We start from the raw sequence: 72,089 nt of genomic DNA, 5'->3' as shown, positions 1-72,089 counted from the left end.
TACATCCAGTCAAACTGCTCCCAACATAATTTCTGAACATGAGGAACATCTTTCCAGACAAATGCAAAAATTCAGTGAAACATTCATGAATAACATGCTAATAAGTAATTAAAAAGCAAATATAATGTAAATATAATGTAAAGAAAATACCAGAGTTTTTACTGTATGCGTGCAGAACAAGGAATGAGACAAATGTCAAGGGGAGACTTTTCCTGGCTGGAGATGTCTCTGAGTCCAGGTAGGGTGCATATTTCAGAATCCAGGATATGAATCTGAGAGTCAAGATAGTACGTATATCTAAGGTAGGACGAAGATCTACAGGTAAAATGTAGATCTAATGGTAGGATAAAGATCTACATGTAGGATGTAAATCTAGGGTAGGAAGTACATTTACAGGTAGGATGTAGATTTAATGGCAGGATAAAGATGTAAGGTTGGATATAGATCTACATGTAGGATGTAGATCTAAGGTAGGAGGTCGATCTACAGGTAGGACGTTGATTTACATGTAGGATGTAGATTTAATGGTAGGATGGAGATCTACAGATAGGATGCTGATCTATAAGTAGAATATAGCTCTAAGGTAGGATATAGATCTACACGTAGGGTCTAATATACAGGTAGGATGTTGATCCATAGATAAGATGTAGATCTACAGGTAGGATGTAGATCTATAGGAAAGACATATATTTTCAGGTAGGATATAGATCTAATGGTAGGATGTAGATTTACAGGTAGTATGTAGCTATATTGGTAAGACGTAGATCTACAGGTAGGATATAGATCTAATGGTAGGATGTAGATCTAATGGTAGGATGTAGATTTACAGGTAGGATGTAGATATATAGGTAAGACGTAGATCTACAGGTAGGATATAGATCTAATGGTAGGATGTAGATCTAATGATAGGATGTAGATCTAATGGTAGGATGTAGATTTACAGGGAGGATGTAGATATATAGGTAAGAAGTAGATCTACAGGTTGGATATAGATCTAATGGTAGGATGTAGATCTAAGGTAGGATGTAGATATATATGTAAGACGTAGATCTACAGGTAGGATATAGATCTAATGGTAGGATATAGATCTAATGGTAGGATGTAGATTTACAGGTAGGATGTAGATATATAGGTAAGACGTAGATCTACAGGTAGGATATAGATCTAATGGTAGGATGTAGATCTAATGATAGGATGTAGATCTAATAGTAGGATGTAGATTTACAGGGAGGATGTAGATATATAGGTAAGAAGTAGATCTACAGGTTGGATATAGATCTAATGGTAGGATGTAGATCTAAGGTAGGATGTAGATATATATGTAAGACGTAGATCGACAGGTAGGATATAGATCTAATGGTAGGATGTAGATCTAATGGTAGGATGTAGATCTAATGGTAGGATGTAGATATATAGGTAAGAAGTAGATCTACAGGTTGGATATAGATCTAATGGTAGGATGTAGATCTAATGGTAGGATGTAGATTTACAGGGAGGATGTAGATATATAGGTAAGAAGTAGATCTACAGGTTGGATATAGATCTAATGGTAGGATGTAGATCTAATGGTAGGATGTAGATTTACAGGTAGGATGTAGATATATAGGTAAGAAGTAGATCTACAGGTTGGATATAGATCTAATGGTAGGGTGTAGATTTACAGGTAGGATGTAGATATATAGGTAAGCAGTTGATCTACTGGTTGGGTATAGATCTAATGGTAGGATATAGATCTAATGGTAGGATGTAGATTTACAGGTAGGATGTAGATCTACAGGTAGGATGTAGATCTACTGGTTGGATGTAGATCTAATGGTAGGATATAGATCTAATGGTAGGATGTAGATCTAAGGTAGGATGTAGATCTAATTGTAGGATGTCGATCTACAGCTGGGACGTAAAACTTAGGTAGGATGTAGGTCTAAGGAAGAACGTAGGACGTATCGAAAAAAGACTTCATCATGGAACTGAGGATGATCATGGATCAATCTAAAAAATGATATACAGCAAGATGGTAAACAGAGAAAGTTCTAAACTAAAGTGCAGACATTACGTTTGGTTTAGGAAGTGTAATCAATTACATTTTTTTTCTAAACAAATGAAACTGTAACACATTTTTTAAAATGTTTTTTTTTACATTTTATGCTTTTTTTAATTGTTCTCAAAAGTCACCTTTTAGATCATCTGAACCTTGTGTACTCCTTCAAACTAATAGATATAATTTTCTATCATGAAATCTCCAACAATAAATCTCTTGAAAATTTAGTTAACTATTTCATATAACAAGCCAAACATTTTATTCATTCATTCATTCATTCATTTTCTGAACCGCTTAATCCAATTCAGGGTCGCGGGGAAGCTGGAGCCTATCCCAGCTGGCTTTGGGCGACAGGCAGGGTACACCCTGGACAGCTCGCCAGTCCATGGCAGGGCACTTTTTATTCATAAACAAAGATTCCTCAAACAACAAATGCTGTTTCCCTTTTTCCAAATGGAAATTAACTCACTTTTTAAATCTCTGAAACTCATTAAATACAATATGAAGAATATAAGGCTTCTTAATTTTTATGAAAATATTTTTACTGTGTAGATTCCTCCTCTTCATAATTTATACTTTATATTTAATTGTCACATAAAACTGTATCCTCTCATGTTTTAGTTCTTGCTTCAAGCTGAATTCTAATTCATTTGTATATAACCTTGTTTGCCTTATCTGTATTAACTTATTGTACCTATTTTGTTCAATATTGTATGTATAATATGTATTTTTTGTGGTTTCAATAAAGTTTTTTTTTTTTTTTATAAAAACCAATCAATTAAAATACAATGGTGTTTATAAATTTTGATGACATCATTGGAGCATGCACATTTTTGGCGCTGCCAATTATTATTCCCTCCCAACCGGTGGAAGATAATGGTGGAGATCAAAATGCTGAGTTTCCATTTATTTATTTGTTTCCTTTAAATGACATCAACAAACTTAAAATACCTAAAATGTTCCAGCAAAGTATAAATTAATAGGAATAAACAAAGCAGTTAATACAAATGTCAAACATGTATATTACCGGACAGCATGATGAAAGCTGTGGCCAGTGAGGTGCGTCCAGTTTGACCAAATATGTTCTTCCAGTGATATATACAATTACAACATGTAAGAGTTCATTGCAGAGACTACCAGATTACCAGAGCAGAACCCTGAGATTCACCAGATCAGGAACGTCAAGTCAGACAGTTAATCAAGTTTTGAGACATAACCTGAGTAAAAACAAAACAAAAATAAAAAAAACAACTGACACTTAACAGCTACTGTTGCTAAGGGATTAGCTATTAGCAATGTGAGTTAGCAGTTAATATATCGATATCTGTGCTGATGTTCACTCAGGAATTGAAGTGTTGCTGCTATGATGTCATTTTAAACCATATTTAAGATTATCTATAGCAGTCAGAGAGAAAATGTCCTCATAATTCGAAGCTAAACTACTTATGTAAAAAGGCCTTTCAACTTTCGGCAGCTTTTCCTCAATAAAATTAAGTTGCTTGCATTTAAATGTTTTTCAGAGTGTGTTTCCCCTTATATACCCAAAGACATTAATAGTAGATGTGAAATGTCAATTTGTTTAAATAAATGAGAAGTAAAACTTACCTGTGGATGACTGTCCAGGCAGCAAACTGAGTGAAACTCCAAAGCCAACTCCAATATTCGCTGTTTCTGCATTTCAAAACAAAGGCACTAAAGTTAACAAAGCTTTGGAACTTTGTCATCTAGTCCAGCTGACAGATTTAAGTCAGTAGATGATGTTGAGGCTTGAAACTACTTCGGTTTGCCAGACTAATTTAAATTATTTTCTTCAATGAAGAAAACCTTGATTTTCAAAGTTTAACAACTTAAAATATTTTTTCGTGGCTGCCTGGATGGATGGATGGATGGATGGATGGACAAATCGACGGATGGATGGATAGATGCTAAATGGATGGATGGATGGATGGATGGACAGATGAACAGACGAATGGATGGATGGATGGATGGATGGCTGCCTGGATAGATGAATGGATGGATGGATGGCTGGCTGCCTGGATGGATGAATGGATAGATGGATGAATGGATAGATGGATAGATGGATGAATGGATAGATAGATGAATGGATAGATGGATGGATGGATGGATGGATAGATGGACAGATGGATGGATAGATAAATAGATGGATGGATGGACAGATGGATAGATGGATGGATGGATGAATGATGGATGGATGGATGGATAGATAGATAGACGGACGGGCGGACGGACGGACGGATGGATGGATGGATGGATGGATAGATGGATGGATGGATGGATGAATGATGGATGGATGGAGAGATGGATAGATAGATGGACGGACGGATGGACAGATAGATAGATAGATAGATAGATAGATAGATAGATAGATAGATAGATAGATAGATAGATGGACGGACGGATGGACAGATAGATAGATAGATAGATAGATAGATAGATGGATGGACGGATGGACAGATAGATAGATAGATAGATAGATAGATAGATAGATAGATAGATGGATGGACGGATGGACAGATAGATAGATAGATAGATAGATAGATAGATAGATAGATAGATAGATAGATAGATAGATAGATAGATAGATGGACGGACGGATGGACAGATAGATAGATAGATAGATAGATAGATAGATAGATAGATAGATAGACGGATGGATGGATGTTATTCTGAGTCTTTAGTCACAGCAATAAAAACAAATAAACTTGTTGTTTTGATAATAAATAAATGAATGTTATTATATTTCCATAGAAACGGTGATTTTCTGATTGCAGGTTTAGATTGATTTGTCCGGACGCAGTTCGTCCACCATTTGAGAACCAGTGATGATATTTGTGCTGATGAGACTCCTGGCATTAAACTATGCAGATTAAATACTGAATATTGACTAAGGAAGATGAAACAGATTGCCTGGAACTAGTATGGAGGCCCTGAAATCAGAGCAATACAGTCTAAATGTTAATAGAAAAAAAATCTATTTAGCCTTTTAGTGGGTTGAATAACTTCCAGGCTTTTCACGAACACCCCATGGATCATCAGGAGGTCCCAGGTGGGACTGTTGCCTTAGGAAACGCTCACTTCCTCCACCGTGGAGAGAATCCCCTGTTGGTTTAAGTCATATACTGTTAGACGCCAACGAATCCAATTTACCCCATTCCCATACTTCTTTGATTTCCTTTACTTTGTAAGGTCATTTATCTGAAATCTTAATTTGGAATGTGTGATTTCTTCTCTCTGTGACGAGCAGCAGGAGTCCCCCCACCCTCCCGCTCAGCTGTCATAAAGGTAGGCAGGTGTCCTGAAGACGTGGGGGGAAAAGGAATATAACAGGCATGTGCAATTAGAGCAAAATGATCTTGAAAATGAACGATTGTGTTCTTAATGGGCTGAGCAGGAAACAGTCCCCAGAGCCCACAAGGTGAGCTGTTTTTTAGCTGTAAGTGGATCAGAACAAACTGCTCGGCAGGAAACTGAGGCACAGTTAAAGTCTGAAACTTCTTCTGCAGACTTTTTAAAGCAAGGTGATGCAAAGTGAGAAGCCGGAAGACAAAGAACAGGTGAGAACCTCCTGTGTTTCTTATTAAATGCAGGATAATGTAAATTAGTGATGTTTGCATTTAAATTTTCTGTTACATTTAACCACATTCATTGTTTAATCCTAATGTCAACCAGCTGTTTGTTTTCCATTTTTCTGCCGGAATAATCCCCATGGTAACGCCATGGTAGCGCATTTCTAAAAGGTGAGAGTGAATATGACATCAAGTGTCTTTCTTCCCTTTGTGCTCGCCGGCCTCAAGGTGACATGGGAGTCCGGTCTCATCACCGCAGCCGACTGTGACACTTAGTCTCCGCGGAGCTCATTAAGGGGCAAAGGGGACCTCATGTTCAACAAACTAATACATTTCACTAAAACCAGTTTCAGATCACACAGGAGGCTGGATCGTCCTTCCAAGGTGATCTGGACAGACAAAAAAAAAGGCAATTCTTTCATTTACTGCAGCAGGATCATAGTTTGCATTACAGCTTGGAAAAATCTCTGATAATTAAGAGTAAATAATGAATACTACGGCTATGTGGTTACCATGGTGATAATAATAGTGATATTATCAAAAGTGGATGTTTTATAGGATTTTATGCAAAGTTTCATAAATAAACTTTCACTGTACTTCTTTGTTGTTTACCATAATCTTTGCGCTGTTCTTCACCTTCCTATGCAGACCAGGTGTGACCTCATGGTAGGCGAACCGATCCGAATCGATAGTATCGATACCAAGGCCGTTATTGATATCAATCGATCCTGGCGTGATGATTTATATGCTTTTCTTGCAGAGGGTTTTAGGGAGTAAAAAGCCAAATAAGGTAAGTTAAATTTGTCATTTATTTTTCTTCAACAGTTGTGTTATTTTTTTATTCTCTTACATTGTTTACACACATAAAGCTTCAGTTTTATAAAAAAAAAAAAAAAAGAAAAAAAAGTTTGACAATAATCTGTGTACAAAGATTGGATTGTTTACAATATTTAATTTTACTGTATTTAACTGTTGTATTTAACATATTTTCCTCTTTGTAAAACATTTTGTTATAAATGAGCTGAAATGGAACAAGCCGAGTTCATAAACATGTGGCATATTTATCACAAAATGTTTACATTTATTACACACATATAGACAAATGGTTATGTAATCTTTGTTATAAATGTAGTAAACTAATACGCCTCATTTTCTTAACCCTTTCATGCATGAATTAATAAAAAAACAAAGCAACATTTTAAACAGTATTTTACCTCTACAGACATATATGATACTGTTTTGTGTATAGAGATATTTAGTATAGAAGGCATGTATTTTGGGGAACACTGTGTTTATGTGTGTGTGTGTGTGTGTGTATGCAGGTGTGAGTGTGTGTGTGGGTGGGGCAAAGCTTTCAAAAAGTCCATCTGCACTTGGGGAAATGTTTGGGAGAGGCAGCTGTGTAGCCGTAATTTTTTGTTTCCTTTTTTATCAATCATTTTACTTTACCGGTTTGTGTTTATTTTTTTTCCCAATATCATTCCAGTTTATTTTACATCCATCCATCATCAGTATCCACGCTGTCTGAATACCAACTGAAATAAATATCTCAAACGCATCCCAGATCCAGGGTCTCTGTAGGCCTAAGGACAAAGCGCGTCACAAATATTACAGGACCCAACACCTGTCAGCGGCTTAAGGGAATATTAAGATTTGATCATGATTATTGATTCATTTTAATGTATTCTATAACCATATTTATAAAATAATATATAATCAGAACTAAATTATGTAAATCTTGTATAAAATACAGCTGTGTCATTTTCTTTTCCTATTTATCCCAAAGGCAAACTTACATAATTACATTATGTTCAATTATATCATAGATTTATTTATTCTCCAGTGAGAGGAAACATATTGGATGACTCATTAACATCCACTGAAGTGGTCTATTTACAAAAATACCATCCTCGTTCGTTAATATGCAAGAAAAAAGCTTGTAAATAGGTTACCACTATATGGCCAGAATGCATGAAAGGGTTAATAAAAGCGGTACGAAGCAGACATCAACTTTACCAGTTGGGTTCAAGCAGAAAAGGAATCATGAAATGTTGAAGAGTGAAAGACAGAATTCCTTGTAGACATCTTGCTTGGTCTCTTCAATTAGTTCAGTTTGTGTTTATATGAAGGCGACAGTGGAGAGGAAAAACTTCCAGTACAACCAGAACCAGAACCATCCTCCTCGTGTGGCTGAGGGCAGAGAAGTGATACCTGTTAAGAGTCCGTTCCTCAGAATAAAAAGTGGTTTTGAGTTTCCTCTTCTTGCTGTGTCAGATTTAGATGCTCAGCTTGCAGAGTTCTGCTTCTGTCTCTAAAAAGTCGGTCCAGAGTAACGTGAAGTAGTGGAGTTTGGATTATGGACTCATCCAACAGCACGCAGACAAACAGACCTGAAACTACCGTCAGGAGACGGGCTGGACACATAACAACTTGTTTACGTAAACAATGGAGTGGAGTGAAAGTGCTCTGAATGGGGTCGGACCGCTGACACTTTCACAAACTGGTCGCTGAACTCGTCACTTAACTGCATTAGAGACATCTGTCTAATGGGACGAGGTGTCAACAATAGTCACCTCACAGAGAAACGGTTTCCATCAGAGTCAAAGTCATCGTGCAGCTCGCAGCAGATCTCTGGAGACAAAACAAAAACTGCTGCGTCAGCCAGAAACTGACTGAAGAGTGTGAATCCGCCAGTTCATCCTCCATCAGACTGTAGCAGAACAGAGCGATAAAAGGACGAGCAGAGAGGAAAGGGAGCGCCACACCTCCTCTTCGGGACTCATATTTACTCTGAGTGCTGCATAGTGGGAGCTCAGTTGACAAATACTCTCACATCTTCATTTTTCAATTAGCATGACTCCTGTTCTCTGAACATATGCAAACACAGCGGGCCGTCTATTAAAATGCAACGCTAGCGTTGAACCTAATTAGGCTAAATTGCTTGGCTTGTATTCGTGGAATTTGAATGCAGCTCTCTGTTTTGCCAGAAACAAACACAGTGTCACTTTTTATCTCCTGCATACATTTGCAGTGACTAAAGAGCATTCTGCTGCAAAGCATTGATCTGATACCTTTTGGTGTTCTCTGTCTTCTGTGGTATTACTAAAACATAATAAAATCTCTTTAAAGTGAGTCTTGATTGCTTAATAATGCATTTGAAGGGGGAATTAGTTAGAATGTTGTATTTCCTTTCATTAGGTGATACAACTTTTGGCTTCATCATCACTTCGCTTGAGGAAAAAAATCAAACTAGTAAAACGTTGCTGACTTTGTCCTGGTATGTTCAGATAAGAGTGGATCTGAGTATTTTTGCCAACGTCACTGGAACATTAGAGGAGCTAGCAATAAAGCAGGCAGCAGGCCAAATGGACCCTGTGCAGTGTAAAGGATAATTTGTCCTGCATCCTCACCACTTTGACCAGAAAAACAACCGGCTGCACAGCGAAGGACGCTCGGCATTGTCCTGAGAGCTGACAGCAGGCTGTTAGACGTTCAGTCACACCGGAGCTGCGTGCAGCCACATATTTAGCTGGAGATAATCAGGACTGTCATACTAAGTGCATCTATCTGATGCAATGGAGCAGATGGCTGTGGAAAGCTCTCTGAGATCTGATGTGAAAGACAAAGGGAGAGGAACGGTGAGAGAAGGTAAGTTTAGCTCTGCATACTTTCTTTTTCATTAATGAAAAAATGTCATTGTCATGTTTACAGAAGCTGAATCAGTTGCAAATGGTTTTATATTCAAGCATCATTGTGTAGAAATGGTAAGTATGCATGTAGATTTTTCTTCTCCTTTTTATTAACATGAAGCAAAATTATCGTCTGGGCGTCTAATGAGACTGTGCAGCTCGATGAACACTGGAACAAAACCTGAAAAATGCATCGTTTGCCTGCAGGCCTTATTTCTCTATCAGTTAATGGTCATGGGCATGGACCAGCTGCACTTCTTACTTAATTCATTAGATAACCCCGGAGCATCATGCTGTTTCTCAGCTCAAACAAACTCACAGGCAGCACTGATTTGAAGTTTAAACATGTATTTCAAAGGCCGATCGCTGCCATCCCTTCAGTTTACGTGCTCTCGTAGAGACGTGTCTGATAAAAACGCAGACAAACCTAATGCGACATGAAAGAACTTTGCAATCTGACAACAGACGATAACGTCAGACACCGTTTTGAACTTTGTGGTTGAAAAGAAAAAGAAATTCTTTAAAAATAAAATACAGCCCTGAGCAATGTCTTTCAGGAATTTAGGCAAAAACAAGTTTGACTTTTAGAAATAAATAAATTAAAGAGCATTAAATGTTCAACCACAGAAAAGAGAATTTAATTTTCAGTGGTGTAGTGCCAAAGAAAGCAAGAGGAGATTATTAATATTAATAAATGAGATGTTTACAAACAGAATTTCACCTGATGTCATCAGCTGAGACGAGAGGTTTATCTTCACTGTGATCAATAAATAGATATGATGTTGTCTCATGCTGATACAATCAAACCAAAATGTTCTGATTAAAGATGTTGGTTTTGTGATGTTTAGTATTTATTGTAAAGAATAAGCTAATGATAATTTATTTAGCTGAAATGACTTCCAACACTTTGTTTGCCTGGCTATGCTAACGGTGGTTAGCATAGCTGCGCATTTAGCATCTTTTCACGGGAAAAAAAAAGTCCCAAAAACTGAAAACTACTAATTTATGCTGATAAATATGAAATTAACACTTTTCCAGCACACACATGGCTCAAAGTTCTGGATTTTAATAAAATATGTTGGTGTTTCATCCATCATCTGAGAAAAGGATATTTTAATACAAAAGGTTTTTATATGGTCACTTCTGTTATGGCGTGTTCCTTACCGCAACCAGTTGGTTTTTATTTACTTATTTTACAATATATAGATAACGAGATCAGACGAGACAGGAACAGGAACATAGAAAGGAAGAAAATAATAAACACAAACAACCAAATAAAACAACAGTTATTGGGGTTTTTTTTTTGGTTTTTTTTTATGTACTTAATATTATGTAAATATCATGTAAACCTGTTATGTTAATTTGATTAAAGTTACATAATCAGACCAGAAAACACCCTTCTTCCACCCTTCTGTTCATCGACATGAGTTAATTCACAGAGAACTCGGCAGAACTGATATCCAGGATCTTCTTTGCAAATTACAAAATATTTTTACGTGTTTCTGAGCCCATGTGGCTTTATTGATCACTGTCACATTCCTTTAGAAGTGATTATTGATCTTAGTTGGAGCTGGGCACAGAGGTGACTCATGACCCATCTTTTCTTTGAGTAACTAAATCTTTGACAGGTGCTCCTTTTATACCCAATCCAGGCACCCTCACCCACCAGTAGTAAATAATCTGCTTGCAGAAACTTCCAGACTGGTATTTATCTCATAAAGTCCTGTTCACCTCTCATTCAACCTTCTCTGATGGAGTTTCTAGACTTTTTATTGTATCTCACCCTTTTTAATAGCAGACATACTGGACTTTAATTTATGTACTGGACTTGTGGATTCGAGCAGTTTGATTCTGGTGATTTTCTTTTTGTTGGGTTTAGTCACTGTTAGTTACATTCATGTCTGTGTATTCACAGGTGTCAAAGTCCAGTCCTGGATGGCCGGTATCCTGCAGGTTTTTGTTGTCTCCATGCTCCAACACACCTGATTGAAACTAATACACAGGTTGACAAGACACTGCTGGATCTATTTGATTTGAATCAGGTGTGTTGGTAGAGGCAAACGACAAAAGCCTGCTGGACACCGGCCATCGAGGACTGCAGTTTGACACCCCTACCAGGCCAGTTTTCCCCAGAAGACTGCAGGGGCGTCTGGGAAGCCAAAGCTCTTATACATGCTATAGCTTCATATTAAAGATACAGACATGAAAGTGGTATTAATATTTTTTTGTGTAGTCAAAATATAAAAGAAGAAAAATAAACCCTTGTTGAAGACAAACATTGTGTGTATCCGGATAAAACATAAAATCATCTGACTTCACAGTCATAAATGACAGTATGCCATTATAGTTATGATAATTTAATCAAAAAGCTGAAGCGTCAAAACTAAACTTGATTTTTTTCCCCCCTAATTTTCCTGCTGGAACACGTCCAAAAAAGTTTAATCTAATCTAATCTAATCTAATCTAATCTAATCTAATCTAATCTAATCTAATCTAATCTAATCTAATTATTTCAAGACAAAAAAAATCAATGACAAAAAAATAGCATATAAACGTAGAAAAAATACAATTTACTTTCATGCTAAATACTGTGTGAAAATGTTACATTAAAACAGTAATTTAACTGTATTTATAATTATATATTCTAGTCTTGTTGAAAACCATCATGGTGTGTTTTTGCATTAGATGTGTGCTCTGGGGAAGCCACGGATCCTCCAAACATCAATCAGCAGCTTTGATACAAAGTTATTTGTAAATGAGTTGAACTGGTGTCCTGCTACGTCCTCCTGTTAATGCTGGAATTCATTTAGTAAAACATCAACTCATCTCCTGTATGTGATTTACTTATTTAACATCTTGTTTATTTGTGTTTTTTCAGGAAGAATCCAGGAAAAGGAAGAAGTGAGTTTCCCTGCAGACAGTGAAGGTGGAGAGATCAGCAGAGGTGGAGACGTGAAGCCCAGAGCAAGCGACAGCTCCTCCTCCTCCTCCTCCTCCTCCTCCTCTTCCTCTTTACTCTCTGTGAAAATGCACCTGAGGAGATCTTCCTCAGTCGCATCTTGCACCACGGACGATTCTTCTTCCTCTCAGCAGAGCGACATGGGAGGTTAGTCGTACAGATTGTTGCCATGTCCTTCTGTTGTAAATATAAATACACCATGAGATGATGGGGGAAAAAAATTCCAAAATCTCCTATAAAATTAGACTCTCATTTCTGCTAATCTAATAAACTATGGTTAATATGCAGAGTAATGATGCCACAAAGAGAATGGAAAATTTGATCAATTGTTCCTCACCATGCTGTGAGAATGCTTAAATACAGTTCATATGATCAATTATGAAAATCTGTGAATAATTTAGATTCTAAAACTACAGAAAAAAATAAAAGAAAGATTAATGGAAAACAAAATGGTCACAAAAGTAGATTCTTTACATGCAACAGCAGTCATGATTACACCAGACTGTTTATATTCCCTTCAGAATAAATCAAGCAAATAATAAAAAAAATCATCTATATCTGCTTATTCCAATGCATATATGATAGGCAGGATCATAGACATGAGTAATCCTGGGAATAAGTAAAGTAATCCTAGGAAGGAGTAAAGTAGAAATGACTAAACTTGTCCTAAGAACAAGTAAATTAATTCTAGGAATTAGGGCTGCAACTAACAATTATTTTATTATATATATATATATATATATATATATATATATATATATATATATATATATATATATATATATAATATTATTATAATTATTTATATATATATATATATATATATATATATATATATATATATATATATATATATATATATATATATATATTAAAATATATATTATATATTTTAATATATAATACATAATAATAATCTGTAAATCACCATTGTTCCTGTCCCTCCCACCATCTGTGCTTCCAGTTAACGCAGCTCTTTTTACAGGCTCCAGTATGTTTTACTCCACTCTCTTCATTTGCATCATATGAATGTCCCCCTGATTCCCAGTCAGTCACAAAATAATGTCCTTCAGTAAGTTAAAAGAATGACTCCTGAACCAGCTGAATATTAAATTTAAGCTTAACATCTTACAACTAATTTATTTGGAAACATTCATACTTAGCTATAGTGTCATCTCCAAGCTGTATAGAAAATCTATCCATAACTTTCTGTGTTATCTTGAACACAAACAGATAAACGCTGGTAAAACCATAAGCTCTCTGGCAGAGGTAACAACAGCACATCGCTACTCGCTAATGCTAACTCTACCATCAGGAATACTGGAAACCATGACTCCGGGGTGCTTTCCTTTCAGATAATTATGCATGACTGTCGTGCTGCCGTGGTACGCCGACTCTGCGTGGCAGACGACACATTTCACCTGTTTGACACTTAGTTTAACGTGAAATATCCCCAAACTTTGGAAATAGGTTGCTCTGCCGTCACTTTGTTCTTTGTTGTTTAAACAAAGACGCTGCACAAAATGACAATACTGCCTCCAGCACCTCCTGTGGTGCTTTGCGTCATTTGGTTGGTGTTTAGAGTTCTTATACTGTCTGAAAAGCTTTGGGTGGTAAATGGCGTTAAGTTGTCTGGCGCAGCGTTTTTTTAGCAAAGCCGTTATGGGAGTTTATAATGCAACGCGTCGACAATGAAATTTCACTAAATTTTATTGTAGACGTCGACTTTGTCGGCAAATCTTTGCAGCCTTACTAGGAATGAATAAAGTAATCCTAGAAATGAAAAAACCTTTGGGTGTCTGCTGTTAATGCTTCTATGACATTTCAATGTGAACTGATAAGAAGCAGCATTGATCCCGAAATATGCGCCCAGAAATGGTCCTGCGTTGATCATATCGATAGATTAACCTTCACTCAGTCATTAGCAGGAAAACTGCTGGTATGGATCCATAAAATTTCAATGAAGGGCATTTTATTAAGCAAGACAGAACAAAATAAAACAAATAATCAATAACAGCTGCTTAATATTAGGGATGATTGAGATCCTGATGTAAATTTTTATTTCTTTTAACAAACGGAGGGTGTTAAAGCCTAGGCTTTAGAGAACTCTGCCGCCTCTGACATCAAGCTTCAGTAATTTTTGCAGCACAAGTGGTATGGATGTTCCTATGACCCGTCTTCTGTAAATAACCGGCTGCTCACGGTCAGCGTCGTTTGATGATCTCACACTTCATAGCACCCATGGGGAAGACGTTTGGCAAAGGCTGCTGGGAAGACTCAAAGCAATGTTTCACTGTAACCACAACACACGGTGGAAGTGCTCCTGGCAAAGCATACAACAGAGACTCTTAGTAATTGATTATGTCTCCAAACAGCTTCCTTGCTTGTCTCTTGGTGAGGGAGAAAGGCATGATTTCCTAAATTATGCATGGGTAAAGGAAGGAAAGGAGGCTTTTAGAATGTGAGAAGATACAAGTGCAGACCAACAGCTCCAGCTGAGATAATTTATGTCCCAAGAAATGCCTTAAACTACATTTGTCATACATTATTTCATAGGGGTCATTTCAACAGCATGAAGGGGCAGAATCTTTTTCTAGAGATGAAAGTGTAATATTTAGAAACAACAGTGAATAAAACACTGTTTTCCTTGATGTATTTCTCCTTCAGTGGACTGTGCAGACATCGTTCTGAATTGTCTCTTCTGTCGATTCTACAACATGATCATCATGCTACCCGACTCCTGCGAGCGACTCACCCATCACTGCTGCCCCAACTACAAACACGTCGTCACCGCCATGGAGGTGAAGTCGGCATCCAGCGATGACAACGATGACGTATGCATGGCCTTGGATTGCGGTCTGCTTGGTTCCTGTCATGATGCAAGCGATTGTCTGGAGCTGGCTATGGAGGTTTCTGAAATATGCTATCACTGAAGACGAACCCAATAAATGTGGAGGTGGAATGTCAAGGCTAAAACACAAATAAATATAAAGAAAATAAAAGATAAGTTGTCATCTGGAACTTTTGTGGTTTTAGAATAATTATGTAATTCTAGGAACAAGAAAAATAATCCTAAGAATGAGTAAAGTAATTCTGGCAATCATAAATAATCAGAGTTTAACCATGTGTGGTTATGTTTCCCTTAATGGATTAAAAAGACTTTTTTAAAGGCCATCCATGTTTACATTTCACTCCTGGACCTGCTACCTTGTCAAGGGGTTTGTGTGTCCTGATGATCCTAGAAGTGATGTTGTCAGGGACTTTATGCTCCTGGTAGGATGACCCATGGCAAACAGGTGTCTAGGGGAGGGACCAGAACGAGCGTGGATCAGAGACCCCGATGATGACAAAAAACATTGGAATAAAGGCTCCCTTTCCCGGATGCAGGTAACCATGCTCCTCCCCCCTTCTGGAGAGAGGTATTGGGTTGGGGCATGAAGGCAAGCGTCTGGTGGCAAGGCATTTGCCCATGGGGCTTGGTCAAGCTCAGCCCTAAAAGGTTAAATGAGCCCCCCATCCTGTGGTCCCATCGCCTGTGGGAGGGGCTGTAGGGGTCAGGTCTCAAAAGGGGCTGAAGGTGGTGACCCTGATGGTCCAACCTTCGGCTGCAGCAACTGGCTCTAGGGATGTGGAATGTCACCTCTCTGGCAGGAAGGAACCTGAGCTGATGCACAAGGTTGAGCGGTTCCAGCTAGATATCCAGTCTGGATTTACCTTGACACATACCTTGGGCTCTGGAACCAGTATCGTCGAGAAGGGCTGGACCTTCTTCCACTATGGAATTGCTCACCTTGAGAGTTGCCAAGCAGCAGACTCATTGCCCCCTGACATGGTGTAAGTTGGACTACCCCTGTGGATGAGAGGATAGCCTCCGTCCACCTTCGGGTGGGGCAACGAGTCCTGACTGTTGTTTGTGCTTATGCACCAAACACCAGCCAATGACAGTGACACCTGGATGGGCGTTATTGGATCGAATGCCCCCACCCCCCTCAGTCTGAGCCTGAGTGGTGTTTTGTTGTTAGACTTCTTTGCTCATTACAGATTATCCATAACAAACACCATGTTTGAACATAAGAGTGTCCATATGCGCACTATAGGCCGCAGTTCAATAATCAACTTTGTAGTCATATCATTGGACTTGCCTTGAAGAGGGGCTGAGCTGCCAACTGATCACTACCTGATGGTGAGTTGGCTTAGATAGTAGAGGAGGATGCCGGTCAGGTCTGGCAGGCCCAAGCGTGTGGTGAAGGTCTGTTGGGAACATCTGGTGCAGCCCCCTCTTAGAGAGAGTGTCAGCTGCTACCTCCGCAAAAGCTTCAACCGCGTCTTTCTCATGAGTGAGGGAAGGATGGAGCGCGAGATTGACAGGTGGATCGGTGCGGCGTCTGCAGTAATGCGGACTCTGCGCCAGTCTGTCGTGGAGAAGATGGAGCTGAGCCAGAAGGCGAAGCTCTCGATTTACCAGTCGATCTATGTTCCTACCCTCACCTATGATCACGAGCCGTGGATCATAACCGATAGTACGAGATCACAAATACAAGTGGCTAAAATTAGTTTGGTCATCCAGGAGGGGCTCAGAGTAGAGCCACTGCTCCTCCACATCAAGCGGAGTCAGATGAGGTGGTGGATTTGTTCAGGATGCCTCCTGGTGAGGTTTTCCGGGCACGGCTCTGCAGCAGGAGACTCTGAGGAAGACCCAGGACACCCTGAAGGGATTATATTTCATGGCTGACCTGGGAACACTTCTGGATCCCCCTGATTAGATGGAAAATGTGGCTGGAGAAAGGGCAGTCTGGGTTCTCCTGCTTAGGCTGCTGCCCTAAGCATCCTAAACATAACATCTTTACAGACAATAGATTTCAGCTATTCTGTTCAATAATAAAGTATCAAATGAGGTTTAACTTGTGCAAAAATTCCAGACCCTTCTAGAAACCTTAAGAATACTACTGAAGCAATACTGAAGTGAATTGATTTAATTGTCTTCATCCTGTCTCTGCTCTGAGATCTGCCCTAATGACGTTTAATCTGGCGTGGTCTTTGTCCCGTCTCTTCTCTCAGATCTCCTGTAAACGACAGCTAACAGCATTGTCTTTGTCTTCCTTGAACTCTGAGATCTCTCCAGCCAGTAAATCAGTCTCATCTTGTCTCTTGTTTCATCTCTTGTTCTGACTCTTCCTCTCTTTCTGTCCTGACTTCCTCTAATAATGTCTTGTAGCGTGTCTTTGCTGAGTCAGCCCGGGTGACATTAAAAATGATCAGTCTGTAGATGAAGGTGCGACGTGGCACATTAAGCAGCGATCGGCAGTAAAGTGATGAAGTGATTTTTCAGCCTCGGGACGCTACTGGTTTTGCATTCAGAAATGGGAATAATAAATGTCACTGTGCCATCAGAACAAGTCAGAAACAGAGTTATACGGTCAGGAAGTGACATAACACTGCCCTCATCACACTGTCAGCATCACTGAAGGATCCTGACATGAAGGTTTTTAAACAGCCTAAATTTTATTGGAATTTCCATTTTTCAGACTTCAATAGATAAGATTATGTTTTCTAATTCGTCTAGGCTAATGAAGCCGTTCCATTGTGTTGTACAGACTGCAGCTTTAAAAAGTAATGTTTCTCCTTTAAATTGGTGTTCTTGGACCACCAGAAGATCTTTTAAGTCTTCCAGTTCTGCTTGAGATCACTGCACAGCACAGAATCAGCACTACTAAGGGTCAGCAAGACATCTTGCCACTAACGCTGGAGGTTATCTGGTCCTGGTCTAGCTGAAATTGACAGCTGCAGTCAATTCAGTGAAATACAGGACTTTATTGTCAAGGCTCCAGACATTTTTGGGGAGCCAAGGAGAAGCACTAAACTGCTTTAGGTTATACTGGGTATGATGTTTTAGTATGATGGCTTTGAATCTAACTTGGGTCTGGTGGGGTTCTGCAGGGGTCATACTTAAGGCCCCTTTTATTGTCTTTGGTTCCTCTTGAGAAAGCATGGCATCTTCTCTTATCTGTATGCTGATGACAGCCTGATTTATCTGAAGAAGAAGGATGCTTTCTCTGTCGAGCAACTTGTTTCACGTCTCTGTGATGGTCCGGACTGGACAGCTGTCAGTTTCTTAAACTTTGACGAAAAGAAAATTTTTGATTTGGGTCTTTTAGTTAGTTTGGGTTAACTTGGGTTTTAAACTTGACAGTGATTTTTAATCATCGGATTAGCAGAGCAGTAAAGTCTGTTCAATCATTCATTCATTATCCTAACCACTTAATCCAATTCAGGGTCGCGGGGAAGCTGGAGCCTATCCCAGCAGAAAGGCAGGGTACACCCTGGACAGCTCGCCAGTCCATCTCAGGGCAGTAAAGTCAAGCTTTTTTTCAATTTTTAATCTTCATCTTGTTAAAGGAAAAACATTTTTTTAACAGATCCACATTTTGAGACAGTAATCCGTGAATTTACTCACTTCCCAGCTGAATTACTGCAACTCACTTTGTCTCAGCCCGTTGTCTCTCTTACATCTCCAACTTGCTCGTAAAAGAGACCACATTACCCTGATTTTATCATCGCTCTGGCGGCTACCTGGACCCTTACAGCTAATTTAAGATTTTTTAAATTAATTTTTAAATCCTTAAATAGTCTTGCTCCTGGCTCCCGACTGGCGAGATGTCCAGAGTGTACCCTGCCTTTCACCCAAAGACTGCTGGGATAGGCTCCAGCTTCCCCACCACCCTGACTTGGATTAAACGGTTAGGAAAATGAATGAATGAGTCTTGCTCCGCAGTACTTCATTGAGGTGATTTCCATTTATTCGCCAGCCTGGTACCTCAGATTAGCTGTTTCTGGAGGTTTCTGAGGTCTACTGAAAGTTTAGTGCCTTTGGAGTCGCAGCTCCAAGGATCTGGAATTGTTTGCCATTGCACGTCCATATTTAAAACCCACCTGAAAACTCATTTTTATGTCCAGACCTTCAATCCAGAATGAGACTCCTGTTTTATTGTTCATCTTTTCTTATTTTAATGACTTTAGTTTACTCTTAATGAATTTAGCATTTTAGCTGTTTCATAGTAATTTTATGTTTTGTGTTCAGCGCTTTGTTTTAACTTTTGTTCCCTAAAGTAATTTATAAATGAAGTTGAGCTGAGTTCAGAGTTAGAAAAAATGTACATGGTGGCTAAAACAACTCCTAAATGTGGTTTGTACAGTTAGAGTTACTGCTGCACGAGACAACGGTGTCATCACAACGATTCAGTGGCCTTAAGGCCTGAAAATTCCTCCACTGCTACTAATACACACACTGACACACCAACAAGCACTCCAACTTCAACATGACAGCCTTTCTGAAGTACAGACAAAAAAAAATCTTGAAGCCTGTCCCCTGTTGAGCGTCCCCATTTCAGTTCAAGTGCCACTGGAAAGACTGGAGATGCTGGATGTGGCGTTTGTAGGACACTTGTCCTTGTCACTCCCCTCAACCTCTGTTCTGAAAGACGCTTCTCTCAAGTGCATGATCACTGTTTGGATCACTTCAGTTTGAAATATGTCCTTGTGACACAATGGGAGATGGACACTGGAGCGAGGCTGCTATGTCAGAGAGAGAATACAGGACAACTTGCTACTTCAGCCTCATCTGTTTTTCCCAGAGAGGTCAGAGAGAGTGCAGAGGTTGAACACGGTTCCACTGGATCACGCTCAGTTACGCTACCAAACATTTAATTTCAGCTATTAGATACTAAACCAGAGAAAAATGAATTACTAAAAAGAAAAAAGGAGACAATTACAGTGAACTCTAGAGATGTGGATATCAGTGTTGATGTCAAAGCTGATTCACCGACATGTGAAGGACTGACATTATCTGATGTACTAAGTAGGTTATTTCTTTATTCATACAACAGCTTTCCAGTACATATGCAACGAAAAGTACTTCACATGAAAATAAAAACTGATTTAAAAATACAGGTAAGCATTTAAAAAGTAAAAAATAAATGTTGGCTAAAAGTTAATTAATGCAATTTAAATGTAACTTAATTCAACTTAGTTAAGGAGTAGAAAGAAAAAAGAAAAAAACTAATTGCAAAATGTTGTCATTTTATTTTGAAAAACTACTTTTCTTTTTTTTTTTCAAAACGCAGCTGTGTCTCAATATTTTTATTGACAGATATGTAAGTATTGATCCTCATCCCAAGTGCAATGCAGACATGCTGAACCAGTATCTGTAAAGCAAAGTGGGACAAACATTTGATAATTGTGCTGTTTTTGTCTTTATCCTGGAATTTTATGATTTGTATAGAGTCATTTCATGATGAGGTTGACTTTTTAAAACATTACATTATTTATACAATTATTTCTATAACTGCTACATTACATATGTTTATATTAGCTGGAAGTCGGCACTAAGATTTGATTCTTTTTTACAAACCAGAAAAACTGATTCCTGTCTAAGAGCTGAATATTTAGAAGGGATGGGAGTTTATTTTGATGGGCTCAGCATGAGGCCAATGTGAGGAAAGAAGAGGATTTTACAATTATGTAAAAAAAGCAAGGTTAAAGTACTGGTACAGTCCAGGTAAACACAGTAAATTTATGTTTCAATGAAAAAAATACTCAAAAATGAAGCTTTTAATGCTGTAAAATTTAATTAAAATTGCTTATCAACAAACAAACCACTAATAATTGCTGAATGATATTAGGAAGCTAAATGAAGAGCTATTTGGGAGCTGAAAGAGTCGAATCTTCTAAGATAACTAAATAAAAAAAGTTGAATCTTTGAAAGGAGCAGAACTTCCCATCTCTGGAGCCAGAAGGAACATGTTTTAATGCCTTTGGCATTGACCCCTTCAGACCAGAATAAAACTCTGTGTGACTTTAACTGAACAGGAACTGCAAATGTCAGAGTTGCTCAAACTCAGAAATTAAAGTTGCTGTTGTCATATTAAACACGTTAAAGACTAAATAATAAAGTAGATACACTTTAGTTTGTGTAAAAGACATTGCAAATTTTATATTTTATACTTCTACACCATTTGGTTTGAGTAACAAATATCAAAAGAGACAAAATACCTCGCTGAATTGTCTCTGTGGGTCATAAAATATAGATAAACCTCCTGAAAAATCAAACCAGTATGAGGCAAACGCAGAGAAACTTAACAACGAGAACACAAAGCCCAGAGAAGGCAGGTGAGCAGGCCGACAACCTCACACTGCAAACATGAGGCGAACAAAGAAACACGTGCAGGAATCATGTGGTTTTACTTTACAGTGCGTTTGCTGCCAACTATTAAAAATGTGGCTGCAGATATGATAACAACAGAAGAAGAAACAAAAGCCGTTCAGTTTTAGTAAAAAGTTCCGTTTCCATTCTTCGGGGTTCAGTACAACAATGAACAGCAGGTTATTGTCAAAGGCAAAACATCGGTGCATTTTTAACATATTCCTCCTCCAGTTTGCATGTTCGGAGTTGTAAGCATGAATATGCTAATGCTCTGATACGTTCAATATGATCAATGTTATTCTACTGACCTGAGAACACTAATAGAAGCTGAGAGTTGTTTGACAGGTAATATTAAAAGCAGATCGGAGAAGCCGAACAGATAGTAAGCCAAATCCTCCAAGCTTGAGGTTATTTAACTTTGATCAGTCACGTTGACAGTTGCTCTTTAGTCAAACAGCACAAAGATTGGCTTGCATTCATCAGGAAATTATCACCTCTCAGAGGCTGCAGCGCACCTCACACTGAAAGAGTTTAAAAGTCTTTCACATTCTGCTTCAATGCAGCCTTATAAACAACAAAGGATCGGGTGGTCCGCGTGCATTTTGCACCTATAAAACCTGAGACATTATATGGGCCGATGAGCTGTTTGTGTAGGGTTTTATATGAAGCTGTCCGGGTGCGTTTTGAGGCAGAATGCATTCTGTGATGTGGAATATGGTCTAAACTGTGCATGTTTGACCCTATGAAAGCTGCTCGGGGCCCAGATAAAGGCAGATTCTGCACATGCTGTGCAAAATTGTATGTTACGGGTTTCATCTACAGGGAGCACTGCTTGTGACCAATTTTCTCATTACCTGCTGCAGCACAATTACAGAGCTGAGTGCTCTGGCCGATACTGCTCCATAAAACCTATTGGAGGTCCTTTGTGGTTTTTCGAACATAAAGTGTGTCTGCATAAACAGATGCCAGTTTTAAAGCGAAAACATCTGCACATCTTAAACTGCTTGGATCTCTTTCAAATCACCTGATGGCTTTGGGAGTAGCGCAGGCTTCAGGAACTGTAATGTTTTTTAATAACATCCAAATGGCCTGTCCTTTACTGGCCAGGTTCAAATGCTGCCCCTTCCCCGCCGAACGGATGTGGACAAGGTCAGGTGGTTTTCACTGCTGCGCAACACATGCATGCACCTTAATGGTGGCTCAGCGGCTAGCGTTAACCCATTAGCTTGCATTCTGCTCCTCCATTTCCCTGCTTAATTCAAAACACTTGCGAAGAGGGTCAAAAAAGAAACGGCAACGCTTGAAATGATTAAACGTGAAACGGGTTGTTGCTGGCAAAAACACTTCAAACGCTGCACGCCGCGCCGCTGTTGTGTTTGTCTGACATAAGACTCGCATTAACAAAAGTGATCTAATTGCGAGCCGCTTCGGCGTGTTTACACGCATCATGGCTCGATAATCGGATGTGAGGTTTCTTCACAAAGTTCAGGCCCTGATCGCTTCATTAGTGCGAAGCTGCTCTTCCTCCTGAGCACACAGTGCTAATACCATCTCCCCTCAGACGCAGCGCCTCGGCTCAGAGTGGCCTCCCGAGGAAGCAGCACCATTAAATATTAACGCCGTGTGTTTAGAGGGTTTTTATTTCAAACTATGGGTTTGTCAGCATCTTATGTAGTGTTCTTCAAGATCAGAGCTGCGTGGAGGACAGAGTCCTGAAGCTCCGTGCGGCCTTCAGAATAATTTAGGCCTGTTTTTTTAATGGTCTTTCTGTGTTAATATCGCCAACCTTTCCCTGATTTTATTAAGCAAATGGAGCATTTTTAAGCAGGCGAGAGTACTGCCTTCTGTACCTCGCAGCGTACCGTGTAGCTGTCACAAGGTGAAGAATGTTTGGGGGCATCTGAGCTGACGTCGCTTCACATGTTTGTTTCCATTTTCATTTCCAGCCACGATGCAGAAAACTGAGAAAGTTTCAGTAAATTATAACAGAAAAATACGGCAAACATTACAAAACACGGTCCAACGTGCACAGACTGCTGCGTGAATGTCTCATTTATTCAACATCTATCAAGAAATTTGTCATCCGTCCTCATTTTTTTTTTTGTCCTAGTTTACATGCCAATTTCACAATTACCCCCTCAAATGAACCTGACCTCGCTCGCATTCAGGGAAGCAGTGTATGTGAGCATCATCCTCAATTAGGTCAGGGGCGTTAATAGTACGGCGGAAACGAACACTCCCCACAACATCCTCCAGGAATTGCGCCTGACACCACTGACTGCCTTGAATCTATATTTGGGCCACTCGTGTGGATGTGTGTCACCCAAGACTACCCGTCTAATCTCCACCACTAAAAGTAAAGCGAGTTATGAGCCCGTGGGCGGAGATTGTCAAGACACAAAGGGAGATCCCAACAGGCTCTGCAAAAAACAGGCCCTGGGCAGGTTTTTATGATACCTTTCAATCAACGGATAATTCCCAGCTGAAATGACAGGTGATTGGACTAACTCTCCAATTAATGACCTCATTTTAACAATTAAGAGAAGAGGAGGAATGGGAAAGCCCCACAAGAAGACAGCGATGAAAGCCGGGGGTGAGGGGGGAGGCTTGTTTTGATGCTTTCAGAGCTGAAGACACGGCTGTGTTTGCATGTTGTCCCCGCTCAGGTGACCTCTCCCTCTTTTAACTAGGCGCTGTCCTGCCGGGAGAGGACACTCTGATGAAGAGCTGGCACAGGAAGGAGGAGGGTGTGGCAGGGGCAGGGTGAAGGGGTAAGTAGCGGGAGGCAAGGGAATGATGGAGAGCATCAAGCTACGTTTGCCCTCACCCCCCACAGCAGAGAGGAAATTAAAGAGTTGTGTAGCAGAAGGAGAGAGGAGAGGAGGGTGGTGATTTAGAGCGTGGCACAGGGGGATGGGGACCCGGCGCATTGGAGTTAATTACTGAATAATGAGGAACAATTTATTGTGTTCTTGTTAGAGACATCAAAATGCTGCTGGATACAGACTGCAGCGAGGAGCATGCCTTCCTTACTCCTTGTGCGTCACTTGAAATGAGCTGTTTAACTCAAAGTCATTAAAAAGCTCCCACCGTGCTTTGCATACCCTTATAAAATGTGGTGTTGCAGGTCTCCAGGGATGAGGAGGGGGACTTAACACCTTGCCCTAAAATACTTCCACTTACATCCAAACCCTCAGAGTTTACACAATAATTCAGAATGAGGCTACTTCCGTGTTGATGTACTTTTCATTTCTAAAACTTCTATACTTGATATAAATCCACTGTTTCAAGTCGCTGTAAAAGGACACTTCTGCAAACTGCTGAAAGGGCTCCGTGTGAACAGTCAAGAAGCATAAATAATAATTCTGGAATAGATTAATGAAATCAGAAACTATGATGCAAACATATACTTGTTTTCTGATTGGGTGTCATTAGTTATTCAATGTCATTTTCCCAAGTAAAGAAATCACTGCTTATATTCTGTAATACAAGGGAACATTTGTACATTACAAAGCTAACCAACATATCATTAGCTTAGCATTATCCTAGCCTTATGGGCTCTTGATTTAAAGTAAAGAAATCACTGCTTATATTCTGTTATATAAGGATATTTTTATTACTAAGCTTAGTAATAAATAGTAAATAGTAATCATTAGCTTCAGAGAGCTAATGATTGGCTCTCTGAAGCTAATGATTAGCTTAGCATTATCCTAGCTTTATGGGCTCTTTCTTTAAAGTAAAGAAATCACTGCTCACATTCTGTTATACAAGGGTATTTTTATTTATTACTAAACTAACCAACACATCATTAGCTTGGCATTATCCTGGCTTAATGAGTTTATTCTTTAAGTAAATAAATCACTGCTTATATTCTGTTATACAAGGGTATTTTTATTACTAAGCTAACCAGCACATCATTAGCTTAGCATTATTCCAACTTTACAAGTTTATTCTTTAAAGTAAAGAAATCACTACTGGTATATACTGGTATAAAAAGGTATTTTATTCATTATTAGGTAGCCAACTAAGATAGCATTATTAGCTTAGCATTCTCGTTTCATGAGCTAATTCCTTAAAGTTAATGAATCACTAGTGGGTTCTGGCTCTTCATGGTTTTTATTCGTAGCTAAGCTAGCATGATCCTGGTATTACTGGCCATAATTCCACATTTTTCAAGTACTGTTGATTTTGTTTTGTTGATTTTTCTATTTGTTTGTGGGTTGTTTTTGGTTGTTTTGTTTATATTGCATGTTTATTTGAGATGGTGAAAAGTTTTCATTTGAATTATTTTGCAAATGTATTTTCTTAAAGACAAAGTTGGTCAGTCCCCACTGGAAATGTCATCTTCAAGTAAGGTTGGTTTAATAAAGAAAGGAAAAACTGCTGAAGAGAACTCATCTGATACTAGCAATGTCAGACTCTACGTCAGACACTATGAAGAGGAAAGAGGAGAGCATGCAAAGGATACGGAGAAAGAAATAGGATCAGTTGAAACAGAAAAATGAGTAAAATGCACACTTGAATGTTTCTCTGTTCTGGTGGAAAAACAATTATAGTTCATGGGATCAACCCTGGAAAACAAACAGATATCATTTATTCATTTGTTTTTGTGTTGTTTTTTGGCTTCATATGAATGTCCTTATCCGAGATAAATTCAGTTTGAGGGGTTTTAATAGTGGTCTTTCTGTATAGTTTGTATTTTCTCACTGTGTCTCTTCGTTCTCTCCGAATGTCCAGAGAGAATAAAGTACTAATTGCACTCAAAATTGTCCACAATGCATCTTGAAAAGTAGCGAGTATCAGTGGTCACTGGACAGGTCAGAATAGACCACAATGCATTACGGGGAGGAGCTCAAAGTGGCGCAAATGACACAAACGTCAAAGCAGGTTCATTTAGATCATTAATTTTATATCATTTGTTGAATAAATTCGCAACAAAGAAGGAATAAAACATAATTACGAAAATACATTTTTTCACATGAGTTTAGATTGTATTTGGAACAAGCGTGGTGGTTGCTATGGTGACAGCCAGTAGTCAATTCATAACAGCCTATATAAGGAAACCAACAGATTGAGTTGAGTCCAACTCAATCTCCCATCCTGAGCAAGCACACTGGCGACAGTGGGAAGGAAAAAACTCCCTTTTAACAGGAAGGAAACCTCCGGCAGAACCCGGCTCAAGGACAGGCAGCCATCTGCCTCTGCTGTGTGGGGGGAAGAGGACAGAAAGACAACAGACAACAGGAACTGCTACTCCCGGCCAGGGAGACCTGCTGAGACAGGAGACATACATGTTAATGATGCAACACTGTTATTGGGGGGGGGGGGTAAAAGAGAGAGATAAAGAGAAAAAGAAAGAAGCTCAGTGTATCAGGAAATGTCCCTCAGCAGTCTAAACCTATAGCAGCATCACTAAGGGATGCTAACCATCCCTAGCTATAGGACTTATCAAAAAGATAAGTCTTCAGTCTAGTCTTAAAGGTGGGGAGGGTGTCTGCTTCCCTAACACTAACTGGGAGCTTATTCCATAAGAGAGGGGCCTGATAACCAAAGGCTCTGCCTCCTGCTCGGCTCTTTGAGACTCTAGGAACCACAAGTAAGCCTGCAGTCTGCGAACGAAGTACTCTGCTTGGTATATAAGGAACTATGAGGTCTTTGATATATAGTGGTGCCTGGCTGTGGAGGGCTTTATATGTAAGGAGAAGGATTTTAAATTCTATTCTAGATTCAACAGGCAGCCAATGAAGAGAGGCTAAAACTGGAGAAATATGATCTCTCCTGCTGGTTCTGGTCAGGACTCTGGCTGCAGAATTCTGGATCAGCTGAAGGCTTTTCAGGGCATATTTAGGACAGCCCAGTAATAGAGAGTTTCAGTAATCTAGTCTTGAAGTAACAAAAGCGTGAACCAGGTTTTCTGTATCACTCTGAGAGAGAATGTCCCTAATTTTGGCTATATTACGTAAATGAAAGAAGGCTGCTTAATATGTGGATGGATGGATGGATGGATGGATGGATGGATGGATGGATGGATGGATGGATGGATGGCTATATAGATGGATGGATGGAGGGCTGGATGGATGGATGGATGGATAAATAGATGGATGGAGGGATGGATGGATGGATGGATGGATATATAGATGGATGGATGAACACTATAATTAATGCTGCATCTTTGGTGAGTTTTTATCATCCTATAAAATCACAGAAACCTTCTCCTGTGAACCAGCGTCTGTGTCAGAGATGCTCTTAGAACATGGAGATAAATGGCTAAATGTAAGATGTTGGCTGGACACCAGAGGCTCTGACTGTATGCATACAGTCTAAATACTGGACAGTCCCGCTGCTTGGAGAAGCAGCCCTCATCCTTGCATATTGTCGGGCCTCTGGGTGCAAATAAACTCTTATAATACAAATATTTTCAAGCTTATAAATAAGTCTTGGAGCAGGATTTTTTAATCTAAATTTATTTTGAAAGAATTTCATGGCAGTAATTCTGTCATTATGATTTTAAACATGACACTGTGGATCCACTCCATCTCAGTCCTTTCTGGTGTGAACGTGAACAACGCAGCTTGACTTTATTCTCCACCAGTGAAAGCGACGCTCTCCTCTCTTAACAGCAGTGTCAGACTTGCTATCAGTCCTTAGCAGAGTGTAGAGCATCCCAAAGCTTTGATGTGTTAAATATGAAATCTGACCATAGAACAAAGCAGCTGTCAGCAACCAGCATGTGTCAAAAGCCAATTATTATTGAGTTTCTGTCATGCAAGCGTCTGCTTCTCAGACACTCAGGTGTGTCAGATATGGGAGTGCTAACAAAGCCTTCAGACAGTCTTCAAAAATAAACATTACAGGCTGCAAAGATGCAACTTCTGTCCAGGCTGCGTTGAGGGAAAGGTTAAATGATTTGCTTTAACACAGTATTGTCCCCAACGAGGCTGCGACCACCAGAATATTACTTTAACTTTGTCAAAAGGTCTCCACATTAACAGCAACACAGCCACACTGGAAGTTATGAGAGTAACACTGTCTCTGGTGACATTGAGGTAGAAAGCGAGTGTGTTGCCCAAACAGATATGTTCCATCTCAGAGTAATGCAGCCTTCCAGATGATCCTGCGAGACCGATGAGTGCTACTTGAATGTTAATAAGGACCTCTTTAGACACGCATAAATTAAATGATTAGATGTCTGCAATCATGCAAGGTCCTTAGGTGTCCCCTATTTATGGCATTGGAAACGTGGCTGCTTTTATTTACGACACGTCTGCCCTGCAACTGCTTTGCCACCTGAGCAGGCTAACACTTCCAAACCACGAGTTTTTAATGACCTGCAAATGAATCACTCTGGCAGAATCGTAAGCCAAGCGAAGCCCCTCCCCCTTTAAAAAGCAAAAAAAACAAAAAGGAAAATTGTGCCATCCACTGAAACAGCTTGCAGATGTCTCTACATGAAGGGAAGGATGCAGAGATTTGTCTGGGAGCTGCAGCTTACTGACAGAGACGCTGTTGAGCCTGGGAGAGAGGCCTCAGAGGACGCAGTCGCTCTTCAATGAATCCTCCACGCTCCAGCTTCTCACACTCGTCCTCGTCGTTTTCATGTTGCAACAACAGCTATTTTCATCTTCATGATTGCATTAATTACAACATAACACACGTCTCTGGGCTCCAGTGGTGTTTTCCCCACAGAAAACTGCACGTCAAGGCTTCAGCCGAGGAAGGGAACGCTACATATACTCAGCTGGCACTTCATTAATCAACATAAAAGAATCAGCATGGCCGACACTTCTCTCAGTCAGGAGTTCAGATGCAGCGTTTCCTCTCATCTCATTCACACATATGATTTCAGTCTGCACTTACATGTGTAAGACATGTGAATACACATAGAGAACATCTAGATTACATATGATGGTGGTTCACATGTATATATGCATGTGAACCACGTGTGGTTTTGGAAGGGTTTCATGTGATCCAACCACATGTGAATCACATGTAAAGAACATAAAAACCATAATTAATCTAATGAGATTTACATGTTCTTCACATGTAGATCACATGAAATTGTTCCAAAACCATGTTTGCACATGTGGTTTACGTCTGTATATACATGTGAATCACAAATGTGGCCTTTTTTGTAAATACTTAAAGTAATGCAGGCACATCAATGCAAACAGTCCAGTACAAAGAGACTTTCTTCTTCTTTTTCTTCTTCTTCTTCTCCACTGTGCTTGTGCAGCAGCTACATTTTAACCAACTACTCTCCATCCAGAACAAGAGCTTTTTGTGCTTCTGCTTTAAAAAAAATCTTTCTCTTAAGATTCTTGCCCCCCTGCCTCTCTATTTATTAGGATAATGAATTTCCGACTGCAGTGCCAGTTCCACTGAGCCTGCTTCTCGGCCTAATTCTCTGTAACATTTCCTCATCGCCGCTGGGGAACATTATATGAAGGCAGGGCTTACAATACCATCAATATGCCCAAGACGACAATCGGACGTCTCATAGATATTAATGGAAGTGCAAATTAAATCAAAGTTGGAGTGCAGCTATCGGGCTATGATCAATGCCTTTTGCACAGTCAGATTTAATATGGGGTTTGTAATTTGAGTATCCAAACAAAATGTGCATCTTAATGGGAAAGATGAAAGTAATCCCACTTGGGGAGGAAATAATACATTAGCTGCATTGTAATTAGAGAACTCGGCGTGCAATGTTTCCCCAGCTCTGGCTTAATGTTGAATAAAAGCCTGATATATTTACAAAGAGGAGACAGGACGTGGACATATGAATTGTTTTTGGATACCTTCTGAGATGAGGAGGCACCCCCAGAAAATAACACGATAATCATGTTGAGTTAATGCATCAGTATCGAACTGAAGACATGAGAGGAAATAAAAACTGAAATAATACGAGGGATATATGTTGCTTTAGAGACACATGTACCGCTACAGTGGTGGTAAATAATACAAGAAAAACATATCAAATCTGCTTTGATTTGATTATTGAAAACAATCTGGTGTTTAAAGCCAAGAAATGTATAAAACAAAGAAGATGTTAAAAGGTGATGTTGATAAAAAAAGTTCTTAATGAACCCTGATAATGCAAATTTCCTCAAGTATTTGGATAAAATAAGATGATTTCTGACAGTTTTATTTCGTGGTGATGCGGAGGAAACACAGTTGCACTTGAAGGGATTCTGTAAGAAGTTGGCAGGTAGCGTTTGGAGAGCAAACAGAAAAACAGCTTTTAAATTAATAACACATGAGCTAACATATCTAGGTAGCCAACGATGCACACACACACACTTACAATCACATGGAAACACGACCTAAACGCAAAACAGAACCTATTTGTTGGTGTTTGTGCTTCTACTGACGACAGTTCAATAAAAAGCTCTGAGTTTTCTCTCTTATGGGCCCTAGTGAGACAGTTTAGGATATAAAGGTTCCACATATGTACTGAAACATCTCGCTAGCTTGTCCTTGTGTGTGTATGAGTGTGTGGAAAGAGCTTGTGTCTTTATTGTTTTTAAATGTCTTGTTATCTACTGTTTGTTTTAATCCTTATGACTTGATTTAATCCTGTAAAGCACTTTGTGTTGCCCATGGCATGAAAAGTGCTCAAGAAATAAAGTTTGATTTAATTTGATTTGACTTAGCTTGAGCAGTTGCTTAGCTTAGCATGTCAGAAGTAGCAGCTAGCATGCTACATGCTAACATCAAACAATTTCCAACACACTTGCTGTTTGAAGCATTCTGTTAAAAATAAATGCTTTAAATGATCCTCTCATAGTTTAACATCTCCACTAGGCAGCCAAGATGTTAAAATTCATGCTATTTATTTATTTAGCCTATTTCACTGTAAAATTTTGTTTTTCAGCTCTAAAAATATACAAATGCCAATCAAAATATACACAATCCACGGCTGAACTTGGCTAAATTATAAATAATTTAACCAAAACTCATGGCCAGAAATCACCAACAGAAAACATGACCTGCTGAAATCTAATTTCATTGATTATTAGAATATCGTTAAATATCATCTCAGTTTATTAATATTTCCATTTTTATTAGACATTAATGACATTTCTAACAAATATTTAAATTTTTGTCACCTTTAACTGAATACAGATTCTTAGCATTTTCACACTCCTCCAGTCTTATTGAAAAGCATAAAAAATAAATGTTTAACACAAGTTGATCCACAAATTCAGAAACTTGCAAGGTTTTAAACTCAGTTTGTGATCAGTGATCACAGTGATCAGTGATCTAAAAATGTAACTTCAGCCTCAATTGGTTAGTCTATAACTGTGACAAATAATCCTTCTTTTGTTTCCCAAAACTAAATCATGGTAATTAGTTATCATCAAATCAAGATGAACTGCAGATTTTTCCCACAAAAATCTGTTTGTGATAATACAAGTAATTTCACTAATAAAAATCTTTTTATTTACCTGCAAATAGGAAACTAAGAATTTAGGCACTTTTTTGTTCTTCCTTGTGAGAAAGTTCGGGTTACACCCCAGACTCTTGTGCGACTCCACCTTCGGTATTTACAACAGAAAACTGAACAATTTGCTTTTAGTGACATCTAGACCTGAACAGAAACACATAGCTCCTGTAATGTCATGAAATACTTTTATTAATTTATTGACTTATTATACAACTTTTTTTAAATTATATTTTAATTTTTAGCAAAATAAACTTTGACATTTGTATTATTTAAGAAATAAAATGTTCAGCAGGCTCACAGTGATGTATGACAGCAACATTTAACACTCATTTTTCATCGCAGACATTTTGTTTTGGAATATTGGGAACCCTCAGGTGCATCATCGAGGCGTCATTCCACTTCTGCACCTGCATATTGATTAGTTGTAGAGCAACTCTGTTAAAACCAACAAGCTCAAGCTGACTGTCACCATCATTACCACGCCTGTGTTTCTATCACATTTTTATTTAAAACATCTGCTGGGAAAAATGACCAAGCTATTAGGGTGTTTATCATGTAGCTATATGCAGGGCCGGATTAAAAGTACAAAGACCCCTTGTGAACGATAAAGTGTGAAACGACATTTCTAACATCTCTCAGCCAGTGGTACCAATGGGAACACACCAGACACTGTGGTGTAACTATCTGGCTTTTATGTACATTTAGTTTTGTGTCCAAACTCTTGGTGTTTGGCCTGTACGTCCCCAAATGGGCCCAAAGTGGGCGTGGGCTCCTGGGCCTGAGCCCATCATTCCCAATTGATTAATCTGGCCTTGGCTATATGCAGCACTTTGTATTCAAACCATAAAAATATGAAGGAATTTTCTTATTGGCGTTTCTGTATCTTTTTTCTTTGCAGTGCATCCTGGGAACAACGTTTTAAACCCAAACACATCTGGATTCCTCTGAGATTAGTTTCTATTCTTACATTTCTGTAGTTAATTTAGCAGCACATCTAATGGCGTTTCAACCTCTACCTGCAACATGGCTAGATGGGGTGTTGTCGGGTTCAAGTTCTTTCTGAATCGAATCATGTCAGATCAGAGCACCGCAACACTTATTCTTCCTGCCTCCCTCCAACCTTCAGGTCTCACTGGTTCCAGTAATGACCAAAAACTCACCTGGTTCTGACTTGAGTCCATGTAAACATGCGTCAAAGCTGCAGAAATTCCCTCCAGACCTTGACTTCAGCACAACTCGGCTCTTATGTTACCAAGTACACTGTTTGCTGTGTACTTCTACTCATCTGGAAAAACCAGCGTTAAAACATTTTACTGATGTTTCAGAGGTTTGTCCAAATGTAGGTGTTTAGTGCTGCTGGAACCCACCTGGAGCACAAGAAGTCTCACCATAAGAGGAGAAGAACATGATCAAAGCCCTGCTGGTCCTCAGATGCCAAACTAACTTCACTCCGGCCATCAGCCGCTCAGCCAACTGATTGATAAAAGAACCTCCTGTTGCACAAACCAGACCCAGACTAACACTGGCTGCACGTGGTGGTGCTTAACTACAGCCTACACAGCAACACCCATGCACCTGCCTGCTCCTGCTTATTCCAGGGCCGAGTCCAGGTGTGGCAGGAGCAGGTAAACCTGGACAGGAGCCCATCCAACTGAAGTAAAGTTACTAAACCAGTTATAAGTCAACAACCTGAAGTTGTAAAAGCGTCCCATTTAGTCCTCCATGTAATTAGTCAAATAAAATCTGTTGCATTTCTCACCTATATTAGATTACTAAATGCCGTCATTTTCTTTTTGCTGTCCTACCTCTGATGAAAGCATCAGGTTACAAACCCACTCTTCTGAGTGGGTTTGTAACAGGACACTATAATCCATCAATAAAAGTGTATTGATACTGTCAAATGTTAATATGTCATCCATAAACCCATGGGTCCTCCTGTCACCCGGACCTGGCTGCTTTGTGATGCTGCTCAGCATCGACCCGGGTCTCCCTCTGAACGGCTGCTGCTGTAAAACGCTGCTCGCCGTGACAGAGAACAGCATTAATCAAAGTTGAGCTGAAGTGTGAGGGCACGAGTGGCTTTTTCTGCCGTGGAAATGTTTAGCACAACAGCGCTTCCTGCAACAGGGTCCCACTCTTCAGGGTAATGGCTGCAAAAGGAGGTGATAAATAATGGATTCCAGATCACTTACACCTCATGAAGCAGGTTATTGCATTCAAGAGATCATGTTTTGCTGCTCAAATGATGGATTTGGCTCTTTTACCGGCATTTGTGAAGGAAAACAAGACCTCTCCAGTGGGACTGTGAAAGAGGTTAATGTGGAACAAAACATGACGACAAAACAACAGTTTAGACACTTCCACTAAATGATGACGGAGAATTACTGCAGAACAAACGCTGGGTGAAAAATGTGCCCGAGTGTGAAGTCTGAAGGATGTTTGGCTCCTCTCTGCTGGTGCAACAAACACTAAAGCCATGCGAGGTTTTTAACTCGGGAGTCGGCCTGCAGCTTCCAGTAGAAATAAATCCATTGTTTTAATTAAATTCACTGTCTTCTAACGCCTCGAAATGCTTCAAATTGCAGCTAAACAGCAGGAGAAATTAAAATTTTAATGCATTTTTAAATGTATCTGTCCACTATCAAACCAGATTTAACTGGAAATATATTCATATTTATTCACCTGCGCTTTGATAATGATGAGATGTTTGCAGACTAGAATTGGAGAGGTGTTCCTGTAACAATCTGCTTGCACATGTGGCCAATTCATTGTCATTACCTTTAAATGATGGCAAATAATGAAATAACCTCTGGCTGACTTTATGCTGCCCCTCAGTGGCCAGACGGAGAAACAGCCTCCAGCTGAGGCGTCTCAGGACTTCTGAGCAAATTCTGCAAAGTCTCACGTCCACACTGGGCCAAACTTTGATATTTCACCAAAAAACAAAAAAGGATAAGAATCCAGTTGAGCTCAGAGCAGAGGAGATGATCAGATCTCATCCATATCTTAATGGGATCCTCTCACACGCCATTCCCATTAATGACCAATCCCCCAATTATGTAAATCAGCCACCGGTCACTGGCAGGGAGAGCTGAAGTTGCTCACATAAACACCAACAGTGTCACGTTGCAAAGAGCTCTAATTGGCTGCTACTTTTCATATAATTGCAGCGACTGGGGTCACGTCCTCGGCCGACCTCGCCTTTAAGTAGACGTTTCCAGCCCACAAACAGTTAATGGAGCAATTAAGACGCTCACAAGCACTACTTGCAGGGACCATTTGGGTCTTTTGGAGAGGCGGACCGGGATGCAGGTGGTGGCGTCGTTCCTGAGCCGAAGGCAGGCCAGGGTCCGGTCCAGTGGTCTTTGGTTTCCTAAATGATCTTTAAGTACCTAAATAAAGAGGCGTTATGGTTTTATAAATCATAACAAATAAACTTCTATTAATTTTTTAATGCCGGGAACATGAAACCATCCATCCCATGACCTTTTCCAGTTGGATGTTAGTGGATGAACACAAGGATGCGATACATTACTGCTCCTACTAACATGATGTGTTAAATATATGAAATACCCATTATATCATATATAAGACAACATATTTAAAGCTAATTTGTAGAATATCAGTGTTTGGTTTTAATAAAGCTTCATTTTACCAGGAAGATGCTTGAGATGAAATGACCTCCTTCAGGAGGACGACCAGACCAACATGGCGTCTGATCAGATTCCTCTGGAGTTCTACGTTTTTACTTCATCGGAAACTTATTATTTAAACCATAAAGATGAGCTGGTAGTCGCCATGGAAACAGTCACACATCAACCAAAAACATTTGTTTATTTTTCAAACAAGTAGAAAACCGCATCCACCTGCAGATCAGGTTTTCCTCACCACCGCCGTCCACACTGCACCATCAGAGAGCGTGTTCTTTGGCTCAAGCTGCTGCACCGTCCTGCACGGCAGACTGAAACTGAGCCTTTAGCCATGAAGTCCAGATAATATAAATGCAGCTTATTTCCCAGGAGAGTGAAGAGGGGAGCCAAGTTTTCATCTCTTCATCTGCAGCTTCTACCACAGACTCTGCCCACCCTCTATGACTAAGTTATGCCCTGTCATGTAGTCAGAGGCTTCAGATGCCAAGTAGACCACTGCAGCTTGCAGGTCTGTCACTTGAGCCAGTCTACCAGCAGGGATATCTGACAGCCAGCGCTGCACCAGAGGCCTCAGATCCTCCGAGTGGATGAGAGGGGTGTCAACGATCCCCCTGAAAGGAGACGGAGAGAGAGAAAGAAAAAAAAGCAGAATGAAATCAGAAGGCATCACGGTGAAGAAGCAGGAGTGACAGTGTTGCTCCGGAGCCACCGGTGGGGGGACAGAAATAAAAGCAATTATCCTTTAAAGAAAGGGCGTCTGGGATGTTTACGGCGGGACGTCTGAGGTGTGCTGAAAACTCAGCTCTCTGCTTCCCTTCATGCATCACACGGCTTACATCTGAATAAATTTGTCAACAGGACTTGCGACTCTGAACATGATCGTGTTGCGATGAGTAAAAAAAAAACAAAAAAACGAATCATTGTTCAACATATCCTGGTGCCTTGATATGGAATTCCAGCATTTGGCTAAATGAGCTCTTCCAAGCAGCGTGTGTGACACCTTGGTTAACATATTCCACCTCAATTATATTTCTCTTCAGCTGCCGTGTTATCTGGAACCTTTTCCTGGCAATCAGAGCTGCTGTTTTCCCTCAGCCAATTTTCCAGATAATGCAGCTTATCACCGCTGCGGCGAAAGTTGCCAATGGAATCAGGCTCCAGTCAACCTCGCCAGCGCTAATTGTGTCCCTTTTTTATGCATATTTACCGACTGTCACTTCAAAGAAATCAGCGGCCCATTGAGACACCCTGTTAGCGATGGGAGGGTGGGGGGGGAGGGGGGGGGGGGATGCTTCTTTGCAAATTAAAATTAGCAAACAAGCTGCTGATAAATAAAGCGGAGCGGAGCGTGTGAGGGCTTTGTTCTGGGCCCGGTCTGCACGCCACCGCCGCCGCTGGACGACGTTTGTTCGGGGACGGCTGGGGCTCAGGGATGCTCCACTTAACGCACCCCCCCCTCCCCCTCCTCCTCTTAACACGCACTCACAAAGCTCTTCCCGTCTTCTCTTTTCTTCCCGCTGCTAAGCTTCACCAGACAAACAGACACAAACAAGGCGCCATTGTTGCAGACACTTGGCGTGAGGTTGCAAATTTGATTCCCTAATTGAAGAGAACAATTAGAGCGAGTGTTTGGTTGATTCATCCCTCAAGACGTCATCTAATTAAGCACTGATGCATTGTTTGAGGACTTAAATTAGTGCATCATTCTAACGAGGGCCTCTTCATCTGAAAGCATAAACACACTAATCACCACCTCCTTCAGCTCCTCGGCCGCTTTGCTGCAATAAACGGAGGAGAAGCCGTGAGTTGTGGCACAATAAAGACGAGGAGGAAGCACTTACGGCGAGATGCAGTTGACGCGCACTCCTCTGTCGACCCACTCGGTGCCCAGAGTCTGAGTCAGTTTGACGACTCCGGCCTTGGATGTGTTGTAGGAAAGCTGCTTCTGAGGGTGAGGGACTGCGTGAGGAGGGGGGGGGGGGGAGGAAAGGAAAAGGTGTCGTTAATAACAGCAAACACTTTGTTTATCAGACAGAAGCGACACAAAGCTCCAGTGAGGGGAGAGTTTCTAGAAGACGACGTCCGCGCGGGAAGATTTCACAACCAGCAGATAAATGGAGCATCCGTCATCCGTTAGTCTGCTCCGTTCGGCCAAACTCCATCAGAGAAGCATCAATAAGATCAAACACTTTCAGAGCAACAATACAAAAGGACTTTGGTCCTTCTGACCCGCCATGTTTCCATCAGATCCAGGGCGTCTGGGGAAATCTCAGCGCATAAAGGCCGAGGGCTTCAAGCCGTCATCAGGAGCAGGAGGAACCAGTGACGTGCGGTCAGGGGAGGCAGGTGATGAATTTAAGAAAGGAAAAAAAGTACATACAATAAATATTCATATTTTCCACTAAACTGTATTTAAAATATATTTTCAGTATTACGACATACATATTTCTGGCATTTTATCACAAAAAATTTGCCAAATTTGAGTTTTCCCCGATGGCAGAAACCCTGGGTGAGGCGGTGGCGAGCGTCCGACAGCACAATCCAACACAAACTGGGTAGAATGATGCGTCCCCGTTTCTGTTCCTCGGCCTATCTCCAATATGAACTTTACATAAATATTAGTTATACACCATGACTTTCTACAGTCTGTAATGTCTTTTATGCATGTGTGAGAGAGTTATTCTTGCCGATCGTACAATAAAGTGCAAAGAAAAGTCAGCCGGTGAGGCACGCAGTACTCTGCCTCACCTCAAGGTGGCGTACGCGATCTGGCAGGTGCCAGTCGGCGCCAAGCTGAAGCCAGCGGCTGTTTAATACTCTGCCTGATCCATCTCATTATGGAGGATTATATTTCAACGATAAACATTTTCTCAAAACTTGATTTCCGGTCCAAACAGAAGGCGATACGTGATGGAAGAGCAACGCCGGAGCGGAAAGGTTTGCTTCAAACTGCGGGGCAGAAGAGTCGTTCTTTTCAAACTGAGTGGTACGAGCCAAAAGACTGGCTGTTGAGAAGTCAGTGCCTCACCAGCCTCTGAACCTCACCACACGTCACTGGGAGAAACCGGCTTTTAGCGCCATCGCCACGTGGGCTCGGGAGAAGCTCAGGAAGCCGTTTCAGTCTGCAACACGCCAACTCAAACCTCTGTGGTCACGCCGTCAGCGCGGCGTCTTCCGACGAGTTTCTGCTGCTGCTAGCGCCGACGTGGAGACACGTTGCAGAAAGTGGCAGCTTTGTCCTGCAGCTGCCAACAAATTAGAAATGTGTTTCTATATGAAAAGATTATTTTGACATGTCTGGGGAATAAAAAACGTGCGTTCAGATGCAGGGAGAACAGACTACACCTCATGCAGCTTCTTGTGTTCACCACATAAAAGCTCCTCCATTAGCTGCTGGGGACTCTGAGGATGAAGTCATGTAAAATTAATTGCTCATAATGCCCAGTTATGCTCCATCCTCAGCAACAAAAGCAGGGAGCCATTTGTTTGCCTTGACCATCACAGATGCTGCACGCTGCATGGGATGCCGGGACAGGGGCTCATTTTCCGCTGCTTGATTAATCATCATGAGGAAAGCTCCAAGTTACATACAACTTTAGTAGTTAACCTCATCACCCAGCGATCTTACTGCCAAATGGCTTCAGTGTGAGGCTGGGATGATAAATACCGGCCAGCTGCGGAGAGGCAGAGCGCGTCCTGGGGAGGGAAGGCCAGAGCGGCCGGAAAATGTGCAGGATAAGAGGTAAAAAAGTTGATAAAAAGGATGAAGAAACGAGGTGTAAAGGGAGGGATGAGCACGGCGAGATAACAGCAGAGGGCGCGGATGGGTTGGGCGGGATCAGGCTGGGCTGGGACCTCGGAGGAGCGGAGCCCGTGGCTTACATGCAGATTGAAGGTGAAATCCGACTTATCAGGACAGGAAACACGGCTCAAAAACGCCTAACAGCCTTAATCCTCGTTCAAGACCCGATGATACGGCGCCGAAATACCATTCAGGAAACGCCTTCATCCTTTAAATAAAACTGCATTGATGTTTTGGCCGCCTTAAAGAGCAATAATCCCCCAGAGAAGGGAAAAGGAGGCCAGGGGAGCGCATCCTTCCAAAGCTCTCCTTAACATTCACCCTGCTGCTTCTTGCCCACTTCAAATGGGAGCAAACACGCTCGGCGTTGGGCACGCCTTCACATCCCTAATGCTCCTGCACAGATAAGGAGTTCAAATGACGCAGTCTTCACCTAGCTGATGCGGCCGAGACGTGCAGGCACGACGCCGAGAGTCACAAATCCTTCAGTAAGGTCATCGTTCAGGAAACGGAGCTGCGGTGCGTGCGTGAGGCGCGCGTTGGCTCCAGCAGATGGACGGAAAGCTGTCATTGTGAATTCTAATTGGACGTTTACGGCCGCGCTTTTTTTGGGGGGGGGGGGCTTCCACTTGGCGTGAACAGGTCCCGTCTGATTACACATTATGACAACATCATAACAGATGTCCGGAGCGATAAAGCAGATTCCTGGAGGACTGAACGTAATGCGAGTAATTGATCATTTTCTGCACGCCGGCCTGTATTTACCAGCATGCTCCCGTTTTCCAGATTGCCCCCGCAGCCGGGACCGGGGGCCCATATGGCGCGGCGTTTCAACGGCCACTTGGCCGCGCCGCTGATGAAGTGTTGCTGTTCCTCCAGAGGAACCTGTTGGAGGAGGTTTTACCAGCCTCTCACTAAACTCTTAAAGTATCTTCCGCTGTTCAAACAAGGCCGCTGGCGCAGGAACCCGCCCCCCACCCCTCCCCCCATGTTGGACCTCGGGTTGCCTTCCACATCCTCCACACAGCTCCACAGAGAGGGGATGTTTATTATGATGCAAAAGCGCCTCGGCGAGACGCAATCACAACACTTTGTGTTTCCTGCTGTGCTTACTGTGTGTGCAGGGGGGGTGGGGAGGTTAGGGGGGGGTGCATCTCTATAGAACAACAGAGAAAAGCCTCCTAATCCTGTTTTTAAGTGTGCAGGTTCACGTTAAGTGTCTCATCAACAGGAAAACTGGGAGAAGGACTTTCTGATGATGAAAACTATCTGATGCCATGCGTACAAAGCTGTGCTTAACCCCCCCCCCCCCCCCCCCCCCCCCCCCCCCTCACCTCCCCCTCATCTCCACGCCAAGCGGGGAGATTAAAAGCTGACATGGACGAGCTCCAGAGAGGGGATGGAATCATCACTCACCTATTAGACTGGCCATGGAGGCTGTGTTGATAATCTTCCCGTATCCTTGCTTTAACATCACTCGACCCGCCGCCTGAGGCGAAGATTCAGAGCGAAGGAAACACATTAAACAGCTTTTCATTTCCACAGCCGAAACCCAGCGCAGATCAACACAAAACACGTAGTTTATGACAGCAGACGAGGCCAGACGTACGATGCCGACCCAACCAGGATATGGCAGAGCTAAATGTGGAAAGGATGGAGGCTCCGTCCAGCCAGTTAATCAGGTCGTCTTCTTACTGGTTTTGACAGAAATGGAGCGCAGAAGGAAAATCAAACTGTTTTTTTTTCTTTTGCTCCGCGCCGTGCTGCTGGACGGCTGCATGTCTGCATGGCAACGTCCGCAGGATGCAGACGCAACCTTTTCTCCTGAAGGAGGCCAACAACACCCCCAACCCTGCAGAGCTGTCCTGCTGTCTCGTCTCCAGGACGACGCTCTTCGCTTTGCTCCTTTAACCCAAACATGCAACAGATTTTGGCGTCTGGAATCAGACCGACGCTCCAGAGTTTCACATGGAAGTTTGACAAGATTCTTCGTATGTTGATGTTTAACATCGACATCAGTACGAATCTCCGTTTGACTCGGCGCCTTTATGCAACTTCTGAATGAAACTGAAAAACTAAAACGCTGATACTGGAAAACTTTTTGTCACTGTGAATCACCAGTCTTCCCAGTTCCTCTCAGATGTTTGTCCTCCTGGGTTTTACTGGGAGTTCTGGCCACTGTGCATAAATCGCTCTCCTTATACTGGTTAACTAAATACACATTACTGGTTTGTCCTGCAGGTGACACGCATCTTTCCACATTCTCCTGGTATGTAGATGTGCCTTGCTCCAGGTGCTCCTCATGGTTATCTGCTTGGAAGATGTAGCCGCTGGTTTTCCTTTCACATTTACCGCTTTCTGTCTTTTATGTTTTTGTGTCTTTTCTCATCTGTTATCTCCCCGGTCAGGCCCAGCTAGTTAACATTATTATTAACGACAACAACTGTATTATTATTATTATTATTAATAAAAGTTTACATGACTTATATAGGACATAAGGGTTGCCCTCAGACTGATAATTCCAACTATAATAACTATAATAATAATAATAATTTTTATTTATTTAAATAAATTTAAATAAATATATTCATTATTTAAAATGAATTTATTGATAAGTCATTGATTTACATAAGTATATTTATTATCAGAATTATGAATACTGACTCATTTTATTTAAATATTAAACATATTTATTTACTGCGATGGACTGGCGAGCTGTCCAGGGTGTACCCTGCCTGTCGCCCAAAGCCGGCTGGGATAGGCTCCAGCTTCCCCGCGACCCTGAATTGGAATAAGCGGTTCGGAAAATGAATGGATGAATGAATGAACATATTTATTTATTTAAATAGATTTTTATAAGTTACTATGTAATAATAATAATATTAATAATGGTAAGGGAAAGATTATTTTACATAACATCTACTCCTGTTAAATATAAATAAATAAATAAAAATAAAAATAAAATAAAATAAAATAAAAATTAAAATAAAGAAAAAAAAAATTCCAACTTGGAATTTTCATGTTTTCTAAAAGAAAAAAAAAACTTATTTTGAGTTTTATGAAAAAAAACATTTTTATATTTATAAATTTCTAAATTATATATCATTTACAAGTTATGTATAATTATATGATTTATATAAAAAAACACAGCAGGAAGTTTTGTTCATTTGTTTAAAAAAACAGGATGCAGGGTGGCGTGGTGGTTAAAACCTCGGCTTGGGGATGGTTCGGTTAACTGATAACTCTGAATTGTCCCTAGGTGTGAGTGTGACTGGCTGTTTGCCTCTCTGTGTGGCCCCGTGAGGGACAGGCGACCTGTCCAGGTGTGCCTGCCTCTCGCGTCATGATCGCTGGGAGAGACTCCAGCTTCATGCAACCCTGAATCGAACTAAGCGGTTCAGAAGAACAAAGAATGAATATTTAAAGAAACTTTCTTTGTTGCAGAAGAAACTACAGCTTAAATCCACCTCCTTAAAGATGTTTCAGATGTCCTGATCTACACAAAGCAGATTTTATTGGTGTTAAATTATATTTTTATTATTACTTTTAGAACATGTAAATCAAACGATGGCGCCTTTCTGGGCTTCAGACCTACAGCACCTGGTGGAATCATGAGACTCTTCATTTTATCTGAAGAAATAATAAAACTCTACGTTTACTGAAGAGAGCTAAACATCTGAAAAATGCTGCCACGGTTACGGTACGGGGAGTGGGACACACCTGACAACACATGAAGGTCCCCCTCAGGTTCACGCTGAAGGTTTTGTCCCACTCCTCCAAGCTGGTGTCCTCACTGGCTGAGTTCACGTTGATCCCCGCGTTGTTGCAACCAATGTGGACCCCCCCCCACTTAGAGACGATGGTGTCCACCATCTTCTGGACGTCGTCCGGCTTGCTGACGTCGGCCGTGATGGAAATGGCGTGGACACCTGACAGAAGACAACCATATTGGAGAGGAATGTTAAAGAGTAAAAACTCAGCATGAAAGTGCAAACTGCCTTCATCTGTGTGATGTTTCAGTCTGAAGAGAGAAGCTGCGTCTTTCCAAACGCTGCAGAACGTTTTCGCCTTCTTATCCTGTCGTCTGCTGCCATCTGCTGGCCAAACACCGGAACACAGGGCCTGAAACCACGACTTCATGCACACAAACTGCATCTAAATGCCTTTCAGAACCTGCTGATTGAATGCTTCATATGCCAGAAGCAGACGTCAGCCACCACTTCAGGACCAGTTGAACCAGTCTGAGTCCATAGAAAAGCCTTGACTCCCACAGGTGCTCACAGGAGGGGGCTTTTTTTTTAATTACTGCCTGTCATCTGTTAGAAGAGGCTGATCCACAAAAGGAGTAAAAACTGTACAAAGGGTTGTGCTATTTCAGTTATGACAAACAAAAGCAGAAAGAATTTCCTCCCGTTGGCGTTGACAGTCCTTTTGACTCCCTTCACAATCTAGGCTGCAGGGAGGGACAAAGCGAGAGAGGAGTGGGGCGAGTTACGCTGCGTGGAGCCGACGTCGGGTCGGATAGCAGGTCGTCACGTGCTGCACCCAAAACAGAAATATGGGCAGGAACGTGTCAATGTTTACTGGAACATGTGTGATAAACAGCGTCGCAGCAGAAACTCTACAGGTTTCTTTTGTCAGCAGAAACTTTATCCGCATTTATTCCAGGAGTCTCCAGGAGGGGTTCTCCAGGGTCCTGGAAGGACTTTACAAAAGTCGTTGGATGTTTCTTCCCTCTGTTCTGTTCTCTGTGCAGATGATTCTACACAGCTTAAATAATGTTGAGATCCAGGTTCTGGGGATGATCCAGCCGGGGGGGGGGGGGGGCTTGTTTACTTTGTGCGTCGGGATGGGGGAGGAGGGGTGGGGGCGCCCGCGTTGTTTTCTTACTGTTGCCGTATTTCCAGTGGTTCTGTTTGTAAAGACGTGGGACCTGGTTTGTTAGAAAACTTTCGGGTCTCGGCTCTAAAACGTCAGACCCCGGACTGGGGGAAGTCAGACCCCGGACCGGGGGAAGTCAGACCCCGGACCGGGGGGAAGTCAGACCCCGGACCGGGGGAAGTCAGACCCCGGATCGGGGGAAGTCAGACCCCGGATCGGGGGGAAGTCAGACCCCGGACCGGGGGAACCGTTCATGCGGGTGTCGTTCAGTCCGAGTGTGCGTGAAGCAAAAAGAGCAGCGATGAAAGAGACGCAGCGGTTCAACACCTCTATTTCCCTCCAGTTGTAAACATTTGTTCATAAATACAAAATCATAGAAAGAAAAAAATGAGCTGCTGCTGATTTATCTGCGTGTGTGTGGACCGCTTCCATACTCTGTGTGCGTGCAGCGATGTGTGTGTGTTAGAACATAAACTCATTACAGTCGCAGGACTAATGTGGGATAAAAACTTCTTGTCTTTATTAGTCTGTCATCTGATTGTGATGGAAACCCAGCAGCTCTTCAGATGAAGAAGGACCAGCTCCTTCCAGAGGAAGACTACATTCCTGCCCTTCAGACCACCAGGACCCCTGCTCATCATAACAGCTACATATTCTGCTCTCCTGCTTTTTAACTTTACTTTTACAAACACTCTTTATCAGATAATAGTTCAAATCTAATGTAAATATGTCAATTGTATTGTGTTATGGTGTTTTTATTATTACATTTTGTTTCCATTACATAACATGGCATTATATTGTTTACATATATAAACATGATGACTGTAAAACTTATTCTGACTCTTTTATTATAATGCACAATAGAAAAAATAACCTTTTAGTGTGTTTATGCATCACCTGGTGAATTTCAATAATACTGATAGTAAATATGAATATACAACAAGATTCCTCTTGATTCCACCTTTCATTAGAGTCTCATTGATGACTGTATGTTGAAGTGTTCTGGAGTTATAGCTTATTGAAGTTGGAGCATCCAAAGTGGCCATTTGGAGACTCCAAATGGCCACTTTGGGGAGCGCATGAACATACTTACAGTGAAGTCCTCATAGAATAATAATTGTGGCTGCTATTGTCACCAAATTTGAACTTGTCATAGGAAAGGCTTCATGCTACGGCTCCAGCTCATTTTCCAGTCCATATCTCCATCTCTCCATGTGCAGCATGTTGACAAAGTAGAAGAGAAATTCAGACGAGGGAAAAAAACTGAAATTTCCTTGTGTTCCAACTCCAATAACTTTATACTGGTTACAGTTACAATAAATTTGAAAGCTCAGGGTAAAAAGAGACCATGCTTTTGATTGTACTCCAAAGGGTTCAAGAACAGCATCTACTTTAATTCGGGTATGTCTTTTTCAGGCGTATTTGGCATTTTGGGGGGGTGACTGTTAAGGGGTTAATGATCTTTTTCTAAATAATTTATCGTCTGACATTTTTTCATGTCCTCTTTCTATAGGATGACGTTCCCAAAAAAATCCCATCAAATGGGATTTTTTTCTCCTCGGGTTTGGATTCGGTTTGTAAATTGATCGTTTTTAAATTCAGTCTTCAAATACAGTTATGTATGGATGGACGGATGGACAGACAGACAGATGGATAGTTTTTCATGCACAGGATGAACAATGTATCCTACTTTCTTTAACTGTGACTTTGTTGTTTTTCTGAATGGACTTGTTAATTATTCGCGAATGAGTTGCTTTCCTCCGTGTTTCCCAGACTTCCCCACAGTGAGTCGTATGGACGAACAGACTTTCAGTTTCTCCACTCACCTTTCAGGAGAAGCTCCCTTCCAACGGCCTCAGCTTTAGCTTGATCCATATCCACCACGGCCACCTTGGCACCGGCCTCGCCCAGGGCATGAGCGAACGCTCGCCCGATGCCTTGCCCGCCGCCCGTCACGTAGGCAACCTTCCCATCAAGACGCATCCGCTCCAGAATGGACCGCCCCTTGACGCCACGGAAAACCTCGTCATCCGTGATGGTGCCCTGACGACAGACAGTAAACAGGATGATCATAGAGAGTCAGCGGAACTGTGGAGCAGAGACGGTGACAGGTGGGGGGTACCTGCATGGACGAGCGCTCTGAGACCACGGACACCCGCCGGATGAGACTGATGCCATCTCTAAGAGGGACAATGACCTTTCAAAGAGAAGGGACAACTTTAAGATAAAGCAAGCAAGAACCAAAGCAGATTAGGGTTTGCAGCAAACCTGCTCCACTCGTGGATCTCTGGACACACACTGGTTGAAGTGTCGAAGCGCCAGTCCGTTGCTATCGGTGGCGTCTTTCAGATAAACCTTCGCTTTGTACAGCGAGTTATCTACACATATGACTCCTTGCAGTCTCAGCAAATTGTGCTCCATGATGAAGTTGTAGTAGTTGATGTAATTACTCTTATCAGCATCAATGAAGACCAGGTCAAACTGCTCACCTGCAGCAGCCAATTCCTGCAAACAGCATGACATAGTTACAAAACTGGCATGTGTACGGATGGAGCCTCACAGCTGACCTTTGACCTGCCTGATTACACAAAGCAAAACACCGAGCAAACAGTGTGTGCAGATTTAAGGAGGTTGTAGCAGGTCACGGCATGGCGGTTTATCTAACACTTTTGGGACACGACACAGCTTCTCCAAACAGAAGAACAACGTGCAACCGCATTTGTGGGATCTTTCAAAGCTCTGCTTTAAATCTGTTTGGAAGGAAGTTCCTGCAGTTTAGTTTCTGAGATTTTCACTGACGTGATACTTCCCAAAAGTTCAATAAAATGTCAAGATTAGGCTTAAATATTGAAAATAATTTGCAGCTAAATGCTTTTTTTTAACCTTCAGTTCAGAAATGATGATTTTCTGCTGATTTAAAGACAACTTTTCAGACCACATGACACGCATGATGTGCTGAGCGATGGCTTTGTCGACGTTTTGGAGACCATCCACCCGTAACTAAATAAAAACAGCCACACCCTCAATGCAAAACTTAAAACTTTAATAAAACTCAAGTCCCTGACAGGTTACGTAACGTTATATAATCATTTCAAATATTATTAGATAATGTAAATGTTTCTCCTACATAGTTGTCACAGGAAAAAAAACCTGCCAATAAAGACAAATAAATTATTTTTACTGAGACAGCCCCTAGTGGTAATCTGAGGTAATGCATCTTAACTCACTGCTGTCGTTTGGTTTGTTGCACAACAGAAGCATAAAAAGCATAAAAATGTTCATGTGCATTTGTTGAGCCATTTCATTCTGATTAAACTACGTGAAACCTGATTTCTTGCTCTACCCCAATTAAACAACGCTTTTTGAACGACTGTTTTAATGAAGAGGCTTTTAAATCCTGCAGCTGTGTTTTGTGCTCTGAAGATCTGAAAAGCTGCATATGCTGTTTATATACTGTAAATATCAGTGTGTGGGAAAATGTGTACACGTCGTCTCTGGGGGAACAAAATAAACCTTAATACTTGCTTTATTGTTTTCTGTTGCCGCTAGCATCTTCTTGATTGTTGAGATAGTTTGGGGAGATTATACAAAGTCCCTCGGCAGCTTCTCACAAGTTCCCATGTGACTTTTCAGAGAAAATACCGACACGAGACATGAAAGTGAAACGTGTGGAATGAAGCTTGCCGTAAATCATCATCGGCATCAATCTTCCCTCACCTTCAGGGTGTCCATGGCAGATCCAGTCTTGACAGTTATCTTCTTGCCATGTGGAGACTTGTCAAAAATAGGCTGAGCGAACTCTTTGAGGTACGGTTCCAACTCGCAAGCCACTATGCTGCCATCCTCAGGAAGCCCTTCAGCCATGGATAGGGCTCCGTAGCCGGTGAACATCCCGATCTCCAGGACCCTCTTGGCTTGACTCATGTGGATCAGCATCTTCAGGGTCTGACCTGCCAAAAACACACCAAAGAACAGGTTGTTTTTAAAAAAAAAAAAAAAACAACTTAATCTTATAATGGCAATGAGAGGTAGCTAAAAGCCTCACCTTCAACATGTCCAGTGATGCACTCTTTAGGAAGACGGAATAATGTTTTCCCATCCTTGTACACTTGATCCCAGTCATGAGACATCGTCTTTCTACCATAAAAGGACAGATGAATCTATTAGCATAATTTACTTCAAATAGGAAGCTGGATTATCATGGGACTTACTTATAAAGCTCTGCCAGGGGTTCACTTTCCTGTGTGGTGATTTCCTCCAAGTACGGATCCAGTCCACTCGCAATATCCAGAGCCTTCTGCAGGTGGCTCGTCAGGTCCTCGGGAACTGAACCACATGCCGTAGCTATCTCTTTGGCCTTCGTTAAGAGATCCACAATGACTTCCACCGGGGTGTCAGGAACTGTGGGAAGAGCACATGTAGTCCAGTAAACAGTGGGGTGTGTCAGGCTCAAAACACCCCACAGTTCATGTGAGAGGGTCCGATGCCCACACTATTGGTAGGCAGAGGATCTTAAGCCCACACTTTTCCAAGGGAGGGGATCCGATACCAACATGACTGCTTTGGGGAGGTCTGACCCCCATTGTTCATACTGTTTATTTTTCCAAAGGGGTGTTACCTGCGTTGTATGAAAAATGTCAGGAGGGATCACAGAGTGAGCTCTCAATTCTCAAGTTTTTTGCCATGACTGACCAATGGTCAAGCAGAAATATGGAACCGTACCTCTATCCCTGACATTTTTCTACATAGACAGGGATTTCCAAATGAAAAGTTGTTGCTTGCAAATGTAATTTTTTCCACAAGACCACACAGGAGAAGCGATAGCTGAGGGACTGCGGGAGGCACTGGCTTCTTGAAACCTGTAAGGTGTCTGCATCACAACAAACAGGGGCTCTATGGTCATCTAAGCGGTCTCTCTCAATAAACAGACCAGACTTCAGTGCTTTGGCCTCAGGCTTCATCTCGCAATAGGTGAGTTGTAAGCGTAAAAATTTAAATAATGCAAACATTAAATTGAATGAATATGTACAGTTACTGTTTATTCCTCTCTTATGGAACCAGCTCCCACTGTGGGTTCGGGAGGCAGACTCCCTCCACACCTTTAAGATGGAGCTGAAAACCTTCCTTTTCCATGATTCTTATAGTTAGGATATGAGCATCTCCTGAGTTGGAGTCTGCATGTACGGGAACCAACTGTCCAGGTTATGCTCATTGCTCTTATAGTTATGGGTAGTCTAGCCATCCATTACTTATGTAGCAATGGGGATGTTACCTGATGCACTGAGAAGTACCTCGCTCTATTTCTCTAATGTCTTAATGTATAAATATATGACGATATTGTTGTCTCTAACATATTTCTCCTTTTTACCGCAGGTCTTCCTGATTAAGTGCAGTTGTACATGTTGATCTGTCTTTCCTGTCCTCTCCACCCCAACCAGTCGAGGCAGATGGCTGCCCTCCCTGAGCCGGGTTCTGCCGGAGGTTTTCTTCCCCTGTTAAAGGGGAGTTTTTTCCTTCCCACTGTCACCGCGTGCAGCTCTGGAAAGGTGACTGGATTGAAGTCATGACTCGATGCAATCAGTTTGTTTCTATTATAGGCTATGTATGAATTGGCTTGAAATGATGAGTATGTAAAGTGCCCTGAGACAACATTGTTGTGAAGTTGCGCTAAACAAATAAAGCTGAATTGAATTGAACATGACAAGTGTTCTTTTCATATAGAGACAGCAATGAAAGATCCACAGATTGACCGAGCAGTAGGGATTTGCAAAAAGCTTGTCAACCATTTTTCCCGCAGCTTGAGGTGTAAGGGAGCTAGCACAGGTTCAAATGGAGCTCAACCATCCAGAGCATGGGCTGAAGGCAGAAAGCCTAACAAGAAAGGCAATGATTGCAAGAGTTCTGAAACAGCAAAGGGCCATTTCACAAGTTTTATCTTCTGATCGAAAATCATGGCACCTTCTCCCAACATGGCAGGACAATGAGGTCCTGGAAGCTACCAACAAAGCCCTCCAACCTCTGATTGAGTGTACCGATGCATTGTCCAGTGAGAAGTATGTCAGTATTTCTTTGGTGATGCCAATCCTCCACCTGTTCAGCTCATCCATCCACAACATAAGTGATGATAATGGTAGCTCAGGGTTAGCTCTTAGCTACAGGCAAGTCGGAGTTTGTTAGATGTCAACCATCCACTTGCACGTTCAGTGCCCTCTTCTCAGCTCTATGTATTTTACAAGGACGTCACGGAAGCTCTGTCTATCTTTTATATACAGTCTATGCCAGAAAAACAAAAATGGGCAAAGAAATGGAGCTGTGGGGTTGGATGATTCACATCTATTAAACTCTGATCTGCCTGTAGCTAAGAGCTAACTGAGCTAATCCAGAGCTAACGGGAGCTAATCAGCTAATGGAGGTAGGCGGGTAAAGCTAAGTCACACTGTTAGCGTAACTTAACTGCCTTCTTGCTAGCAGAGTCTGTGGGAATTTGCTCTGTTCAGGAGCCTGTACCGGATGAGGGGTTAAATGCAATTTTGGCACGTTCACACCAGCTTCACTTTTAACTGCCGGAGGTTCCTGGATGGTTTAATCTGTAACTTAAAGAATAACTTGTCACAATAAAAGACCAGTGAAGCAAACGTTCCTTATATTATTCCTTAAATTATTCCTTATATTTCTACTCCTGCTCTCAGCAAAGGCGGACGCTTTTTCTCTGCTCTTCCTTCCTCCCTCCCTCCTTCCCACTCTGGCCTGCTACTTTGTCCTGTCTGATTCGGAGCCTTTTTTTTTTTTTTTTTTTTTTTTTAATATATCTCTTTTCCTCCAATTTTACATCATGGATCTGATCGGCTGGTCTCTCATTCAATCAAATTTTCTCATCCCAGAGATCAGGCAGGGTGGAGTCAGCATGTCCTGAGGGGACTCTTCCGGCTGGATACGTTCAGGACTCATGGGCCAGGTGGAGACCGATGTGTCTGGCGGTTCTGTCCTCTGAGGACGTGGAGGATGTTTACATCTTTGGATTATTGGTGATCGCGATTCTGCTGGTTGGCGCTGGTGGAGTTCTGATCTACCTCAAGGCCCGTGAGATTCTGGCAACAACTGGCAGGCTACCAGAATTCTGCAACCGTATGGGCGGAGCTTGCAGTGCACAGACTGGTCATCTTTGGTTGGTCCCAAAGCTGGTACGCAGAATTGATAACACAATGAAGATGTCTGCTAGGATCAGTGGAAATTGTCCCCCCCCTCCCATTCGGCTGTTTGGAGCTGCCAGCCTGAGACCTGCCATGGACTCAAGGCCGAGGGCAAACTGTTTTCCTCGCCTGGAACCCAAACAGCAATCATATCTGGATTCGACTTCCCAGCAGCCTTGGGCCGGTGCAACCCCCCCTTAGAACAGAAGAAGAGACGTTCATTCCCACCTGACTCACGGCCTCCCTGGTCTGTGTGTGTCCTGTCTGAATTTGTGCTTAACTGTATGAGGTTTTCTTTCCCTGTCTCTTCAGACTGCACCATCTAGAGGCGCGGTCCAGAGTTACGTCCCCCCCCCCCCCCCCCCCCCCCCCCCGATCCTAATGCGTCTCTGTTCTTATCTGTTATAAGGCAGCGCTGGTTAAACTGGCTGCGGGGCCTAAGATTCAGTTTGGCTCTGTAAACTTGTCATAAATGTTACATGTCTGTATGTCAAACCTTGGACGAGCTGGCTTGAACCTTGAATTTCCCCTCGGGGATGAATAAAGTACTTTCATTTGATTGATTGGATATTATACACAGTCCTCTCAGTTAGCAAAGAGACTTTTACACTGTCTGTTTGTTAGCAATAACATCAGTGTAGCTATGCTAACCTAGCATAGCGTTAGCTGACAGCCTACAAGGCAGTAAGTAACTGCAGAAATAACGTAGGTGCACAATATATTTGAGAGTACATAACAACTGTTCACACTTTTAGAGGAGTGATGTGAACGCAAAGGGGAGGGGTTTAGTAACATTAGTGTAGGTATATTTGTGACCATTATATATTTAAAATATAACTAACAGAAATGGCATGTTTTGACATCTGAGAAAGGCATCTTGTTCTTAATTTGTATCAAACAAGTCCTCACTACATAGAAAATTAATAAAGAAAATGTAATTTTCTGGTTAAAGGTTATCAGAGGGTTGCATAAATTATGTTTTTTCAGTAACTTCACTCATTATATTACAGCATACATGGATGGCATGAATCTAAAGATGAAGAAAGAAGATCAGTACAGCCACTAGCCAGATGTTTCAGGCTTTATTGCAGGTTTTTGTGCTTGAAAATTTCTTTCTGCTGTAAAGTTAAAACAAATACTAAAGTCAAAATATTGTGAAACAGTAAAATGTTCTGCCTGTAATTATTTACTTGTTTTGTTATGTTATTCACTATATATTTTTTTTTTTTAACAAATCATCAGATTAATCAGTTATCAGACGTTTTCCTGTCAAACATATTCGTTCTCAAAAATTCCATATCAATTTGGCCCCAATGAAAAGTCTATATTTAGATGATAATTACAGCTATAATGCTTATCTATTGTAAAAATCTATAAACACAAACAGCTCTACATTATATTTTTCAGCTGATGTAAAATAACACGTAGAAATGCAATACATGCTCTGAAGACATCCGAAGTTTACCAAAGTGAAGATTTGTTTAGATGAAATCAAACTGTATGTATAAAATGCTTTTCATACCAGGGTCAACACGAAAGTGCTTTACATGATAAAACCAATTCCTGCATATTAAAAAGTCTTCACACACAAAAATAATATAATATATAAAATAATGTGTTTTTCAAAATAAATACATTTTAAGTAATTTATTAGGAGGAAAACCACTCAAAGCAGCCTGTTGATGCTTCTTTTATGTATCTGGAAAAGCAAATTATTCTGTTATATGAAGCATCTTTTTCCACTTTTGAAATAACTGGAAAAGAAAATCCAACTAAAACCCAAACAATCCAGTATCCCACCAGCACCTAAGCGCACCATAAACACGCATGAAGCTGTGGAGCTCCGTGAAGCCTGAAGAGTCTAAAACTCCTCATGCACTGCTTGTAAGTTGATCAGTTTTGTCTGTGCGTACCAGCTGATTCATGCGCATTAACAATTTGTGCCCACAAGAATCTTTTACAACATGAAAGTAGGCCTGTGAGGTTGAAGCTAAAAAATCTGCATGCAGAACCTTAATGTTTGTGCATGTCTAAATTTTGTGTGCATCATTTCAATGCAATAACCCAAATCATGTCGCTATTACACACACACATTTTAATTTAATTTTTATTTTCACACTGACATATGTGCAACCTGAAAATAGCTGCTAACATGTTTCACTCTAACAAAGAAAAAAACTAAAACCCTTTAAAAGCTGCCACTTACAAAACAGGGCTCCTAACACCCACCACCCAACATTGTGTAGCATCGTCTTAGTTCCGCTCAGTCAGCTAACTAGTAATGTGATCAACCCAAGGTGGAAACTTAATGGGTGTTTGTATGTCAGGACTCACGAAACCCGTCTCAGTTCAGCTCTTACACATCACCACATACAGACAATAACTAATGAGACATGTGCATTGTTTTACAGGTCCTAGCAGACATCTATGTACCCTTAGTGGAATACATAATTACAATCTACTATTTTCTGCATGAATGAGATATGCACCATCATACTTTACTTTATCCATGTATGAAGAAAGACTGTTTAATTCATTAAAGTACTTAATTTGTACATGTGTCAAATGGTGCATAACCCTTCAGAAGTTTATTTTTTACACTTTTTTTTAAATAAAGAAAATTGCTTTATAAGGCTTTCCACCGCATTCCCTACCTTTTGTCCTCTGTAACTTATACTGAAATGAGTACACGTCAATTTTCTGTATTTTTCTTTCAGCAGGAACTTATTCCTTGTATTTAGTGGGTGTCAGGATGAAAACAAAGGAATGAGTGTACACAGTCGAGTATTTAACCTATGAACAACGTGATACATGGTGCATGCAGTTTGATAGAGATTGAATTCATGAAGTTTTAGGAGACCATGTCTATGGAAGAGAGCGTTTGTTGGAGAATCAAATGCAGACCAGATTATTCCTACGGCTCTTTTTTTTTTTTTTTTCCTGTAGGATGGGCAGATTTTCAACATGCGTGGGATATATGTTGTTCCAGATGTTCCAGTAATTAAAATGAAATGAAAAATACTTTATTAATCCCCAAAGGGAAATTCAATATTGTAGTAGATGACAATAATTAACTAGAGGAGGTCTTGTTCCGGAGGCTGTAGATTTTCTGTCCATCTATATAGCGGGATATAAGACAGTAAAACTTGTTTCAATGAACAGTTTTGCAGTGTATAGATGGGAAATATTATAAAGCACAGTCCATTGGAAGAAAACCTTACAGCTGCGCGTGCACACGCCAAACAGGTGGCGCTATTACATGGCTGTTTTATCGCAACAGCTGGATAATAATGACGTCAGAAAGTAGCTTTATGATTTTAAGATGTCAGAAAGACTTTTTTTAAAGTGCGAGCAGATGAGCGTGTCCGTCACATGAAGGACGAAGCTACGTGAAAATATCTGCTGCATAAAACGCGTGGCGCGAGACAACACGCAGGACCACGCTGCACCCGCAAGAGTCCCGCAGCTACAGTAGTGTGTCTTAGGCCACTGACCCCCTCGGTGGAGATTTCCTCAGACCCCTCACGAGGCTATACATGAAGCAACAGTCTTACCTTTGTGGAGTGACATGCTCGGCGTTTATGGGCGTGACGTTTCGGGGCAGCTGGCAGCCGTGGTGGGTTTACGTACCGCGGTGGTGGAAGAGTTTCGGTTATATCACACAACTATGCAAACTGTTAAATGAGGAGTGGGAGGAGGAAGAGGAGGAGTTGTAATTCACAACACGTGAAAACTGACATTATGTAACTTCACGTGGCACCTGAACTTTCACACCTTTGCAAGCGGAGAGAAGTTAATAAACATCTGCTTGTGAAACACTTTTTTGCCCGAAGGCGTTAATAGCCTTGTCAGCTCGGGTGGTGTTAACTGCGACCCCTGTCGGCCGACAGGAGGATTAACAGACATTTTTATTTGATTTCTAATAAGTTTACTTATTTAGATAAATGGAAGCTTAGATGTTAATATTTAGGTAAAGCAGGTTTAATTGTGATTCACATGTCAAGTCCAGGAGAACTGAAAATACTTCATATAAAAACAAACAAAAGGAAACAAGGAGAAATTGAGAACACATCACCTCACAACATAGTGATGTATACAGGATACACACAGATGTCAACTAGAAATATACATCATCACCATCATCCTACAAAGGTAAGAAAATACATTTAAAATGGAAAAGAAAAAAATCTGTAGAAGCTGTGAGAAAAATATTTTTTTAGAACAGAATTTACACTTAGCTCTGTATCAGATATCAGGCTTTCCAGGACCCCCAGGTCTGGATTAGATTTCAGGTTTTTCCAGGATTCTCCACGTTTGGAGCCGACTTCAGCAAACTGGACTCAGATGATCTTAGTCTCGGTTGCTCATGTGACATCAGCAGATCAGATCTATAGTCTGGACCAGAACCAGTGTAAAGATGTGAGAAGTTTTACTCATGCTCATGACGATTTAGTGATTTTTTAGAAAGACCTGTAAGAACTCCATTACAGTACTGAAAACCTGGCTGGTTTTCAGTAATCTTCAGTAAACCAGTCAGTAAACCTGACTGGCAAAACCAGGGTGTACCCTGCCTCTCGCCCAAAGACTGCTGGGATAGGCTCCAGCTTTCCCGTGACCCTTAATCGGACTAAGCGGTACAGAGAATGAATGAATGAATGAATGAATGAAAAGCTTACTGAACACAGATGCTGAAGAAGTTCTGCTAAACCATACTAAGCTAGTTAGTCCCTTTAGATCTATTGACAAAAGGCTGATCTGGTTCCTGCTTTAATATGGAAGTTAAAACCTTGTTCAGAGTTCAAAATGACACCTGCTGTGTCCGAATGTGCACCCTATTCCCTACATAGTGTCCGATATAGTGCTCGTACCATTTTCTAGGGGTGTCTGAATGTCCAAAGAGAAATAGTGCAGTCAAAATTACCCAAATTGCATCTTGAAAAGTAGTGAGCATTGATGTTCACTAGATAGGTCAAGATAGACCACAATGCATTGCAGGCAGGAGCTTAAAGTGGCACAAGTGACATGGACATCAAAACAGGTTAAGAAAAAAAACAATAGATCCTCCGTTTTATATCTTTATTTGTTGAGAATTAAATAGAATATAAGAAAACAAAATTTTTTTGTTTGGATTAGATTTGGAGCGACGCGTGGTGGTTGCCGTGGTGACAGCCAGTAGTCATGTGATCTGCAAATATTTTTAAAAAAATTGACCTCAGTTAAAAAAATAAAAAAAAATAAAATAAAAAAAAACGCAAAATCACTGGGCGGAATTTCACTACTGATGTGAAAGTTCACATTGATGTTACACTGATAAAAAAAATATTGCCGTGTGAATTTTTTGGACAAAATATTCGGAAAATGCTGAGCAATTTTTTTTCAAAAGGATGAGCAAACCCTAAACTCTGGTGGTTAAAGGTGAAGCCTATGCAGAAGTGCCAAAAACTGCTGTACCCCTCTAATCCACTAGGGGTCCAGACAGAGTGAATCCCCATAGACTCCCATGTAAAAAGACTAACTTCACAGCAGAAATAAACATGTTTACAGCCTGGTACAAAAAATATTTTTGGTTTAATAGGTCAGGTTTACATTCATGACAACTGTGGGGGCAATGTTTTTTTTTTTTTGTTTGTTTTTTTTTTACAACTCCCCCGTTTAGAAGTAATTTCATCTCAAAATTTGGTATATTTAGGGACATGTTCTTTAGATTGACAAATACATGGTGTCCCACTTCAAGAAGGAGGAATGTAGAACAACTGTGGATTTTAGCCGCTTAACAATGTGACTTAGTTTTAATCTGCTTACCTCCGTTAGCTTGGTTAGCTCTTTTAGCTACAGGGAGGTCAGAGTTTGCTAGATGTCAATCATCCACTCCCTCACTCACAGCCCCCCTCTTAACTTTACCTCGTCCCATTTTTGTATTTTCCAGGAGAGACAACTTCCATGACGCTGCCAAGATGGCGATGTTAGGAACCGTCCAATGAGCTTCAGTTCAGTTCTTTCGAAACCTACGGGTGATATCATGGAGGCCCTGTCCATCTTGTATTTACAGTCTATGGTAAAAGCGTTTAGATTGAGTCTTTGTCTGGCACTACATCCTGGTAAGACAGTAATATAGAGAACAGTTTCATCCACAGAGTTGTGATCAAATATTTGGTTCGTTTCCCTGATCCGACAGGTGGGACCATGTAGAAGTTAAATAATTGTAGGTCCAACATGGAGCTCTGGGGAACTCCAAATTTAATTCAAATAAACTTTCTCAGCATATCAGACAGGCTTCCTTATTCCCTGGCTTTCAATCCAGAGTGAGGTTATAACAGAGACATTTAGTTGTCTTCATTGCTACTATTTGCTGTTTTTTCTTTTTTTTTTTTTTTTGTTTAATTTGGTATTTAAGTTGTGCTTATGTTTGTATTTGTATTTTTTTCAAACTAATTGTATACCACTTTGATCAGCTACGTGTTGTTGTTAAAGTGCTCTATAAATAAATGTGGTATGGTATGGTATCGTATGGTATTGTACGGTGTGGTCTGTTATGGTATTGTATTGTATGGTATGATATAATATGGTATGGTATGGTGTGGTGTGGTATGGTATATGTGAGTTAAACTTTAGCATTAACGACACAAATAGATGACAGACATGTTTGAAAAGAAAAATGTTGCAGCTGCAGCTGAGAAACAGCTGTGCTGTGATGTAAGCTAGCCTTCCAGCTTAGCTTCACACAGGTAAAATGTTGGATAACTGAAAATGAGTCATGCCCCAAGAATGACAAAAAACAACTTCATGTTTCTACCACAGACTCCTAATGCAAATGTGGACATAACTATCACTTCAAACAGCAATAATGGTAATAGTAACTCTAGAATGCAAAGCAAGCTTTAGCTAAAATTGGTAAATAAAAGACAAAGTCATCTATAGTCTTTGACATTTTTCCATTTTCACCTCCTTTTTTTTGCAAGGGTGTACCAGTTCACAACTGGTTTCTTCAAGCTGTCATCAGTATATCAAATGCTCATCAGAGTTCTGCCTGAAGGCTGACAGTGCACTTCTGTTATCTCCACCTGTCGTAAAGAAAGAAGGCTTTTTTACCTGATATTTCAGCAGGGTAATTTTAAATTCATGTGGCGTTACTCAGAGCAGTAAAATTAATCAGAAATTTCACTCAATATGTAACGAGTAACAACTAGCAAGGACACTGTTCGCATGTTTGGCATGTTTATTTAATTGGAGTTCAAATGAAAGAGTCAGTTATTTATTTAAGATTGAAAAAAAAAAGAAAATTAGATTATGTATGTATTTTTTTTTTGTTTGTTTTTTTTCCCAGCCACTTAGCTCAGTCACAGACTGAGTCTGGTTACCAGGAACAACCCTGGAAGAATCAAAGCAAGCATAAGAATTTTACTGATGACAAGTTAAACCTGTAATATGCAACATGTGGGATCCATGTACTGCATGGAAAACAAAAAGCTTGAAAAAACTTACATTTAGTCTGTTTAGAAAAGATAGAAGCATCCATCCATCCATCCATCCATCCAGTGGTGTAGGGGTCCCTCAATAAGTGGGCATACTCTCAACTATTTGCCCTTAAAAAACATATATATCCGGATTGAGGAGGAGCAGTGTGGTTTTCGTCCTGGTCGCGGAACAGTGGACCAGCTCTATACCCTCTTTGGGGTCCTGGAGGGGGCATGGGAGTTTGCCCAACCAGTCTACATGTGTTTTGTGGACCTGGAGAAGGCATTCGACCGTGTCCCCCGGGGGCTTCTGTGGGGGTTACTCTGGGAGTATGGGGTACCGGACCCCCTTGTACGGGCTGTCCGGTCCCTGTACGACAGGTGTCAGAGCTTGGTCCGCATTGCCGGTAGTAAGTCGGATTCGTTTCCGGTGAGGGTTGGACTCCGCCAAGGCTGCCCTTTATCACCGATTCTGTTCATAACTTATATGGACAGAATTTCTAGGCGCAGCCGAGGTGTTGAGGGGATCCGACTTGGTGGCCTCAGGATTGGGTCCCTGCTTTTTGTAGATGACGTGGTCCTGTTGGCTTCATCTGGTCATGATCTCCAGCTCTCGCTTGAGCGATTCGCGGCCGAGTGTGAAGCGGCCGGGATGAGAATCAGCACCTCCAAATCTGAGACCATGGTCCTCAGCCGGAATAGGGTGGATTGCCCTCTCCGGGTCGGGAGTGAGGTCCTGCCTCAAGTGGAAGAGTTTAAATATCTCGGGGTCTTGTTCACGAGTGAGGGAAGGATGGAGCGCGAGATCGACAGACGGATCGGTAGTATCTGCAGTAATGCGGGCTCTGCGCCGGTCTGTTGTGGTGAAGAAGGAGCTGAGCCAGAAGGCGAAGCTCTCGATGTACCAGTCGATCTACATTCCTACCCTCACCTATGGTCATGAGCTGTGGGTTGTGACCGAAAGAACGAGATCTCGTATACAGGCGACTGAAATGGGTTTCCTCCGCAGGGTGGCCGGGCTCCCCCTTAGAGATAGGGTGAGGAGCTCGGTCATCCGGGAGGGGCTCAGAGTAGAGCCGCTGCTCCTCCGCATCGAGAGGAACCAGTTGAGGTGGCTCGGGCATCTGGTCAGGATGCCTCCTGGACGCCTCCCTGGTGAGGTGTTCCAGGCACCAGGTATGTTGCTCCAGGTATGTTGCTCTGCAGGGTTTCTCTACGTTTGCGACTGGTCGGAGGCTGCAAACTCCACCCCTTACTTAGGAGCACGCGCTGACCTTGACGGGAAACCCAGGTTGAATTACCAAGCTGAGAACCTGACTCATTGTACCGGTTATTGAAGAGCTTTAATGTCTTGGTAAGTCAACCCAGGAGAGATATGTATCTCGCTTCGAGGAACGGGCTTCCGATAGGATTGATTTTTAACAGCTGTGTTTGTCCTGCTGTCCACTTCTGGTTGAAGAGTCATCAGTTGTTTCATGTGAACGTGTTGTGTATCATCACAGCAGGAATGAGCACCAGCTCTGAAAGGGAAGGAGAGTAGAAAACATATAGTTTGACCTGCACATCTGCAGCTGAACCTGTGAGTCAGGAGTGCCCAAGTCCAATACTGCAGGCTTTAGATGCATCCCTTCCCTATCTCAACTGAAACACAAGTCTGCATGTCATTCTGCTCTGCAGAGACCTGGTAACAAGTCATGTGATTCAGGTGTTAGAGAAGGAACACATCTAAAAGCTGCAGGATGGTAGACCTTGAAGACCAGACTTTGGCACTGTCACAGTGGTTGTGGAGGTGTGGACCCAAATGCAGGACAGTGAACACAAGAGGAAAACACAAACAATGAACCAGCACTGAGAACATAAACCAAGGGGTTTAAATAAACAGAGGGAACAACAAGGAACAGGTGAACTGAGTCAGAAAATCACAAAACGGGAGACAAAACACAAGGGAACAAAACAGAAAACCAGGAACTAAAGAGACAACAGGAAACATCACACCATGATGGCACCCCTCTTGTAAAGGCTCATTTCTGTTGTTAGGCAACACATCCACCAGATTTCAGGGTCATCTCAAAGTTCCAACATCAGGCAACAGTTACCATGGTGATAATGGAGGAGCTCATGATGGTGTTCATAACATAACAAGAACAAAAGCAACAAAAGCAAGACTCATCACTTGCAAACTGAAGTTGACTTTTAATCCATAAGGTGTGTTTAACTTCCACTCGGTGAAAGTGAAAGAATTGCGGGCTTCATTCCACTCTGCAGCTTTGTGTTAGCTGTAGAACATGCACCGCAACAAAAACCCGCTAAGTGGAATTCAACACACTCGGACTCGTCCTATGTCTAATCAACATGTCGACTAACTACTGGAGTTACTAAATGACCAAGTTGATTAACTTCACCACTTAAATACACATGACTTAAAGATGAGTTCAGACTTTTTTTTGGGCTCAAGCTGTGAACAGTGGTTCAGTCAGCAGAAATAAAAATATTTTACACGAGGATTGGTCCAGAGTCCACATCCTCGCCCAATGAAAACATGTTGAGTAAAAGTTTTGGCATTAAGAAAATGTGGCTGCAGCTCCAGTGCTCCATCAGAAGCTGCTGCTGATCAAATCCTCTCTAAGACCTAGAAAGTGGATCCTTCAAGTCCAGTCCTCAGATCTTTACACTGACTTCCTGTCTGTCAGAGAACTGACTTCATAATCCTGCTTTTAGTTTATAAAACACTCAATGGTTTCGAACCAAAATACGTTCAGGATCTTCCGCTTTGTTATGAACCAATTAGATCTTTTAGGTCATCAGGAACAGGTCTACTTTCTGTTTCCAGAGTAAAAACCAAACATGGAGAGTTAGCATTCAGTTTGAAACAAACTCCCAGAAACTTGCAGGTCTGCTGAAACTCACAGCTGTTTTCAATCAAGATTAAAAATTTTCTGATCTGCTGCCTCTTGTCAAAGTTACTGTTAATTCCTCACACCGTCCTTTTTATTTGATTACTTGCATTTCCTTTTGGACATTTCCCTTGTTTGTTTTTAATGCTCTCAGCACCTTGCTGTAATGCTTTAATATTTTTACGTAAAGCATTTTATTCATGAAATGTAATACATGTTCCTTAAATCTGTCATAAAAAAGATGAAGAAAAAAACCTAATCAATATTTACATTATAGTCATGGATAAGTTCCTATGAGACATCATCTTCACCGAAGAACTTACAACCTGGAACTGATGGTAAAAACTGGGACTGTGACGATATACTTTTGTCCCGATTCTGTTCGATTCCAATTTTTTGGGTGCCGATTCAATTTAAATTGCGATTCTCACAATTCTTCGATGTTGCTGATTTTTGTAGATTAAAAACAAAATAAATGCATAAAACTTCTTTATTTTTTTGCTCGTCATTTTTCTTGATTTCAATTAGGAAAAAACAACACAGTAGCCAGATCATCATTCTGCTGCTGTGATGCCCAAGAAGACAAGTAAAAAGATCAATAAAAACAATCAAAATGACAAAAAAAATTATAATGAATTATTGTTATTTATTTGAAGAAAAAAAATTGATTTTTTTAACAAAAAATCTATTTAAAATTGTGAAGCAAAAAAAATCTCGGTTTTCAAATTTTTTATTCAATTTTCCCACCCCTAGTAAAAACACAGTAAGACCATGTTTTCTGCTGCAAACTTTTATTTTAATACCAGATTTTATAAACAGAAGTTAATTACTCCAGCTGTTCTTGGAACACTGTCTGTAACAGGTGATGATTTTTCATTTATTAATTATTACTAGTTTTGACCCGAAGCTGGATGTTTAGAGGGGGAAAAAAAAAGCAGGACTGAAAACTATCAGCATTTATTTGTTGACTATGACTATAGTTTTTATAGTTAACATTGCAACAATTCCAACAACAAACTAAAATGATCAATATTAATTCCATGTTCATGTGTGTCCTATGACACACACATAGAGGAATGATTAAAACAGAACCATAACAAATACTATTATTACAGGACAACACAGCACATTTTAAAATAGATCATAAAAGATCTGCACACATTTTAGCTCACTAAAACATATTAGAAATAAACTAATTCCCTCCTTCCTTATTGTCTTTTTTCTTAAGAAGGAGAGGCTAATATTTCAGCCTGGTCTCCACCACGCCTGACACTAAAGGCCCATTTATGCTCGACACAGAATCCGACTACGCCGACTGGGAGTTTCGCTCGGCTTCTGTGTCAGTTACGCAAGTAATTTACTGCATTTTCAAGATCTTTGCGGATCCATCACCTTACACAGATAATGGAGAACTACCACCAGAAATCTTGTCGTTTAGCCCACACGCACTAATGAAAGGAACAAACCATAGAAGAAGAGATGCAGGAAAAAGATGACAGAAATTGCCAAATGAAATGTCCAAGAAAAAGAAACAGAAGATGTAGAGAGGAACAAAAAATATTATTGTTTTACTTCTTCTGGTGTTTTTGAATGGTAGTAAATGACTTAATAAGTGTAAATTACACCTACCAGTCGGTGTCAAAATGATGAAGTTAAAACTGAACTCTGTACTGCCCTCTGGTGTATGAACACCATGGCAATGTAGAAGACGTGGAAGTTTGAGAGCTGCAACGTATTAAAATGTTTGAAACAGACATCCCCTTTTACATACGTAAGGGAACATAAATGGACCTTAAGGGTTGCAATGTTGCATACATAGTAACGTTTAGCTCACAGACTGTATATAAAAGAAGGACAGAGCTAAATTGAAGCTCATAAGACAGTCCTTACAGTCACCATCTTAGCAGCATCACACCTGCCATTTACCCTGAAAATACAAAAGTCGGTAAAGCGATGGAGCTGAAAGGAGAGCCGTGACTGTGGGGGTGGATGATTGACACTATCAAACTCTGACCTGCCTTTACCTCAGAGCTAACCGAGCTAACCTGGAGCTAACAAGAGCTAACCAGCTAACAGAGGTAGGCTAGTTAAAGCAAAATCAGGCTTTTAGCTAGCTAAAAATCTCAGTTGTGCAACATTTTTCCTTCTGACAGCCGGATATTGGGTATCTGTCAGTCTAATTATGCCGAATTTCAAGAAAAAATTACTTTTAAACAGAAGAGTTAGAACCCCCCCCCCCCCCCCCCCAACACACACACACACACACACACACACACACACACACACACACACACACACACACACACACACACACACACACACACACACACACACACAGTTGTCATGAAGGTAAACCTGACCTATTAAACCTAAAGTATTTTTTGTACCAGGCGGTAAACATGTTTATTTCTGCTGTGAACTTGGCCTTTTTAATGTGGGAGTCTATGTGGATTTGCTGTGTTTTGGAGCCCCTAGTGGATGAAGGGGAAACTGCAAAACATCAATCTGCCATGTAAGTTGTACTTCCATGGCATTTCAGTAAACACCAGTTTACCAGTTTGTTGCTAACTGTGAGGTACGAGTGTTTGTCACTGTAGTATGGGGGATGATTATAAAAGTACTGGTATTTGCCAACAAGTCCAGCAAGACAAAACTATCCACCATTGTTTTTACCTCTGATCTCATCTTCATGTTTGCATCAGCGCCTTTAGCTTTCAAGTCAAGTTGTTACCTCGCTCCAACACGCCTACATGCCAAAGGTGCGCTGAAAACACCATGATGCGTACACGGATGTGTGGCCAGCAGCAAGTTTTTTTCCCAGGTCTAAGGGGGCATAAATAAGTCTAAAGAACAATCATCCATTGGAAATTTCAGACCCCAAATTTAAAAATGGGATTTCATTCATTTTCCAAACTGTTTAGTCCGATTAAGGGCACATTCACATCAGGATAGTCCACTAAACTCGGTCCGACTGAGGTCTCGGCTTAGTTGTAGGGGGGTGGATCCATGCGGATTACATTCACACTGCACTTTGGTCAAATGCGCCAAACCATTAGAATAACATATCCCCATTCTCACCAAAGGTGGCGCTGCACTAGTATTTAGCAAAAGAGAAAACAGGACCAGCGTGAAGAAGAAAACTGTTGTGAGTCAAACATGGAGATGAAACTATTGCTGTTTTGGTTTTTTTAAATTTTGTATTAGGCAAAAATTCTGCAGAAATACGATGCAACAATGGACGCAGTATGAACACCAGACGAGGCAGAGGACTCTTTGCTCAACCGCTGTGTATTTTCCCACAATGCAATGCAGGAAGTGACTTTATTTTGTAGTCCGCTTCCTGTATTTGGTACGCATGAAACCGGTCGAGACCTGCGTTTGTAGACGAACCAAGTCCGCTTCTTTGCTCCGAATCAGAATTCGTTTGGCCCATTCACATTTTCCCAAATGAAGGAACTTTACGAGCAAACAAACTCGGATTCAAATCAAAAAGGCTGATGTGAATGTGTCCTAAGGGTTGCGGGAAAAGTGGGATTTCATTTGTAACTTACAGTTAGAATGTCAGAGTAGTTTACTAAAGTTAACTAGTTTTTTGAGTCAGACCTACATTCAGTAGGTCAGGTTGTGGAAGCGAAACTGGGGGAACATTATTCATTTATCAGGCAGGTGACGATTTTTGATCACTTTGTTTTCTTTCATTTTCAGTATAAAACTTTTTTTTCTCTTTTTTTTTTTTAAATGCAACAACAGAATGGAGGTCTTGGTACATACCCAAAACACAATTTTAGGTTAAAATTTTTAATTTCAAGGTATTTCATTTAGTGCCCTATAAAGGTTTAAAGAAAGAAATTTCTGCATACTGCAGACAATGCGGTAATTTGAGTAAAAATGTAACTTAAAGCAATACAAACCACCACTTAAATGCTTTGACAAAGGTAAAAAAAAACTTCAGTAAATAAATAAAAATAAATTCTGTTTTTGCTGCGACAGCAGGTGACAGTTAAACAGGTTGAGACCGGTTCTTGGCGGTGGCCTATTTGATTTACTGCTGATAAAAGCAGATAAATTAGGTTTTTTAAAAAAAATCAGTTTTCTGATAGAAAATAACAAGCTACAACAACATTCATGCTTTTTATGTTTGTGTTACTTTAAAAAAAAAACACAACAGAAAAAAATACATTTTCTGGGACCAAATATGAATATAATATATAATGAAAGAGTTTTAATCGTGTAGACTGGAAATCAGCCGCTGCCTGGTGAAGGTCTGACCTCTCAGACAGCTTTTCTAGATTCAATATAAAAATAAAATAATTTAGACAGCAAATAAAAAATCAACCCCCAATGTCTTAGTATATAGCATAACTGAAGTAAACACACACAAAATCATTCATTATCTCTCACATAAACCACCCCACTACTCCCACTTTCCACCAACAAACTCCAGTCTCTGACATCAGCCTGAATGCTGCTATGATCTACATAAACGTTGTGTAATACCAAACATAAATAGCTCTTACAAAAGCATAAGAAATATCTGACTCTTAGTTGAATTTGTGTGTTTTTTGTTCATTTTTAATCCAGTAGCCTAATGAGTCTGAAACTGTTCCACCAAGCCGTCAACGAAGGATTGTTGTAGAGTATTAGTTCATGTCTAAGTCCTTTCAACAGTCTCTGGCTTCTTCTACCTGTCAGCTTGGAGGCAGAAGTGATACGTTCTCTAAAGAAAAAGTGCTAATACACATTTGTCTTCATAAGAGCGCTCTGTGGGTTTACAGCTTTTTCAGAGGAAAGCGGAAAGAAAAAACTTCCAACTTGTAATTCATTCATTTGTCAGTCCATTCATGCTAAAGATGTTGCATTTTTTCACATGAAAATGCAGCATGGGTTTAACTTTCTGACAAATGGGTTACTCTTCAGTTTTACATCATGGAAGTAGCAGTATGGGTAATGTGCAGCATACATGATGCATCTAAGTGATTACACAAATGTCAGGGCTACAATCGATGTTATCAGCAAAGACTCAGGTATTGACGGCTGAAAATTTCTCAAGTTATCCTGGAATTCTGAAGTCTTTCGTGTTTTTACAGCCTTGCACTCTGCAGGAGGACACGGACAAGTTGCATGATTTCTGAAACTTCTTTGGCCAAATAAATGACTGTTACAAGACACAGTTTGGTCCTTTTAGACAAAAAGACTTCAAGCTTTCACACAAACGGTCAGAGTTTAGATTTAAAGATCAGAAGAAGCTCAGAAATCTTCTCAGTAACGAGTGCTGAGAGCTTAGTACTCAATTTCAGGGTGTTAAGCAACACACAAACTAGGTTGGAACTGCTTCATCAAATTATCTTTGGTGTTATGTATTAAATATTAGTCAGAGAATTTAAACACAGGATCTTAGATGGTATTTATTTACATCAGTGGAAACGAATCATATGTAATTTTACCACAACTTCTTCTGAAGAAATTAATCTTTATCAGACAGCCGCGTCTGCGTCCAAACAATCTGACTGCATTTCTACAGGTCTGTATTTGGTTTCACACTGTTAGCCAGGAGATTATGAAAACACTTAAAGCTCTGAGCCCAGTCTAACCAGTTCTGAAAACAGCTCAGTAACATGATTACACCATCTAAACTTAACAGTTCATCCTAAGGCTACAAAACTGTTTCAAAATCACCTGTAATGCATAAGCAAAGTTTTTTTTTTTTTTAATATATCATTCTTTGTGTTGAGTTTTTGTGAAGTTACATGATTTTGTTCAGATTATTTACTCAGTAGTTTAGATAACATCAAAAATGTAACTTCTCAAGAGAATGCCCCCGTGTCCTGGTAACCTCATGAGACACCCATCCTCATTGGTGCAGAAACAGTCACATTTTCGGCCAACGAAACAGGTGTTGCCTTACAATTACACAAAACACATGTGATAGCACGTGATGAGGAAACTATAGAGAAATGCTCCTCCCTTGTCGCTGTGGCATCCTCTAAGTATATAAAGCCACTTCAGCAGTCATCTCAAGAGAAAAAAAAAAGGAAAAACCTCAGGAGGTCTGCTCATACCTGCAGCTTTCAGTCATCACAGATAGAATGGGAAAAGTTCATCAGGTTGACTACGATGGAAAAGAAAAAAAGACCACAGAGTTGAGTTTAGTGCAGGTCAAAGGGACATGGAAGAGCAAACTGGGGAAGAAGATCAATAAGGCTGCAGTTGACTGTGTCTCAGCTGCAAAAATGTAAGTAGAACCTTGTTAATCATTTTAACTGCAGATAAAAAGAAAAAGCTTTTTTTTTTTTACATGCATATATAAGTTTTATTTATTTTTTCAAAGAAAAGGCAGCTGCTGAGGGATCTTTTGTCTTCATGTCTGCTAACAGACCGGTGAGTGAATGTTTGGATGAACTGGTTACCAAACAGGAGTAGAGCCTGCAGAAAGGTTGACTTTGAGGGAGGCACGACGCTAAAAAGTCATGAATATCAAATCAAATCAAAGACACTTTATTCATCCCCGAGGGGAAATTCAGAGTTCAAGCCAGCTCGTCCAAGGTCAGACATACAAACATGTAACATTCATGACAAAAGGGCAATACAGAATTGAGCTAAGCTCAGGCCATGCAGCTATTACAGCGCTGCCTTACAATAGATAAGAACAGAGATACAATAGGATCATAGGGGGTCGAGGGCAAAAAAAAAAGGTCATGTAACTCCGGGCTGCGCCAGGAAGACGCGGTGAAAATACAGAGAAAAAAAACCTCATACACTAAAGCACAAACCAAAATTCTGCCTGAGTCCTGATATTTTGGATGGAAATGTGCAGCCTTTAAAAGTTTAATAAAGTGAAGTGATGAATGTCCATCAGTGACAGTCAGGGACCCCTGGCTGAGGGGCCGACCAAACCCATCTGGCAGAATATTTTTTACTCCATGACGGGGAGCAAATGCATTAAAAACTCTACAGAGCATAATTTAGACCTCAGCCCTGCCAGACACAGAAATGCCTGGTAGAAACCTTCAAAAAGTTTCATTACAATGTGTGTTGCAAAATGTCGTCTGAGAGACACCTCCTGTAGCTGGAAGTGTGGGCGTGGGTTTTTCCTAGAAACTTATCTTAATAAAAAAAACATTAAAATGATTCATTCCCTTCCAGGAAATGTACAGCTTCCCACACATCAGGTGAATCCTTTTAAGTCTTACCTTGAGAGTTTTCAGAAGTACCGACGCTTTTCTGTGAAGGAAAACCTGAAATTCAGGACAGAAAAAAACTGTAGCGCATCACATAATTCATCTAAATAAAGATTTCCCAGTTATAATCCAATTCAATTTAGTCATTAGTTATTGAATATTAATCATAAATCTCTGTGTTTTAATTGCTGATGATGTTTATGATCAAACATTCGCAGTTCTGAGGTAGTTTTTAGAAGTCATGCTTTCTGAGTCTCAGCAGCCTTACTGGTGACAAAGAGTAAGAATGTTACATATGTATGTGTCCAACAGTAAGGGAGCATTAAACAGCATTTTATATATACGGTAAGCTTATAGAAAACATAATAATGTGTCTGATGTGAGGCTGATCAGCTGGAAGTGTTTTCAGCAGCAGCCTCAGGAGGACGGGATGCTGATTCGGGACGTTAGTGGCTGCCGGCTGGAACGTTGGAGATCATTTAGCATCGTTTCACATATTTAAAAAATTAACGAAGATCCTCCGGCGAAAAAAAGATCAGTTCTTGTTCAGTCCATCATGGCCACTCCTTTTTCAAGACAAAGAACTAAAAGTTGCTCTTGGGTTCATATTGAGGAGAAGCCTGGTGAGTTGGGAGGGGGAGCGTTACATAAGCTTCCAACTATGAAAGAAAAGACCCATTATTATATAATTCTAATAGTGAATGGGGGTTTCATCCATACAAGATGCAGGGACTTGATCCCAGTAGCCCTTAGATCATCTCTCTGGTGCCTCTTCGGGGTTACAGAAGCGAGTTTATGCAAACCAGGAGAACATCATCTCACTCGTACCATCACATGTTTCGTTATCTGAGCCATTTGACCTGCAACTTTTCACCTTTGTGTCGATCAGTGTTTTCTCTCCCCTGCCCTGATAAGAGAGCATCAAAATGGCTCAAAGCCTCCTCTCATGAACAAATAAACAGAGATCTCATACATGAGATAGGAGGCAAAGGATGTTAAACATTTAATCAACTTTCATGCATGAATCAATAAAAACAATGCAACGTTTTTTTAAATGCTGAATTTTACCATATGCAATGGTGCTTTTCTTTTGTGTATTAGTCATATTTAGAAATTTATCATAAATTATTATTTATTTTAATTTATTCTATAAAATATTATAAGATAATATATAATCATATTATGTAAATCTTGTATAAAATATAGCTGTATCATTTTCTTTTCCTATTTATCGCAAAGGCAAAACTGTAATTATTACATTTGTTCAATTATATCACATATTTATTTCCAGTGAGTGGAAATATATTGAATGACCCACTAACATCCACTGAAGTGTTTTGTTTTGTTTTTTTTAACAAAAATACCATCCTCATTCATGAATATGCAAGAAGAAAGCTTGTAAATGGGTGTCCACTACAGGGCCACTGTGCATGAAAGAGTTTAATTAAAAACGTTTATTCGTTTCGTCACAAAATTGTAAAGGTAGAAAAACCTGTATTTTTAAAAAATAAAAATAAAAAATCAGATTTTAAGATAAATGCCTGCTGTGTCTTTTGCTGCAGCTATGAAAGCATCACAGAACAGGGCACCTCCTGGACCGTGGTTAGTCCCATCACCTTCACCTACAAGGTAATCGAGACTCGCGGCTTGCTGGATCCAAGCAACGACACCCTCCTGCTGGGCCACATCACTGACCTCCAGCAACTGGAGGACATTAAAAAGTCTAACAAGCCAATCAGGCGATTTGTAGTGGTGGACCAGGAAGTCTACCAGATCTACGGTCCCAAGCTGACTGAATACTTAGAGGCTAACAATGTGGTGTACAAGATCCTGGCCCTTCCAACCACCGAGGAGAACAAATCCATGGAAACGGCCCTGAAGATTCTAGATCAGGTCAACGACTTCGCCCTCGACCGCCGCACAGAGCCCATCATTGCCATCGGTGGTGGGGTGTGTCTCGACATTGTGGGCCTGGCGGCGTCGCTCTACAGGAGGCGCACCCCTTACATCAGGGTCCCAACGACGCTTCTGTCCCATATTGACGCCAGTGTTGGGGCGAAGACCGGGGTTAACTTTGCAAACTGCAAGAACAAGTTGGGCGCCTACATTCCGCCGGCCGCTGCCCTCCTCGACCTGTCATTCATACAAACTGTTCCTCGAAGGCACATCTCCAATGGGCTGGCAGAGATGTTAAAGGTATAGTTGCGTTCTTGCACATTCGAGGCTGATCATGTGCTAAAAGAGTAGTTTAGATCTTCTCATGAAAGTTTACCTTGTAACGTCTTTCCATTTGCAGATGGCTTTGATGAAGCACAGGGGCCTCTTCGAGCTCCTGGAGGAGCATGGCCCTATGTTGTTAGACACTAAATTCCAAGCAGATAACACTGTATATGGTCACAGCAGCTTAAAGGCAGCATCTCAGGCGACCCGTATCGCCATCACTACCATGCTGGAAGAGCTGGCTCCAAACCTCTGGGAGGACGACCTAAACAGACTTGTTGACTTTGGCCACCTTATAAGTCCGGCATTAGAGATGGTAAGTTCTCCACTACAGCAGGTGTGCCGACCATTTTCCTGTGAAACTTTCCTCATACAACCTCATGCTTCCATCATCATTCAGAAAGTTCTTCCATCGCTGCTGCACGGCGAGGCGGTGAACATCGATATGTCGTACATGGTTTACGTGTCCCAGGAGAGTGGTCTATTGACAGAAGAGGAGAAGAAAAGGATCATTAGCTGCATGGTGGGCCTGGAGCTCCCCATCTGGCACGAGGAGTTCACCATGGAGTTGATACAGAAGTCCCTTCAGGACAGGCTGAAACATTCAGGGGGTCTGGTCCGAATGCCTCTACCTGTTGGTCTTGGGGAAGCAGGTAAAAATCATACCTGGTTGCGCCAAAGCAAAGTTTTGTTTTTTATGTACGTTACCTAAAACATCCTTTCTTTGCAGAAATTTTTAACAACACATCCTACGAGATCCTGCACAGAGCTTACATGAAGTGGTGTGAAGAACTGAGCGTTTCCTCTGACAGCACCTGCGATGCTTGATCATTAGCAATGTGCAGTTTTAAAATAGTTTTGTTTATATTTAGCTAAATGTATCTATGCATGGCTCACATGG

At 41.0% G+C, this 72,089-nt stretch overlaps 2 protein-coding genes across 2 annotated transcripts; one reads left to right on the top strand and one right to left on the bottom strand.

Moving 5' to 3' along the window:
* Window positions 1-35,826: 35,826 nt before the first annotated feature.
* Window positions 35,827-49,213, bottom strand: LOC306757729 (uncharacterized protein; the record flags this gene model as incomplete). The annotated part of the gene is made up of 11 exons (XM_079242855.1): window positions 35,827-36,180; window positions 37,411-37,528; window positions 40,788-40,860; window positions 43,092-43,300; window positions 46,079-46,295; window positions 46,375-46,449; window positions 46,521-46,757; window positions 47,970-48,202; window positions 48,298-48,389; window positions 48,464-48,653; window positions 49,063-49,213. 11 exons carry the CDS (start codon window positions 49,211-49,213, stop codon window positions 35,985-35,987), a joined length of 1,791 nt encoding a protein of 596 aa, XP_079098981.1. The 3' UTR covers window positions 35,827-35,984.
* Window positions 49,214-67,876: 18,663 nt separating this feature from the next.
* On the top strand, window positions 67,877-72,016 carry LOC306757728 (2-epi-5-epi-valiolone synthase-like; the record flags this gene model as incomplete). Its single annotated transcript, XM_079242854.1, has 5 exons — window positions 67,877-68,022; window positions 70,531-71,164; window positions 71,265-71,504; window positions 71,589-71,841; window positions 71,919-72,016. The coding sequence occupies 5 exons, from the start codon at window positions 67,877-67,879 to the stop codon at window positions 72,014-72,016; spliced, it is 1,371 nt and encodes a 456-aa protein (XP_079098980.1).
* Window positions 72,017-72,089: the final 73 nt, after the last annotated feature.

This window comes from Telmatherina bonti, assembly GCF_933228915.1.
Source record: "Telmatherina bonti genome assembly, chromosome: 6".
Lineage (NCBI taxonomy): Eukaryota > Metazoa > Chordata > Actinopteri > Atheriniformes > Telmatherinidae > Telmatherina > Telmatherina bonti.
This window is presented reverse-complemented; position numbering and strand designations above follow the sequence as displayed.